The following is a 72089-nucleotide window of genomic DNA, read 5'->3' as shown; positions in this document are numbered from 1 at the left end:
ACCCACCACACTACATTATTTAGTGGATGTGGTCCAAGTGCAAGTCCTGCACAACAATTACAAAATCATATTTTATTATATATACCTGAATTTACCAAAGACATACAACAGAGTAAGCACCACCCCCCCCCCCCCAGGCTAGCAGTTCTTTCTTAACATAGATAGGTGCATAGTTTCCCCCGAAAACAAATCTATTGGCATTACTAGCTTGAGCAGGAATGGTCCGAACACATACAGTGTCCCACAAGACTTTTACCTCCGGCCTATTAATTTTTACCTTACACATATACAAGACGTGATTTTCCCCTTTAGAAGGTACAGCTTTTATGCTCTTAAATTAAACAACTCCTCTAAAAACGTTTACTCTTATAAATGACTATATCTAATGCGTCTGGATAGTGTTAGCAAAATGGTATGATCATTTGAATTTCCAAACGTGTGCTTTGCAATAGGTGAATATCGACACAGTCTATGGGGATATTCTTCCCGTCAAATCTGTGCTGTCATTGCAGTTTGGATTCTAATAGGCACATCGTACAAATAATTCAGTCGATTACCTAGGTTTGTAATTCTGTCTTATTATTTAAAAGCCCATTTCTTTAATTGCTTAGTTTTAGCAAAAAGTGCGTACTGTTGTGAAATTTGGCGGCTTCGTTTAAAACGAGAGTTCTTGAACCTGTATAGTTTCAACTTACTCGGCATGTGACACGTACATGTAATATTGGTAAAAAAAAATTACATAATTATTGCATGGCAATGCAGATACGCATAATCGTAATGTATGCTCCGAAAGTCCGACAGTAAATACAGCGGTTTGAGTGGTCATCGAGAAGAGAGATGGTCACGCGTAGACGAACTTTTTGGCACTGCGTGGTGTTCTAGCTCCTGAGTATTCTGGTAGGGTCGTCGCCTTATTCCACAATATTTTGGTAAACCGGGGAACGTCTTTTATCTCTACATTTCATAGACTTAAATTTTAAATAAACATCTTAATACGATATGTTTCAGCATTTCTTGTTCCTTGTCACTCGACCTCGACAGGTGGCATGCTAGGTTGCCAACCTTGTCCTGTTGCCATTCTGCTATCGTTTTCCACCTCGTACTTGACATTCCTGCACCAGCAGTTAGCAAGCAGCCCTGAAGTATAACTACCACAGTTAGCTGCCTCTAGACTATATATATATGGCTTATTTCCGACCCATTCTCTTCTTCGACCTATGAACTTTTGGGTAGAGGGCGCCAATTAGAACTTTGTTAGTCGAATCCACACTTGGGTTATTGGCTTTTACCGCGTTAGTTATATATATATATGTATATATATATATATATACCTATCGCTTACTGCACCGCAAAGAAATCCCTCCGCTAAAATACGTTTCGATCCATGTGCAAACAAACAAGCGAGCACTATGCATTTCCTTGCTCCATTACTCTGTTACAACTGTGTGGTTGCGCAGTAGGCTTTAGTAAATTTTACTTTGCAACCGGAAGGGATATTGCGCATAACAGAACTAACGACAAAGAACTAAGGTTCCGTAAGCGAAAGAGGGAAGAAGACGTTTGTCAGTCTTGGAGAGCTATATTCGTCATCTGTAATACTGCCCATTGTACTTACAGTCGTTTATCGTAAATATGATTGGATTCGTTGAAGCGGAGATGCCGGATCGGCTAGCAATTCGGACAAGACGACTCTTCTATCATAGTCGTAGAAAAAGCGCGTAAGTCACGCGCGTGACTTCTTAGCGTGCATCGGGTGACGCGTCCCGTCACCGTACCTTTACTAAAGATGCGCTCGAAGTCAACAGAGTGACCGACCGGCCACTTGATAGAACATGCTTGATCTAAATACGGCACTGAAGGGAACTCGAACATGAAATCATAGCCATCGTCGCTAAGGTAGGACAGTTGGAAAATCTACAAGTAGCTGGGAATTATCTTCGACCAAAGATATAGCTCCTAGTGGTCGTACAATGGACTTCATGGCAGCTTAGTCTTGTAAACAGCGTTGTCTGTCGCTTCAGTCACCTAACATGCTCGAAGCATCCGCTAATGATCCACTTGTTGCGTTGGCTTCGATTTCGAGTTGCCGTCAACGGCTAGGCATGATGAGCTCGATGCAAATATTTTATAAAATCTTTAGAAGTCAATAGATGACGCTGTACTCATGTCGTTCCTTAGCTGGCCTCATCTATTTGTGCTCAATGAGAAAGCCTCGTGAGTGTTTTGCTGCTGAGAAGCAGCTGCTTATGGTCTTGAGAAAGTGATCACAGCAAGCAGCTTTGTTCATGACTGCAATAAAGTAACTGCACCGTCATGGACGTTGGATTTTCCGTTGGTTTAAAGCTCTCTATGGAGACAGGCGGCCTTCGGACTACTTTTTCCGCCAACTCTTATCGGTCAGCAGCAATGGCAAAGTACGTGCTTTAGCGGAGCGTTTAGGCACGTTCTGCCGGATGCCGCTGCCGTTCGAACAATACCAGCCGGCGGTCAGGTCCAGCCATAACTTAAAATTCGCGACTTTGATGAGCCTGCCGTAGGGGTCTTGGTGACTGAACTGAGGTGGTAGATGTTGTAGTGGCTGATACCAAACAGTAGAAATCTTTCTTGGCTCTTTTGTGTTAAAAAAAAGGTTAACGAGTATAGCGTTAGCTCAAAAGAAACTGCCGCTGTAGGGACTAGCATCTTAAACGTCTTTTGCGGCCGTGAATTGAGTAAACCCGAGCACATATCACAAAAGATATGAAATCGTGGAACTGTGTTTTTGTTGTCTGCTCAAACTCGGTCCGCTAAACAAACTGTCCGGCCCGGTCCGAAAAGTTCGACTGTGTCAAATAGAGGCAGATGCATTCAGTCAGCACATCCTAGGGCTTTTAAAGGCCTGGAACATAATCGTGTAGCAAACGTACACAATCTTCCCTAGATTTGTTCATGCGAAAGGCAATGTGTCTCACTTGCAGACTACAACCTATTTCCTAACTGGATGTGAAAGACTATCGCAAATCCTTCATTATGCACGACGATAAGACGTTAGGATACTCTGTGCCGAATCATTCTTAAGATTCTCGCTAGTTACCTACAAACTATACTCCACTTTCGCCATTAAAAAGTAAATTCTCTTATCTATCGTTTTAGACCTAGGGATAAAATGCCAACTAGAAAAGCTCGGACACTATGAAAGTATATTCTTCTATATATATTAAACAAATATTTATTGGGATTTCCAATACAAAATATACTTTGCCTAATTTAAATTTAAGTGTTTAGCTTGCACTCTACAAGGCTTTAGTCACCACATGAATGAACCAATTGTAGACAAGGTGAGAGGGTCTAGTGAGGCTATTCTGACAATCGTTAAGATGTATAATAGAGTTAGTTACACATATTTTGATTCCTGCGCGAGCTTCTTTCGATATGAAGACGTGGTCAAGCCAAACCTCATCGAGCTTTTTCGAAATTATGCCGACTAGACGCCCTACGATTTGTAATGGATTCGAAAATGAGATTAAAAAGCAGTATATGACTCTAAGTGTTAGTTGTTCGAAATAGGTATATATTACAACGTATCTACTTGGACAATTGCCCGGAATTTTGTGGAAACAGTGAATTTAAAGATACAAGCGTCTCTACACCGCGGCCGTAGCAGTCTACGTCAGTTACCAATACGGTCTAAAAAGTACAAGAGAACTTGATGCTCCAAATCTGATGGACAATCGAAATGAAATTATTTCGGGTTTGATTAAGTAAAATACATGGTATATCAGTTTGATCCAGCGTTAGTTACTAGCTGCAAGTAATACGTACTGAGTTACCATTATCAGTTCTGACTTTGCTACCCCGTTAGCCGCCAGTGAACACATACGACGGTGTCCACCTTAAGCTTAAATTAACAGTGCAAGCTCACAGAAGAGCTCTACGTGTTTTCAAGCTATTCAAATGTACTAGACTCGACTGAACTAGACTCGATCAAATAGACTACATTGTACAGCATTATTCATAGAAGATCCATTTGGAATGGAGTACAAGGGTACCGCTTCTAGTCTTCTCCAGAAAATGGTTAAAATATACAAGCTACTTGGAACACGAAATAAAATGGAAGAGCGGTGTTTCAGGTTAGGAACTTTTGTTGCTAAATCTGGGATTAAAATCCACGGTTTTCGTAACTCTTAGATTCCGTAGTAGTACAAAATATTCTCGTTGTTTTTAGGAAAATGCCCATTCTGATTTGTGTGACACATTAAAGCTCAAGTTTTCGGTCAATGCTCTTAATTTCAATTGGGATGCACATTGTCACTTTTTAAATTACAGCTTCTCATTCGGAAGATGAGGCCAGCTACCATGAGAAAATGCATAATGAAAGTTTTCCGAAATTTATTCCAAATATACGATAAGTTTTTAATTTAAGGAAATAGTAGCAAATTCTAAGCTCACTAGCAAATAATCTATTGACTTCACTTACTTTCCTTTTTTTTCGACAGTTTTTTTGCGTAAACTTTTAAAATGGCCTTTGGCTATAATTCGTTGAAAAACTCCAATATATATATATATATATATACATATAAAAATAGAAATATAGAAATTGTACTAAAACAGCACATGTTTTAGTTTTGTCCAGCCGTGCAATAATGCAAATGCAACGGCGAAGCTCAAAGCCATTGGGCCGTCCATTGCCAGTCACATAATTCACAGGAAAAATCGGGAAGATTTTGTGCAGAAGTCGTCTTTGTTGCAACGTGTTTAGTAAAATACATTATTATTTTTACTATCAAACTGAGCTTTACGGCAAAATATGCTATGCGCAAGAAGACCTTGTTCGAGCTCATATCATTGATCAATCTAATTCAATTCAGATTATTTCCCTGGTAAAGTGTTTACCTTTAGTATTTGCAATCAAGACACCTAGTAGAACTCTTTGTATACGTGGCATCTCTATTAGTGTCATGTCGGACGGAGTAACCATCGCCCCAACATATTAGCCAATTGTTGTGCAGATGTTTCAGTGCGAGTGTGATATCCTTCGACAGAAAGCAAGGCGTGGATGCAGAGGCAGACATTAGAACCATGACTACAAAACAACCGTATTGACCGGCAACGGTTTGATTTGAGGGTTCCATTGAGCCACAAGGGAGCTACGATGAAGCTAGGCCTAACTAACTAGCAACAGCAATAACTCGTAACTGTGCATCAAGGAGAGAGATTGTCTAGGTCCAACCTCAACAACTTTGTCAGAATCACTCGGTCATAAACTCGTTCTGTTATTGATCGCAAGGTGCCGGCAGTTGGTGATAGTCCGAAACTACAAGTCTACCATGTGTCTCACCCATTCCTATGTGCATATATATGTGGTCAGTGGGTGGCCGTTGCCATCGTTCTTCTACTACGCGTGAGAGCGCTTCTCGTTAACCGTGCCTGCACCACTGGCTGGTCTTTGTGTCGATCTGTGTGTGTATGTACCTCTTGCCACCCCATAGAGTGCGTGTTTGAGAAGAGGGAAGTAGGGTTGATGTGGCGGACCGGAGTGCCTGGCGGCGATTTCTCGAACATAGGAACAATAGCGTAAGTGTTCCTCGTCGACGTTAGCCGGTGATCGGTCGTTACCGAATGAATAGAACGTCATGTGCTCTGGATAGTCCGCTTAAGACAATGCCATCGTTTCATGCCGGGGTCACCTCAGCCTAAGGCGTTGCACACCTGTATTATTAGGAGTGTTCGCAGGACCGCAGCGCCATTAGCTGCTTTAACACGGCCCACACAAGCGACACGCGCGGTCCAAAACCGGAACTGAGTCAAATCTGCGTATGCACAGATGCCCCCAGAACAGTTTTAAACATTCATCTGTCATAACATTTACTGATTCGCGTCTTTCCCAGGTACTTCTAGATACTGCAAGGGTCTAACTGTAAAATTAAAGAAATGTAGCTTATCCAAAATCAATCTTTCACTGGTATGATGTTATCAACGAAAATGAATGTTTTGAATTTTGAAAGATTGCATTACTTCAAACAGCTGGCTCTACGCACGTACCCAAGTGTATATGCGTTTGATTATAAAACTGGGCTAGTTAACATATTTCTATGTTTAATAGGCAAATATATGATGTTGTCAATCTGTGAATTTTGAGACTTTTCCTTAAAATTGCTTTCTAAAATTAAAAAACATTTAAATGGCAAAAATACAGGTGCACATTGTCAACCAACTTATACTGTATAAAATACAGTAAGTAGAAGTAAACTAAATGTTAGTAGTAACGGCTAACGCACAGAAAGATTTGACGTATCCTTCAGTGCGTATTTACGACAATGAAGGGTTGTCAGGTCATAATTAGTTTATAGTAAATGTGTATTAGGTGGTGCTCTATTAATATGACCACAGCTCCTGATAACCTTTAATTTGCAAAGTTATGTGAAGATCATCAACGAATTTTATGGAAACGTTTCCTCAAAAAAAATTGGCATACTTTCTTTTCTACTGTGGCAAACTTCGAGCGTTCAAACTTGTACACAAAAACATATCAGACAGATGCGTAGATCTGTATCAGGTCACAAATGCGATGTCTGCGTTGCCCACTGTAACAGTGGTTCAAGAGAGCCTTAAGGTTAACATCTATTTAGACGAAAGTGGACTTTCCCCAAACAAAAACCGACACGAGCGTAACTCTGCTGAGTATTATTGTTTTTCGAAAGTAAGTCAACTCATATAAAATAGTACTAACCAGTGAATGGCATTGAATCATATGCAAAATGATCAAAAACAAGTATCATTCGTCAGCATGTACCAGATAGGTTATTGTGGGCAACCGTATTAAGGCTGATCCAATGACAAAAATTCTAAAATCCATGAAGCATCACGCACTTCATAAATTTACGCTATAGCGAAAACTTTAAGTATAATCAACGTAGTACTGGTAAAACTGGGATTGTTTACTCTCAAAATTACTCAGAAACCTCACACAGCCTCAAACTTTAAAAGAATCGAAAGAAATAAGTTTGGCTTATCATCCTATTCGTCAAATCTAGCAGTTTTCGGTTTCTAACCGAGCGTTACATTGGACTACCTCACAACCTTCAGATGTTACCATCATTACTTCGAATTGAAGGTATATCTATACATATATATGTAGCGACGATAATGAATGTATATCGTTTGTGAATCGTACTTTCACGTCCCATGGCACTATTCGTACAGATTTATTTAACTTCTTAAGGCTGCTGTTAAATATTTCCATAGCAATAGTTTTCTTAAGCATGCGCTTTCGGTACGTGCACTAATATTGAAATCGTTTCATACCTTCAAACCGCTGAAAAGGTATTAGTGCCAATGCCGTAACAAAGCCCAAATAATGTAATCCTGAACTTTGCACTTAATACAGTGCAGTTGCATTTTACTTGCGTAAATTTCATTTTTACCTTAGGCGAAAATTAAAATAACTTTATTTTAACTGATTTAATTTAATTAACTTTATTGATTAGCTAGTTGAAATGACATTAACGACTAACGGCAAAGTTGCACTTACAATGAAACGATCGATTGTACTTACTATACGATGGCATTTATTATTTCCTGTAAATCCGTGCCGGGTCCTGGTTCTGTAGGTTATAGCGAATGCGCTACTACTATAACTAATTTCGAAATCCGTAGGTGGCATCTCTAAGCGCCTTTACCTTGCAATACCCCAGAATGAAGTGTCCACGGCTTTTATCTCCCGCAAGAATGAGTTTTTAATTGTCCAAGTCTTTTAAAGCGGTCAATCGCGCTTGCCAGAAATACGTAAGCTGTTTTCTCGTCTCACTGCTGTGTCTCTTGACGCTGGCGATGAGGGCTACATTCTAAAAAAACGTTGCTTTATATCGCTGGCTTCTAGCAATTATAGAAGAATGCCTGCACCTGATTTCGAACCTACACCACCTCGCTATCTTCACCTACGTTATATACAGATTAATTCGCTACTTGGAGAAACATACTATTATTGTGCGACACGAACTATATAGATGGCCATTGTTCGATGCGGAGTGGTTGTATTATATACTTTGTCAATATATTTTCTACTTGGTAAAATTCGATTTCTCAGATCAGTAACGAAAAAAGTTAGACTTTTTTGTTACGCAGATTGGTAGCCACGGCAACTCTGCCCTCTCATGATCTTCGTCGATGCATCGAGGTGAACAGGTATGCAAGTGCAGATTGCTTTTTTTACCGCTGCAATTCTTCCGGCTGCAGAACCTGCCAAGCCAGCTTTACCTGTTCCGTGCAGGCGCCAGCACCATCGAAGAAGATTCATGAGCAAACTATTTTTCTCTTCCGCTTGATGTCGAACGCGAATTGCCGAGGGAATGCCCGTTGTGTTGCTGCTGACGGTTGACATCCTCCCACACTTGCTAGTCATAATAGACGCATCAACCGAGCGAATATCTTCGTCTTCTCTATAGTAGTAGGGAAGAACCGATCAACGCCTGATAATCCAGCAGCAGCAGCAGCATGTTACCGGCTATGAAAAAACTCACCAGTGCTTGGGGTTTCCTTGTCGCTTGAATAAAGCCTATTATTACGAGATGGTAAATCATAGCCTACTAAGAATGCGATTGGTCTTTCTAGAGAGGATCGAGATTCACCACGCTTATCCATTAGAGGGCCCCACAAGCGACTGGTCAATGGCCCCACCGATGATTCCAATGGTCAAGTTAGTTGGGTGAGCGATGGTTGAGCTTCGTAAGCAATGGGCCAAATTGTGTTAGGAAAAACAGAATGAGTAAGATTCTGACCACTGGCTGAAGGACCAGCGGGACGATGTGATAGACAGCTCCGACAGGAAGAGAGTAAAGTCGCGTTGCGTAGATATGGATGGACCACCGCCATGACGGGACAACTGCGGCCTTTACCCCTTGTAACTACCACTGGGAGTAGTAATGGTTTTAGGACAGGGGAATCCACAGATCGCCGGGTAACAGGACAAATTTGATCGAGACTACATTAACAATATTGGCCAACTACTACACCAAATCGCAATTTTATTGTACAACAACTTTGCAACGAAATCAATTTCCTTATCTGTTCAGAAACGCAAGTCTTCCCGCAAATAATTTTAGTGTCATGCGTTAATTTAGACTTGGGACGCTATAGTTGTAAGGTGGAAACAATCAACTAGATGTACTTAAATTTTTAAGGATGTGTTTTAAGCAAGTATTGCATTTCACTTATTTCCTGTAAGCAAGATATAGCTTAACGTCATATCGGAATTCGCCATATTTTCTATAGTTGCAATTCGTATCATAACCATAGGCCTGAGGACGTAGGCAGAGGTCTCATTTGTGTCCCAGTTGGTTGCCTCAAATGCTATAAGATAGATTTAAGTTGACGGACATTACGTTAATGACGAAGATGCTTAATCGACGCCGCTCTATAGGGTATAACGTTCTACGAAATTGGTAACTGTTAGGTAAAGAATGGTGTCCTGCAGCACAGCGCAATAGTAGCTGATTGGAAAAATAAGCGTTTGTATGCCGAAAGAAATCTATAGCGAAAAACCAATTTATGCAATGAACTGACCATTTTCAGGCGCTTGAATAAACAGTACGACTACATAGATCCGTACACAACGTAAACTGAAACACAAGGCCGAGCGGAATTTAGATGTCCTGGACCATGGATTGAACTATTTTAAATAACACTCCGTTGTCCAAATAGTACAGACAACGCTAACCTTGAGGAGAGTAACCATAAAGTAAATTGGGCCCAATAAATGTTCCTTGACCAATTCTCGTTGTAAGTGTGCATTTGTGAGAGTTTCTACGGCCCAAAAAGTATCTAATGCATAGCTACAAGACCATTAACAGCAGTCATTAGTGGCTACCTGGTAAGAAAGAATACTAGCAGGTGTACCGAGTCAAGGTAGTCAAAGGTCTTAGCTTTGATATACTCAACTATAAACCGGAAGTTTATCAAGTAAGCAAACTGAACAGATTTCGACAAGATACGGCAGAAAGTGTCAAAACGGGATTGTGTATGATTTGCAAGAAAATGCAGCTCTAAAAAAGCTTACAAAGGCAAGACGTTGTTGAAATCGAACAGCAAGAGATCGAACGATTCTGTGGCCCTTCTGCATTTACAAATGGAAATTGCTTTGCCAACGGAAATGCTTAATTTGAATTCAATGAGCGGTAACGAATGCGAGGTTTAGTCATTTTGAACGGGACTGATAGAAAGAGCCTTGTAATTTGCCTTACAGTTTCGCGAATTTCAACTAACTGGTAACACTTAGAGAAGGACGGAAAGAGAAGGCAAAAGGCAAAGCGGAGAAAAGCGTCCTGGCATTAGGCAGATTATCAAGTAAGAACTGGTCAACTCTGGTAGTGATAGAAATAACATGTTCGGCAATCAACATGAGCAATAACAATGTACTCATTACCACCATCGCTAACACGAAAAGGGGGAGAGTTTTTTTTATCGCTATCGAAAACGGTATAATGCAATTTGCTCTCTCTATGAGAATCATTACAGTTAAGTTAGGTTTGAAATGAATTAGAACTTATTGTCACAACTGCAACACAAAAACTAAAAAAAAAAAACCAAACAGTTTAGAAATAAGAGTCGGCACTCATCGTAGAAAATCGTGTCTCTATTCCGGCGAGAATATATCAGAGGTACATTAGGTTTAGAGCTTCGCTTTCAACATCACCAACTTGTCCTTTTCGTAACTATCTACCGCGTGTAAGAGCATAGCCGCAATTGACTTAACAGAATCGCCCAAAACCTATGAGCTCATCAAGAAATTAAAGGACTAAGAAATCCGTTCGGACCCTATTATGATATAACTTACAACACAGAAATAACGGTGAGAAAATGTATGTTTTGCTTAAAAATTGAGTTGAAAGAAAATCAGCAATGTGAGGTAGAAGCTGACTTTTGTTGGATATGACTATTGCCATTGAGGATACCTCCGGAATCTTCTTTCATCCCCTGGCTGAAGCGTACAAATTGCATGTAGGGGCCATAAAGGGAGAGCAGACCCGTCCCTATTGAGAAGGGACGTTTGGGCTGTGAACCCATGGCCATTTCGCCAATCTGCCACCTGGGAGTCATCGTGGGCGACAAAAATTTGAATATCTAAAGTCGGGGAGCGTTGAATCGGACCAATAGCTAAAAATAGCGGACCTGGATTCCATGGAGGAATGGCCTGTGAACCGACAGGGGACACATATCCCTTGAATATTACATCTAGCACCTACAATAGGCTATGAATTTGGCACACGCCTGTCAACGTAAAACAAAGGGATGTCCTATTATTATAGAAATTATACATGCTATACCATCGTTTCCAGTCTACATCACTTCTAGAAGGTAAAACGAGAAAAAGAGTTACGATGCATAGCTGACGTAAGAAGTTCAGTGGTGTAGTAAATGCGGCAGAGGCTAGGATTTAAAAGTATATATTTCACGAAATACAGGTCTCCATAGGGTTTTATATTTACAAATTTGTTAAGAAGGTTCACTGTTGAGGGAAACGAGAATTGAATTTCAGATTAGCGTTACCGTTTCGGAAGCATGGACAAAGCAAGCATGTCGAAATGAATAGGAATGGATATGTATGACGATAAGCATCAGAAAACGATACGATCCAATACAACATAATCCGTGAAATTTGGTAGTTTATAACAACTGTGCTAACGACTAAGCTTTCCCGCTTAGTTGCGTTACGGTTACGATTAATGAGCTAACATGATAGTGCATCAGTTTATTGTCGAAATAATTAGAAGTAGGGCATCAGAAACAATGTCGGTGAGATAGCGTCCAGTAGGACGCTACCTCACAGACATTGTGTTCTACAAAATTAACCCTCAAGTTCCATCTGGCTCTGTTGAGAAAGTGGCCAGCGTTAATTTGTTTTGCGCGTGTAAGACACGCACCATACTAAGCACGAAATTCAGTTATTCTAGATCAGATATACATTGACAGTATAGCCATAAAAATTTCCGTTTCTGGCAATTTGTCTATCTGAAGCTTTTGTGCCTCAATGGAATACGTGGGCTCGGTAGATTCATAACTGATGAAAGGTAACGAAAGAATACGAAGAGTCCATTGGGGTCTCTTCGTTTGAGGGATTGTTGGATAAAGGTTTTCTCACCAACTCATCTACTCCGAATGTCTGCTGTGGTGTTTGAGCTGAACGCTGAATGAAGCGGGTTACGGGAACGGTAATAAAGCCATTAGAAACAAAAAAAAAAAAGAATTATTATTCGAAGTCATTATTTTATATAGCACATGAAGACAACCGTAATACGCGGGTTTAACCAGCAATTTAGATAAGCTTTGAATCTGTGACAGAATAACGAGACAAGATTCTATCGTAAACTTTCATTGAACGCAGCAGCTGATTTTAAAAGACGCAACAGGCAGTACAAGTGAACGCATCACTGCATGTAGTACATTGGCAAAGCACAAAAAAGATTGAAGAATTAATCAAAGTACGGAGCGTTGATGGCCTCAGCTGGTTGAACCCACCTCACTCTTTCCGCCATCATCTTTTACTGCGGCAGCGCAGACAATCTCTTAACGCCGCATTCACCGAGCTTTTCTTCTTTAGCAGCGGCGGATGGCGGAGGATGGCAAACGAGCGGGACTGCCTTCCCGAACTTTTCCCCTCTCGTTTTGCTCGGTAGAGGCATGTCATGCCTTCGTCCCTGTCCCTATCTTGTTATCCTTGTGCCAAGGTGGAGGCCACACATCATTCAATGGACAATGGTCGGTATGTATGGTTGTCTTTGCTAAAGTGTCTGCAATCAGAAAGCCCTCATCTTCCCAAAAGCTCCTCATCTTTTTCCTCCTCATGCCTCCTTCTCCTGTATACAATTGCCAGCAGCCCATTTCCTTACCTCCGCCTCCGTCAGCGGCACCCCTCAATATGTGAGCCCTGTTTTCCTACCCCTTTCCTCCCGGAAAAGAACAGAAACATATGCCCCCTGTTCCCATACTTTACCTTCCACGAGGCTCCGTTCAACAGCCTCCCCCTTTGGGTGAGCTGCCTGCCTGCCTGCCTGCCTGCCTCCTCAGCATCCTCTTGCTGTTGCAGTGGGGCAACGGCGCCTTCTCCTGCTCCTAATTCTATCCTACTTGGCAAATGAGCAACTCTTTATTTGTTTTCGCTGCGCGCCTCCTCGATCTTTTCCCCTAGTCTATTGCTGTAACTCGTTCCCCAGCAACATCCCATTCGGCTGCTAGAGGATGCCCACCGCCGATCGTCATCTTCCTTATCCCCATTCTCCACTTACCCTCTAACTGAAACTCACATCTCTCCCAGCAACCTCCCCCGTTTTACTCTCGCTCAGCCCCAACGACCCGGTCCCTTTACTGAATGGTGACGGTGGTTTTGCTAGTGATGATGCACAAGTGCTTCGCCTGGATGAGCACCGTTGGCAGGCAGTTTTGTTCAAGCTCCTTGCGTGCGTGCCGCCGCCAGTTCTTTGTCACAGTTCAATGTCTGCGACTGGTTGCCCCTATGACGCTTGCGGGCTGCTTTCAAATACGGCTATGTGTAGTGCTGATGTGGCCACTTGGCTGAGGCGAGGAAAGCGCATATACACATATATAGCGTGTGTGTGAAAGTATCGATAAGGGTGTACACCAGCTCTTATTGTCCATCGAAAGCGTGCAAGATGACGTCAAGAGGGAATTTACTACAGCCTCCATTATACAGTTATGAGGGGGAGAAGTGTTCGCCCTGGGACGCCTTGGACTTCCTCTACGTTTCTGGCAGACGTTGAAGCTCTTGACAAAAAAGCGACCTGTCTCATGTGCCGATCCATTGCGCAATTTTTTGTTCGACCCCTTCAAAGTTCAGCAAGCGATGCCATCCATGGCGTACGGCATTGATTGCGACAAATCTATGATCGGTTAGAGCGAGGCCCGCACGGTACGCTAGTAGCAAAATGAAATCCTAGTCTAACCCATATTTTTCAAGTTCACGTCAAAAAACTAGAAAAATACTACAATCAATGATAATTTTTTATTAAAATCATCTAAACGTCATTATGTTTGTAAGCTGAAACATTTACAAAATTTACTTTGAGCGCCGGAAGCGCTGGAAGTGATCAGAACATAGAACATCAAAGTACTTAAATCCATCTTATGAGCGTCGAGTTCTTACAAACTTTTCTTGATTTTAAAGTTCCCTAGAATGGAACATTTCACACACGTAGCCGGATAAAGTTGAGAAGTATTTGTATTTCACAGTCGGATAGGAAACGTATGACAATAACCAAACCGCGACAGCTGTGTACGTTATATAAGCTACAAAAACTGCAGCATGCTCCTACTATATTCTCTTTTCTTCACTAAAGGCCTGCTTGCTTCTCAAAACTAACGCATCGATCAATATAGCCGTCTGAACTTCAAACCCCATGAACGTTACTGCCCTATTTTTCTCGTCCTTCTGCATTCAATTCACAACTATTACTATTGCAGTTTCTGTTTATCCCTCTTACACTTTCCCGCCGCTGTATACAAAGACACTAAAATTCTTCGGAACAACTTCTGTTTTATGCAACGGCTGTATTTCAACCACCGAGACGACCCAACCTAAATGTCATCAACGCGGATAAAATAATTAGCAGTCACGCTTACTTTATACAACATCGAAATAACGTAGGAATGGAAAGGTAAGAAAAATAAATTTAATGTCACGTGCATCGTATTTAGCACACGTATTCATTGTCGTAGGCATAGATGTGTTAGTTTTAATCAGGCTAAAATTATATTCCAGTGTAAGAAGATTGAACAATTGGGTTTTTGAAATGCCACATTAGTCCTTAGGGAAATAGGCATTTGTAGGGATCCCAGATTAGTGGCTTGAAAAAATGCGTCACGTCTAAATTTGTAATTGTCCGCGTTTAACACGAAGTCACCCTGAACAGAAGGGATTACGGAGCCTAACTACCTGCGAAGTGGATAGCTGTTAATGGCGAGGCCTGCGCCCACTCATCGATGGGCTGACTATTATTGGAAGACCATAGCTGTTATCATTTAGAAGTCTCGTTCGAGGATGAGCTACAGTCGACATGCAACAAAACGGTATACGTACATCACGCGAAAAGTAGAGCAACTGAAAGAAAAACTATAAAGCGTAGCGTATCCAGCACATGTCGGGGTGCATTTGTCAAGTGCATATAATTTATGTCAAGTGTCAAATACATATAATTTATATATTATGTTACTGCCTGGAGCAAAGGTGCCTTTAAATTAAGCATGTAACGAGCTCATATTTTTGTATTCTATCGCTATATTTCATCCCAGCCCTTTATTTAGCGGTACTACAAGCTTGAGAAATGGCTACAGGCTTATCTGTGCCCCGACGTGTTTTTCGGATCGGCTAGGAGTGACCTAAGAAGATATTCCTTGTCCCTTAATACTGCTTGCGCAAGAGCCTTCCTTTAGCAACAGCTGTCGCGCTAGTGGATGGTGAAGGGTGCGAAACAATTCATTCTTCTGTGAAAAAATTACGTCACTTCCGGTGTAGCGTATCGCTTTCTAATATGGGCGAACGCGTCGCGCGTGTGGTGAGCTACATGTGTATATGGCCCCTTGCGCACAAAACACAGCCATCGATTTTAACAATTCTGTAAAGGCAGCTTAGGAATGCCTTATGCACAGTACTGGGTTATCTGAGATAGTAGGTAACTTGTCCATCAAGCCGCGTTATCCTGCTCTCAGTGTTAGGAATAGCGTCCTTCACAGCTCCGGCGTGAATGTGGGTATTGTGCCAGATTCCTAGTGCCATACACTCACCATTATGCCTTCCGCGTCATCTGTTGGTACAGCGTTCAAGACGCGTCTTTCCATAACTATTAGCTGGTAGGAATAGTCCAACATAGCATTATGGCCGCATTCTTGCTAACTGTGCGGTACGCTTGAATGATCCTGAATGCCGGCGCTTGCTGCGCTCTTCTCAGCAGTTCCCTAACCGAATCAGTGAGCTCCGGTATAGTCTAGACAGGAAAACTTCACCATAGCTGGAATTAACTAGTTCTAGGAAAAAATCTATCCATCGTCTGTTTTTAACTGATAATATTTTTTCTTTAAGAGTAAGATCTCGCCAGTCTGTATAGTACTGTACTGATGCTATACCGAAAACATATTTTCGAAGACCTATTTAGGCAACAAAATTTATTTGATTTTCGCAGTTGCTGACATATTCAAAAAACATACGCGGCAAGTTTGAAAAATTTTTTTCGAAAATGCTTAGTTGCAAAGACATTGATTTTTTAAATTAGGTCACATTTCTTTATTGTACTTTTAAAAATAGTAAGTCAATTAATTGCGAGTGAATAAACTCCTTGCGAGGACTATCCACCTCTATCAAAACTGATATTTGCTTCGAATTAAAAAAAAAATAGGTTTTTCATTACGTTCTTGTATTATAACTGAGCGTTGACGTACGCGTATGTTTGAAAAGGATACCGATTCATTATACAATAATCAGCCGAAGATTAGACCCTACCCCACGCTGAAGCAGCAACAGTTGAAGGCGGCTCAGTCTTGATTTATCAAGCAATGGGTTAACGCTTGAACGACAAAATACTTGACCTGCAAAAAGTAATTTCCAGCTATGCACGGTAGACCCTTCTGCATAGACATAAATGTGGTGCCTATGAACGCCAGCGGAGTGGGTCAGTTAGTCTGCTAACACAGCTCTGCCATGCAGCATGTCTCCAGCCGTGGGTTATGGCGACAAAAGGAAATGGGGAAATTTCAAACGGAGGTCTGGGCTTCGTTAATAAGCAAACATGACAAAAATGACAACATGAAGGCGATATGTGCTTCAATGATGACGCAATTGAATTAAATGCGTATCCGCCTTGTCAAGCCTAGGACGACAGATAGGTAAAGAGACACCCGTACTGCGTCACACCCTCATCATTGTTACGCTAGATTTTCGAGCAACGCTGCGCTGACATTGTCTGTCGCTTGCAATTATATTGATACGTCTCGATCATGAAATTCTAAGGAATACACTCAGGTCTAAATAAATTTCATTAAATTTGACATCTGAAACTCTGCTTTTGTAGTTCGAAGAAATAGTGCAATTCTTTAATGTTGTTGAAAGGAATACCAGTTGCTCTGCTAACTAATTCGCCTTTGTATGTTTGCTTGCCAGCGGATAGGAGCGGCGGTACCTTTCCTCTGTGCCTGATTTTTAAAAGTGGGTCTAAAAGTAAAGTGAAGGCAAGGATATTGTAGATATATGAAATAAAACACTAAAAAAAAAGTGAAGAATGATTAAAACCAGCTAAAATATATCTATATGATACTAGTACAGACGCTTATATCACTCAATGCTATCCTTAGTCTGTGTGTTTGAAGCATAGCCATAGAAATAACATAGCTTATTACGTTTCTGGCAACTTGTGAGAGAATTCAGCTATGTATTGCATGAACTAGTCAAGGGGGAAGTCTGCACATACAACGGAATAGGCCTGCCGGCTGAACGAAGTACCACTTGTATCTTTCCAAAGGACTGCTTTTGATTTTCAACAAAGCCGTTGTAATAGAATATTTTAGCGACAATCAGCAGCGAAAAACTGTCAATGGAACACTGGAACTGCAACTTTCCTCGCTAAACAATAACCATAGTAAATGAATTTCTAAGTTTGATTTTGTAGCCAAAAGAAGAATGCTAGATGCGTTTCGTATTTTGCGGCTCCTGTATAGCTTACGTTTTCATCTGTGGGCATCATTAAGCGCCCGACAGGTGTTTACACAAATGCTTCGTATAGATAAAGGCTTTTTACCGAGATATGTGACCGTAAAGGTAAAAGATTGAACAGAGGCGTGCTTTATTAACAAATTGAGGATCGTCTTTGCTAAATACCGGGTGTCGTGAATTACGAAATGGTGGGACACTACACCACGTGGTACAAAAAATAGTTTCGATGGATAACTTTTTCAGGTCGCGTAGGTTTTTCAAAGGTCTCTAAGTACGAGAGATTTTACGATGATCGAGGTTACCGCAGGAGATTGGAACTTGTACCAGCTCTGACACTGACGAAAACCACACAGAACTGCTCGTAAACTGACTCTGGTTCGTCCTAGCCATATTTTCTAACATAAAATAATTCGATATTCGGTGCAAGAGTTTTCAATTACTAACTTGTCACAGATACAGAAAATCAAAAACGGCAGAGGCATTTGAGCTACCTAGGTCAAATCAACTAACAGAAGATATCCTTGAAAAGCTGTTGCGTGCAAGCTTTAGTCACCTGCCGAAACGAAGTTGGTAGTCGTAAAACAAACGTTTTGCGTTTATTTTATTCGCCTCAATAGCTAATATGTGGCACAAATAACGAGAAAATATCCCAGCTTTAGCCGGACCTTCGCTAAACGTGATACGTGTTCTTCAGACGTGTGGCCATATACGATCAAATAGTTTTCGCTTCTTTCATTAAACTCTTGTCGCAATATATATATGAGCAAATTTTCAAATCAAATTAAAGTACGATTGTATATAGGAGTCCTCAAGGCTGGGAACTGAACTCAAATAGGTTCTGCAGTGAAATGTTATGAGACATCTTGAATTTCGAAGAAGAATGTGATGAACATAATAAAATTCCAACACTGTTTTGCAGCGACGACCTTTGCCAAGTAGATAAACAATGATGACAAATTAAATGCCGCAAGTTTAAACGATTATAAACATGGTTTGTTAAGTTGAACATAAAAAACACATTGAAGTGACATAAAGACACATTGAAGTGGATTATTTCATTGTGATCCAAATAAATCGGTCTCTGCGATGTTGAAATGATCAGCAACAACGTTCTAAATTAGATAAAACAACAGAAAAAATCGGTAGTTGATTTAGTGCCGCTCATTTAGTACCATGTGTTCACTTACGACACAAAAGTTGACTTGCGGGTAAGCTTAACTCAGCTTGCCACTAACTTGGACAACTCAAAGAGCAATGGAAATAGATAGTTTATCTTATCGCTTACAAAAACCTTTGCACTCTAGCTGTTTTTCTGCCCATTATCATTGAGGGCTCTGCCCGGTAGATTCCTTTTCTGTCGAGCGGAATTAATATTTTTTATTGTTGCTACCCCTGTTAGTGAAGTACGCGGCAGTCGAAGCTTTTGGGAGCGCCGCCCGGATTAATTTATTCGCCTCCAGAGTGCGATACAACATTTGACATCATCCGTGCCTGCTGATTTTACTGCAACTAGCGCCCCGTGTCTACCAGCAGGCCAAATCGGTAGCTACCAGCGAGGAGGGACTCAATGGGGTCTGGTTGAAAGTAAGTAGTACTGCGAAAAAACGACAAAAAAAGTGGGAAAAATTCATGGCGCGGAAAATTTTAAACTGCTGAAAGATAGATATGCAAACAGGGCACGCCAAACCCACTAGCCACTCAACTTAACAGTCTCTCTATGGAGAAGCCGTCAAACGACTTCTGCACTCGTTGCTGGCATCTGTAAAGCTACACCCAGGGGAACAAGATACCTCCCATATTGCTTCCCGAACTCTCACCTCCGGCACTACGTGCACAGTTCCACTAAATCATGATAATGGTAATAATAACAATTTTATTTTTCCGTTAAAAAGCGTATACAATACGAGAGGGTAACAATCGCAACGATTGCACGTGTTCTTAAACAGGTTTTATTTTCATTTCATCCAAAAGCCCCAGCAATCGAAAGTTTAATTGAACGGGAGCAACAATATATTATTGTTGTGCTCAGTGTCGTTTTGAGCTGAGTCGGAACGGGCAGGGTTCGTTTCTATTCTGATTTTATTTACTTATACTGATTTTTGCAACAGCTCAATTACCTACCAACCTAAGTACACTGTTGGTATACCGGTGATAGTGCGTTCAGAGATCTCAGAACGCGTTTTTATAGAGGATATGTTGTTTAGAAACCTAGAGCAGATATGTATATATCTATATACCAGCCACGAATGCAATCAATCAATAGTATTAGTTGCTAGTCGCCTCAGATTAGCACCACCGTGTGTATATCGGCCAATACAAGGCTTATTTCCTTGTGAAACCACCAAAAAGTATGTTATAAGTTAGTCTCATATACTAAACAACTTTAGCTACATGGCTATCAAAATTAAGTTTTAGAATCACAAGAATTTCAAAGTTCACAAATACGCTTTTGCACTTGCGACCAATGTATTCTGTTTGAATGAAGGAAGATATTAGGAATCCAAAACAATATGACCGCTGCCGACCTTCGCAGGGATTAGCAGGTTTCAATAAATCACTTCGCTTTGTGATAGAGTCACCTAACTTCCACGTTCAACTCTATGAAAATCTAGCAGATCCTAAATCTGCTTGTATACCGATTTGCTTGATCATATGTAGGATACACATAACGATGTGGCTAATTTTTTAGATAAGACCCAATAAGCTCCGGAGCACTCAGACTGTCTACAGATTAGATAGGATTCTCGCGGATCGATTTCAACGTATGTACTAATAGTACGTATGCCGTCGGCCAAGAAAATATGTACAGCTGTGTATGGTATCCAGATTGTAAAATGTCTTCTCTTTCTTTAAATCCTCTGTTCAGTTTGATGGCAGAACAGACATGCGTGCAGCTGATGGGAACTGATACAGAAAATCGATAGCGTACAAACTGCCATATCTAAACTATCTGGAAAATATTCTAGAATAAATATCTGGTAATAATTTGACTCAAAATGGCTGCCCGTTAGTTAGTACATATAGTACAAATTACATTAGATAAGATGACGCAGAACCATTGACGTAAAGGTGGCTAGTGTTACCTAAATAGTTAGTGGTCTTTTGTTGTATAAGTGCACCTGTTTATCACCGTCGTGTACCTGAGCGACCTTTTCGACTCGACTAATGCTCTTTCCTTTGCATTTTCGAGAATAACGCAAGTCTGATATAGGTAAATCTTTAAAATCTTAATTACTCTGGCGCCTAAATGAGCGAGTCCGAGTGAGGTATCTCGGGCATATGTAGGAGCAAATGTTTTTGATGCTTATTTTACAGAAAATTCAAAAGAAACCATTGTCCTGAGAATACAATTCAGAATGCATATATGTGTATCTATGCTTAAAGGTTCCACGCCCATTGTTTTTTCAACAGCGTATCACATGTAGTTGACTTAAAAAAAGCGTGCTAACTTTTTTGGCATAGCGCATCGTTCGAGCAGGACAATATGATCGATATATACACTGCATTGTAGATAATCGTAATAATTACTTTTGCGTAAGTACCTTAGTTCGACTCGGTTAGTTCTGGGGAACAGTGCACACATCGTTACTGTTCGTGCCCATTTTTAGAGCAAAGGGTGTGCTAATACGTGAGCCATTCAACCCTAGCTCGACACTGCAGCAGAATTCCATGTTGACCTATGACAGCCTAATCATAATTTTCTAAGCAAGTTTTAGCTTATATAGCCTCACTTTGCCGTATATGTCTGGTTGGAGCATTAAAAACGACCGTTTGTTATTTAGCAAGCAAAAACACTCTGTTTTAGCCAAGTAAAGAAAATTAATTTATTATGTACTCGTTGTCATTTTCTTCAAGTTCCTTTCATCTCACAACTAATTAATTCCTTGTCGCCACAGGCTGTCAGGTCTAGTGTTGAAGAACTTGTCAGATTTTGAGACCTTTTTCGCTGTCAAATGTCAAAAATACGGTTACTAATTTCATTTTCCAATAATCGAAGAAGGTCGTAGTCTGTAAACTCGAGGCTAGGCGCGAGTCTGATGATTACAAAAGAACCTCTCACCCAAATTCATTCAAGTCATCTTTCACAATTCCTGCCATCTGCGGCCTGGCAGGATGACCGTGCCTCGTTTATCGGGTCTTTCCTGTTGGGTAGCGTCTTTCACTTGATGTAAACGGGCCATATACAGAGCTTTATAGAGTGTCTTGTTCCTCTCAAGCATTTCACAATGTTTCAGATCCTTCCAATTTAACAAAACATAAAGTCGTAGCCTTTCTTGAACGGAGAACTGGCCTAACTCTGGACTTACGCGTATCTTTCAGCGCTACTCGTGTTGTCCTTTGCTTCGTATCGATAACCGTCGTTCATCACAATTTTGCCGAGAAACCTATTACTGTGACTGTACGTTGGCCAGAATTTTGGCAAGAATTGAGGATTAATGAGAAGCTACGTTTCTTCAATCAGGCCCCCAATGTTTGACAAAATTCTCTAAATTTCAGATAATAGTCAAACGTCCGTAGCTTATTTTATCGGCCTGTTATTTGCCATCCAAGGTTTCTATCGACCCCGAATGGCCTACTAAAATGTGGTATGTAATCCACTCCCAAGGCGCCATTACCGAATTTCACAAACCATTTCCAAGCAACTGTGCATGGCTCAATTATTCCGGGCTACTTTAGCAGCTTTTTGAACTCAGCAAATAGCATATATGTCGAAAATGCATTTTTTTATCACCAAGACGAGCATTCCTATGTATATATATATATATATAGTAATGGCTTATACTTATATAGTTCATCACTGTAAATTCCAGGTCACACAGTATCATTACTACTTTAAACAGAACCCTAGAGCTTCACTTCACGCCGTGTTGACAACGAGCAGAAGTGAATCGTACATATTACTTGGTCTTTATTGGGTTTTAAATCATGGATATGTGTTAGAGACTTCCGTATATCAAAAAAAAAAACAAGAGGAAGTGTACTTAGGTAACTTGACCGTACTATGAGACAGTCAGTAAAAAATATGACACTATTAGTCAAGCCATCATATAAAAGCTTCTAGAAACGGTGCATCTACTGGCTTCTATGTAAAATAGATCCTCCTTTATATACTGATATGCCCAATTCAGATTAATTTTAGCCTATTTAGCAAAAGTTAAAAACGAATGAATAGAGAAAAGTTGTTACCAATGGCGCTGAAGAATTACATGAAGGCTGCGCGACTACGAAGTTGAGCGTACGTTCTTCATGGCATCCTGTAGTAATCTTCAAAAAGACTCCAGCCCCGGAAAGCTATGAGGTAAGCTTCGGACCAACTCTCGGCTTGGGGAAAAATTGAATTAGTCAAGGTAAATTACTGTATTTTTATCCTAATAAGTTACTATATTATTCTAGCCTTTCTTTACACACAGATACGAGGCAAAGTAGCTATCGCCACTTATTTTTTTATGGTATCGTAGCATTAAACTAACTTTTCCCGGACATGCCATTTGCACTATACTGTTTTTGTTAAATCAATACTACATACAAAAATCGTCCCAACCATTTTTTTTGTTGACCTGTCCTACAGCTTAAGTAGTTTCAATCTTTATATAGGGGGCGTCAGCTAAATCAGCCTAGTTCTTAGAACGAAATTTTCGCTATAAAGTGGGTCAAAGTTTAACTTGTGGGTTACTTAATAATGGCTAATGGCAACTTCTTGCTTTGTTGTAGTATTCCCGATATATTCCCGAGCTAGAGTCCATAGACTATTGTAATTCTCGATTAATTGAAATTAAAACCTTCAACGGGTACTATCAATTGGTACGTGTCACAAAAAGCCTCTTCTTTCTGGTCACCATAATTGGGCCTGAAACGCCATATTTCGTGTGTGATCCAAGGGCTGGTATTCCCACTTATGCCGAAGACGCTGCCCGTCAAACTACGAAGTCTCATCGTTGCCGTACATCGGCAGTCTGTGAGGTTATTAGTTAACTTGAAACAATATAGGGAAAAACTCGTATATGATCAATAAAAGCAACGGCTTAAACAACTTGAAGACACTGACTCGAAAAGACTCACCGGGAAAACATTACAGTGATAACCTCAAATTGTTTAGGAAACTTTCAATGGATATTAACTACATTGATTTAATATCGTGATTCCTGGAGCATCCGGCATTATTTGAGATATCGTACTACGGTAGAGACAGGGGACGCATTGGCACGCGAGCTCGGCGCATTTAAATAAGGATATAACACTTCCAGTTGTTCCGTCTGCTTTTTTGCATTACCCAGTCATCTTTGGAAATCCAATGAGTTCCTTAGATGTTTATATATACTCATGAATTTACGTCCGTCTCTCCGGGTCTGTTTGAATACACACGTTTGTGTGAGTGAGTGTGTGTGTGTGTGTGTATGTGATTGTGTCTCCACTGCTAGTAGTGCTTCAGCGCAGATCCACCTGGTTGCAGCCTCCCAGTATTGCCGACCATTTACCAGCCACTGATTTCCCCATAGCTCAATTTTTCAAGCTCACCTTCTTCCCTCCGTAGCTCGTTATCTGCTGTGCGACGGGTTCTCTTAACGCTGGTACGAAGAGCCCCCATTCGTGCTTCTCAGCACTGAGTAAGGAGCAAAGCTGCTGGCGAAGTGCCTGGGGTGGCGTTTTCTCTCGCTCGCCGTTTGTCCTCTCCCATAGTATGTGTCTCTTTTGGTTCTGCACTCTTTAGCTTTCTCTCTTTCACAGAGTATACACAACAACTTAGTCTTCGATAGTCGATGTCGGCCTCTTGTGGCTTCGCTCTGGATCTAACTCTTCGTCGCTTGGCGGCAGCGTCGCTTCCTCCAGCTCCGGGCCGCTCCGCAACTACTGCTATTGCTCTGTTCAGTCGGCTGCACGTAGTCGTCGTCCTGCACTCGACAGCGCTGGTCCCTGGACAGCATCTCACATTCGGACTTCCTGGTCCGTTAGCTCACGCCTGCCGTACCCTGATGTAGACGAAGCACGCTTCGCCTCATATGCGATGCTTTGCAATGGCCTTTGGTATTGATTGTTGCACAACTTAATATTTAACGTCGCAGGACGCCGCCATTCGTAACATCCTTAAGTATCTGTTCTGGCCTAAGGCTTTTGTTTCTTTCTATGCTGCCCATCTCAAAATTGCAAAAAAGAACGTCTTTTTTAGACTGTGGTTAAAAAAAGAACTGAACTTTCACTTTTGCGAAATACTTTTGACACCAGCACGATGTATTATACAAACCTTGTTATCTCTCCATCCTTCTTTCCACGAAAGATCTCTTCTAGATGCTTTCGTTTCATCAAATTTTCATATATGCCCATTAGCGCATAACAAATTGATGATGCTTCATAAGTTAACTGATTTTCACAGACGTTTCTGAACAAAAGGCAATGCTACGGTATAGACGTTAAACTAAAGAAGTGTCAAACTTATCTAACGTATAGATAAGCAATCATCATTAACACTAAGGTCAACTTTCTCGGATTTGTAAGGTGCAGGAGGATTATTTGTGTCAAAGTTTGCAACATCTAACATTAGGCACCTCAGCTTACATAAGGCGGATATGCTCGCGAATGGGCTAAAAATTTGAATTGTGCCTTATGTAAAGTTTCCTTTTTTAATAGAATCACTTACCTAAGGGGCAACGGTTTAAGTAAAAAAATATGTTATAAAGGACTCTGAGGCTTGACGCCTGTGCCTGTAGACGATGGCATCGACAACAATTATGTAAAATTTCGAATATTTAATGCCGGAATAGGTGCTGCGTGAACAAACAGCAATGTATTTTTATTTTTTTAATTTTAATTTACCTATTTGTATGCAGTTTTATTGAACAAACTTTGCCCCGCGCCTTTGATTTATTCGTTGATTATTATAGTTGATTGACGTTACACGTAACATAACGTTAGCTACAGCTTGGCTAAGCCTGAGCTCTGCTGCAACTAACTCATCATTCTTTACCGTTATACATGGGCTCACTTTAAAATGAATGAAGTCGATCTGTCCTAACATGAACTGCAGGCCGACCTTTACATTTCTCTGCTGCGAATTCTGTCAAAAGCCTTTAGCAGCCATGCAGATACCTCTAAGCCCCTTACCTGTTATTCTCTCTTTCTCACTCAACCTATTCAGTAACAACACTAACCAGTTTTTTCCCACTGGAATCTTCCACCAATCGCGCCACTGTACGGCAGTTGTCGCATCAGTATATTTGATTTGTCTCATAAAACTATCAATACGGTTACTCCACTACAACCATACGGCCAGAGTAACCGTATTTCTTTGATTTAGTCGATTTCATACTCTGCGTCACCTTGACTCTTTAACCCTATTCCAGTAGGTAATCGCCCTGCTCACCAATAGCCTCGTTACTTCGTTGAAGCTAAATTGCCAACGCACTAAATGTACCCTTAACTTGACATCAAAAAGAAAATTTATTTTACTTGCACATAGAGGGCTAATTTCGGACCGTGTATGCGGCCCCAGTCCATAAGTCTTCACTAACGCGAAGAACATGTGAAGCCGAGATGATTCATATTTCATAAACCATTTCGCAGTTTGAGCCAAATTAGCACCTTTCCAATTAGAAGAGTATTTACACAGTCAAAGTATCTTGTTATTAATCATGGGAAATTTTTGGTAAATATATTTTATGGTAAAACAATGAAATGTCGAAAGTTAACTTTCAGATGTCACCCCACTTGAACAAGAAATAATCTTAATAATTATCAACGGCTGTCAAGCAAGGTCGCCAAGAAGGTCACCAACTCATTCCGCTCTAAAAAAAGAAAATTTCTTTAGAAAAGTATTCATCCAGCCGAGTAATGTGTGCCATATGCCTATTGTATGGTTCATATTTTGCCAATTTATGTATTAATATTGGTTCCCGCATAGAAGAAGAACTTAGCTTCCGGAAAAATATTCGTTCGGTCGAAGAATGTAATTCAGATGTCGAGACTATGAACTAACAGTTCCAGTGAAGACAACTACTTCACACAGGAAATTGAAGTGGGGACCTACTTTACATAACCTTTTACATATTATCAACGATTTCTGAACGGATCAACAACTTACTCGAATTAGCTCTACGTTTTTTGCGGGGACGAATATACCCTTAGAAAAAGGCAAAAGAATATGAACCATGTGCTGTGTATAGTTAATATCCCATCAACCGCTCTGCAAACGTACCAAATTAACAATACGCCCCCATGCAATGAAAAAACGCTACCCGTGAAAAAAGTCTTCTTATACTGAGAGAATATAAACTATATCAAATAATTGTGTTTTTTTTTTCTTTGGAGCGTGAAAGAGCGAAGAATTTTATAATGTGGACCTTTCGCAAATCTTCAACGGTTGTTGGTCAAATCGTATAACATAACCAACTCACCCAAGTTATAATTACGCTTTATGGGAAAATGACTTCTCCTCAAAAAAGAAGGACCCATTTAGTTGGCTCCGTATTACGCGCAGTCCACCCAAAATAGAATTCTAGCATCTCTGAAAAATTAATGCGACAAGTTTACGGGGTCGATTAGAGTTGGATAGACACGCATTCGGACGGCCACTAATTTGGTTAATATGCAAAATAATTGCTGAAATATGGACTTTTTCTGCAGACGATGCTTGTTCCTCGGCTGAATGAATCCTTGTTTCCGAAGGGAAGTTTCCTTTACTTATGGAGTACTTGGTCTTTATAGAGAAATATTAATGTGGACAAATTGGCACTCTTTCGACTATTTGCTCAACGACTGTTTCAAATTTTAAAGGTTTATATTGTAAAATTTTTTTCAAGTCTTACAAAATAAGCGAAACATTGAGTTTGAAGCGTAATTGTTCAATGTATATTTTTCAATATTTAGCGGCAAAAAGGCACCTCTTTGCCGATATATTTCCAAATTGATAATATATAAAACATCTTACTCTATATTTTTAACCTTGTAAATACATTTACACAGCATAATGTTTATTCAGTAAACTTGCAAAATGGCTCATGATGTATAAACCATCTTTGCTTTTATGATTCACAGACTTCCATAAAATAACCTTTCCTTTCGGAGGGTAGGATTAATAGAAATGGCAAAAGAGACCGCGCAACAGGTATCGAGATTACAACATTTCAATGGCAGAAAGCGAATAATTCTAGAGGGGTATAGAGTCTGGCTAAGGTAAAATCTTTTTAGAGGTTGACGGCTTAAATGCATTGTCAAGAACAGATAAAAATAGCATTGCATCTATTGAAATCGTTTCCTGTTTTAGGTTTTAAGCCTGGATTTTCATGAAAGCAGCACCACAGGCCTATAAGAGACATGAAAGGTATCTACTGGCCGGAATCACCCCTCGAATTCCGCATCACAACAAGGCTGATCTGTCCCATCTTTACGTCATTTGCATCCGCAGTTCCAAATATAGCCTTTTTTATTTCTCCAGGGTGCTTTCTTTCCCTTTCAGAGTTCTGCTCTCACGGCTGAGTCGACCTTCCAGCTACGCATGGTACCACAAACAAAATCCATAAATTTTGTCATGGTATGCTTTAGTATTTATGGAGAAACTCCTTTCGGATCACGGTCGCAAGTACTGTCCCCTTAGTCTTGCTGCTTTTTAGGCGTCTTCAAAAGCCGAGCAAACCAATAAGGTGCACGTTCCATCATCTTTTACCCGTAGATCGTAGTGAACACATATTTTCGATGAGGCTTTGCTAATTTTAAAAAAGTAGGACTAGAACACAATATTTCTTATTATAACCTGGATGAAAAGCTGACCATTTCCGTCCCGGGGCGCTCCAACCATTTGTGGATATACAAAGTAATATGAAATATTATTAGACGTGTGAGCCCGGAACGCCTCTTAGAATGGCCACCCATTGGTTTTGCCATTCTGCGATCGTGAGTTTCTTTTCCGTCTGTTTTATCTCCAGCGTTCTGCCGCTATCGCCCCTATCTCATAATCTTCCCCTCTTTTTAACCACGAAGTTCCAGAACCAGGTTTCGGCTGAGATCGGAGTTGCAGAAGTACCGAGCAGGCCATATGGTTGTGTACCTTGCAGTGCAACAATTCGCTGTGTATTATTGAAGGAGTGTCGTGTCCAACCCCGTGCTCCAAAGAGGGCTATAGACTCTGAGACGGATATCAATAGCTTACGGCGGTAGTTCTACAGTGACAAGGTTGTGGTATTACCAAAAAAATGCACACAGGTAATTAATGAAAATGGTGCTCAATGGTGGTCAAAATTTAGTTTAATCATATTATTTTAAAATATAAACAAATATTTGTTTGAATCTTAGACTGAGAACTCTCAAAACCTTTTCAATAACAAAATGACCTTTCTCGTTGCCTTTGGGGTGCTATATTCAAAAGGCTTAAGCAGAATCTTCTCAAGAGGGGCTCTAAAAGCGCCCTTGTCAATGAAGGAAGCTAAATTGTACATGGGCGCCCACCCACCTAGACTGCTAAGGTCTTGAAGATGGCCACGGCAACAGGAAACGTGTTGGCTCTCTGTTTTAGAAACGTAGAGAGGTACTCTAAGCCTCTGTCTGCCTCCCATAAAGTGTCGTCTTCATGGGTTTGTTGGCAAGGGGTTTGTTAAGAACCTGTGCCATCTTCTTGATCTAATTACAATTTGTTTCGGAGAAGTGAAACTCTCACTTATGCCTTCTAAATAATTCTTGCGAAGATCTGAACATCCTATTAAGTTTACTTAAAATTATTCGGTGGCAAAAGCTAGCGAAATTAAAAGCTCCTTCTTTGTAAGTTCCTGCTAAGTATCCAAAAGCTCATTGTTCACTGCTGTATAGAACTGTTTTTTGATCTGCTAACTAATTCTACATGTAAATTTTTTTCAACACTGACGCTCCGCCAGTGGCATACCCGGAATTTACTTATTACGGAATATACTTGTAAGAGTGTGATTCCGACCGCTACGATTCTTTCGGCCGTTCGCTTACTACGGATTCGTATTAAACCGAAATGGACCGACAAAAGGGAGCTTACGTGAACGGTGCAAAGTCAAGCCCATCTATCGCCATTTCTGAAGAATGCACTCGTCTGTAGTACAACTAAAGATAACGCCCTTGTTCTTTAAAGAACGCAGTTCTGATATCGGTTTTCCCATCCGTATTGACGCACTGCCGTTTCAACAATGTCCTCACGTTTAGAGCGGACGTCCATATTTGCTTTTTTGCCAAGGTCAATCGACTATGAGGAGGAAAACCCTTTCGACAGCTCAAGTTAAGAACAGTCACAACGTTTGTGACAATCTCATCAGAATTCAATAGCTTCTACTTAGTCGATGACTTCTTCATATTAATAATTTCATGTTAAAGCAATTCTCTCTCAGTGTAGTTCTTCGTTCTAATAGTAATTTGTCTGGTAACGCACCTAAATACCAAATACAGTTTCCTTACTGGAAACACTTAATACAAGGGCAGCGCTTGACGAATCCAGAGGTTGGAAAAAACGCAATATATCAGTCACAGTAAAAGTGAGGCACGATAGTTGAATCTCAGTTGACAAACCACAAATGCTAACTATTGTCAATATTCATTTACCAACTGTAGAAATGACCAACTACAACTCATTGACGCTGGCCCTTGGTCACTTCGGTGCTCGGCTGTTTCGAAAGCGACAGAATTTTCGTATTGCGTGTTTGCTCCATTGTCACTGTTCTCATGGCTTCCCCTTGATGTTCTTAAACTACTCAGATCACACACGATACTGCCCTGGGGCTACTGTCGCCTTCGTCAATAGATATTATGAGCTTATTTGAACTTAAAATCGATCGATAACGACACAGGGACTGATCTATATATAATCTTTTTCTAGTTATTGCAGAACATTTGTCTATGATTTACTTGTTTTATAAATACAGCGTAAGAAAGTAAGTGTTTCGAGTTTTACACCCGATATCGCCGTTAGATATCCTTCCACACGGCTGGCTCATTGCACAAAGCGAAGTGTGCCCACCTTCATATTGAACCACATGTCCCTCAAGTTTAGCAGGCAAGCATACCACGTTCTACGCCATTACCGGAAGATCACGCTTGTGCCAATGAAAGCTAGCATGGCTCAAGCGCGCGAAATTCGAAATATTTTATTGATCAGGTATCGGCTGATGGTTTACCACAACTAGACCAGTAGCGCCTGAGCGTCAGTCGTTATTTCTACGGTAGTGACCGCCCATGTCTAGCTCGGAGCCAGCCCTTTAAAGTGTTGCGTAACAACAATAATGGACATAACACTCTAGATATTTATTTACAGTCAAGATTTGACTGGCACGTATTAGTATAAAGATACAGACGGATGGTTTCGTAGACAGGAAACCTCTTCGCATTTTATGAAGTTTTATTTCAAGGATTTCTCTCTTTCCACATATTCAGATAATTAGATTATTTACTACTAAACTTTTGTAGCAGACCTTGATCGCTATATATGTAATACTTCAGAAACAAGAAATTAAAGCGCTTTAAAGTAGCCTCCGACCTGACCTTTTTGTGAATCACATGACTATGTTTTCAGGAGGTTTAAAGCCAAACGAAACATGGAATGATGTGCATATATGATAATTATATTCCGGCTACATCATATACTGCAGACGATAATAGGTCAAACTAAATGTTATTAAAAATATAGTAATATAAGGACAAGAGCTTTTATAAGGCCACTGTTGTCACGTCGATATCATCATTCTCCATTCGTAGAAAGCGGTAGTACAATCAGGATAGTACATATATAGTGAACGTAGAAGAGCACACGCGCAATACATCCGTGAAATTCAAAGATTGACCCTGCTCCCTCATACCCATTGAGAAAACCTATGAAGTTTAAGCCAACTGTGATTTGTGGCCATGGCAATCCCAGTAATGAAGTGACAGCCTAATTACGCCGTTGCTTGTCCTGCATGTGAGAGGGACTCCAGGCTTCTTTTTTTTTTGTGATTGACTAGCTTACCCCAACTCATAGTGCTCTCATGGCCGTAATACCATGACCGAATTAGAGCGATGAAAGTACAACTGATTATGCCCGGCTGTCTTGTCGCTGGTGTCGTCCTCGCCCCTAGCATTGAGTTCTCCGTTGTGCCCTTCGAACACGGTACCGCTCTAGTGCTAGTGATGGTTAAGGGCTATTGTTATTATGAGGTTTGATGCTGTTGCTAATAGCTCGTGCGGGATCGACTGAAGTAATTGAGAGAAAAAAAAAAAATAGAGAAAGCAGAAGCAGACTGAGCTGGTGCCTTGTGTCTATTCTTCGCTGTGCTCACATTGGGCCTGGTGGTTCATACTGGTAGCATATATCACGCCGCGCCCTATATCGTTCGCTTTTAGGTAGATCCTTTCAAAGTTGTTGCTATGTTCGAACGCCGCTGTTACACTCACTATCGCCGATGCCCCCTTCGCTGCTTTTTGATAGTTCTCAAGAGATTCTTGCTATCTTAAGCATGGCCCTTGGGATTATTTTTCTGTTGACCGCCTAACATTCTCGGTATCGTATTTTTCTCCTGTTTCTGTTGTGAGCATAATAGGCAGACGGTGGCCAAACAGTGCAAGGGACATTGTTGCTGACACTGCTGATATGTTAACAATCTATAATATGATAACTAACGATAGAGGTGACCCAATAACATAGTGTTCAAACTGAAACGTAACTTGACATGTGTGTGATTCGATTTAATAAAGAAGTTTATTAATCTGCAGCATGACTCCATATCGCCGTCTCTGTTTCAATGTAAGTGTATCATAAGTACCTGTAATTGTTAACTTTCGGTCTATCAGCCTTTAGTAAATGCCGTAACGCACTTGTCGCTCGTTTTCAACGTAAACAATGCTGACTCATTTCAGATAACACGACTGCAGAAGGGATGAACTCTAAAATATCGTCCTAATACAGAACACCTGGTATGTTATTAACACCGTGCACTTGTACGATGTATCCATCATATCTTCCTTCGGCTCGGGGATTTTCTTCGCGCTTTCAATTGATTGCACTCATCCAACAAGCAAAGAGCCTCCAGATACTCCAATTGGCACGGACTTTTGCCGTGTCAGTGTCACGAATTAGCGTCTTGGTGACTTATTTGTATACGCTTAATATGAACAAAAGGATCTATTGTGAGTTGATGATACGTCGAAGTATGGTCGCTATGAATCACGCGTAAACAATATAATCAATGTCTAATTAAACAAATTACCTTCGGCCAATTTTGTCATCTATTGTGTCGATTGTCGCTTTTTGTACATACTATTTTTCTGGTCTGCGATAAAATTCTGGTGGCCAAATTATTGTCTGTCCTAGCCGCGCCAGTCAACCCTCTGTGATTCATAGGTGCATGGACGACTGAGGTTTTGTATACAACAGCCCGTTGATTTGGTAGCTCAGTCGTGCGAGTTTGGCTCGTTCTGGCGAGGGCGCGGTCGGCAATGGATATCTCATTGAGATTCCAAGGAGTCCCCGAAGTGCCGGTCGTGATAGCGACGCAATCTTAGCGACGCGCGAGCACGAACGAAGTCTGCGACTTCGCATCTGGGTGTCACAATATACACTAAAGCCGTTAACCTATCGACGACAGCGGCGGTGCATGCATTGTATAGTCACCCGGTGTGGTACATGAGCGTATAATCGGAACGGGGATGACAGAGTCAGGCTTGTTTTCGAGTAGCTTCAGATTTAAATAACAGAATGGGTATCTTTGTGTATATCTATGAGAACGTTTATGCCAGTTCGTGTTGGACTTTAGCTTAGTTCGACTTTAGTGGCCGCTGCGATTCTCGTTGTCGCTTTGTCGTAGCAGCCTTCGGTGATGCTGTTCGCAGCGTGTGCCCAGGAGCATGTGGCTGCTGTCAGCTTGCGATAGCTGTCGCGTAATCACCGTATCATGGCAGAATGGAAATGCTTGTAGGCTGGTCGTCGTGGTGGATGGCGCCCATAGCCGATGTGTTGGATTACGATGAGACATCATGAGACACGCATGCGTGTACTCGCAGGCGGCGTCTATGAGCAGCCGGATTTTGGAGAGGGAGAGTGAAACAGACGATAGCAAAAAAAGAAAATAGGAGGAAAGTATAGCGAAAAAGACGACGGAAAAAACGCAGTGGACAAGTGGACGTCATTGCGCGAAGCGAAGTCGCTATCGACCAACTACGATGAACGGGGCGACGGCTGAACAGCGACAGCAATGGGAAGATTGACTCCAGCATGAAGTGGTCAGAGTCCAGGGAGCGGCCATGTGATATATCGAATCCCACTAATACTACTCGCACGGGCACGATGACTACAGAAGCGGCGACTCCGTTCCGCCTGCGACCGGCCGAGGACCGAGGGACCAACAGCCGGCGACGAATTAAGTGAACGAACCGAAACTCTTTACGCTGAAGAACGTCCCTGTTGTCGGTGTTGTTTCTCATGTCGCCCGAGCGGGCTTGCCGCTACTTTGTAGTCGTGTATTCCAATGAGAATCTGTCCGAGACATTGTCCAGGGCAGATCGCAGGACTAATGTGCAGTCTAAATGATTCGGTGGCCCACGCTGTCTGTCCGTCCGTCCGTCCGTCCGTCCGTCCGTCCGTCCACCCGTCCGTCCGTCCGTCCGTCCACCCGTCCGTCCGTCCGTCCGTCCATCCGTCCGTCCACCCGTCCACACGTCCGTCCGTCCGTCCGTCCGTCCACCCGTCCTTGCTGATTGGCAAAGAATTTGTAAACGGTAGGACTTTTACCGATCTCATCACTTCAGTCATGAACAGAAACGAAAGGGGATCGCATGTGACCCAGACTTTCTGAAAATATTGTTTTCTGGTACCGCTGGTATTAAGTATATATTGAATTTTATGCCGTTCCTGGTTGTAGGTCTTGTATACGCGGACTGTATTTTAAAACTTCAACAAGTTTGCCCCTATATTATGGAGTGCGTCAGATGAGATTCAGACAATGTACACAAAATGGCCATAAAGAAGCTATCGTATTATTTTTTGCACACGTCATCATACACACGATTATTATGAACCCGTGTAATTCCTAGTTGGCTGCGTAATTAGCACACTTAGGCTTTACATTTGTGGGCAAAATCATACAGATGGTTCATTTAGTATCCCCTACAGATTTCCGTTGCCTCATCCCGTTGTTGAAAGCCTGCATTTAGTTACCTGCAAAAATACGATCCCGGACGAAATGAGGATTATACTCAACAAAAGCGAAAAATAATTTACCAAATATGACGCTTCAACAGATTGTGGTTGAGTGGTAATTACAACGCGGCCTTTTTGTTTCACTTTCAATATTCAAACGAAAGTTATGGCAAATGACAGGACGCGTTAATAGCCTCGCAACAAAGCACATAAAGCTTGCGTCGAGAACGACTGAAAATTTAAAAAAATATCGAGAACGAACACCGACAAATTTCCATTGTGACAGCTCTCACAGTAAGAATGAGTACCGCCCCTTAGTGCTTGAACACAAAGCGTATAGAAAATGTGTTAATGAGTTATTGTGTTTTCATTAAACGTTGTTTGCAAGTTTATTGCTACTATATTGGATTTATTGTTGCACGTGCTAACTTGCTTCTTCCTAGGGTCTAGGGAAAAAACCATTAGAGCTAACGCTATCGGGCAAACTTGTGTTAGTACAAACCATGTGACCCTGTTTTTTTTTCGTCATAGAGAGCTTTCATAGCATGGCTGTTAGTGTCCAAGTAAGAAACGTAACTGGTCGTCGATATCGAATCAATTGTAGCGTCTTTAACTTAGAAGTAAGGGAACAATAGCGGAACGATTGTTCCTTCTCATAGATAAACACGAACACTTTCGTTTGACAAATATGTCACGTAAGTAAATTTTGGCCGCCGATTTTAAACGAGGCATATATTTACCCTAGGTTTGTCTTCATTCAAATAGTGCTCATGTACCTTGGAATCAACTTTTTCAACGCGTGTCATCAAACAAAGTTTTTAGGTTAGTAGTGATATAACTAAAATGTACTACATAAAAGGACGCTCTCTTTAATATCAATAAAGGGTTCTTAATCGGACGACAACTAACCTACGAAAAGCTTTTCCCTTGGTACACCGAAAGAGCAATTCTGTTTCGTTCTTCGATCAAACAGGTTTTTAGGTACAGTTTATATAGCCGATGAGCAAGCTGACCCAAACAGTAGTTTAAAACAAGTCTTTTATTTGCCAGCTTATCTACAACGGTTTAAAATATTCTTACTAGTAAGTTAGGCTTTAGAAGAGACCGAACAGCGATCGGATGCTGTTAATGGGGTTAGGCTGTATCAATAGCGCGTCAAAAAGTGTCTCCTACTTTGGCTGTCCCTACGTTTTGCTAGGCGGAGGCCAGAAACGAACCAAAAGAATTATTCATTCGTCCGCTCACGTTATTCTGGCTATTTGTTTGACTGTAGTCAGTCTAGATGCCGGTCAGCCGGATATTGTGTAGGTATTATTGAGGCGTGGTTATATAATCTATTCGCCTGTTCGCCTGCACATATTGTACTTTGCTGTGCTCGGCTCTTGCCACCACCGTTGGTTGCCGTCTTCGTCGTCCTCATCGGCTTCGGTCGCTAGCCGTCCTGCTGCTGTCATAACGCCGGCTGGTTGGCTGACTGTCTGTCATTATGTCGATGGTTGTCCACTCACTCGAGCGCCTAGGTTCACTGCTGCTGACTACTGCCGTAATTCATAAGATATATCGTAGATCGAAACATTTTGAAGGTGTTTTATCAGCAGTCTAATCATCTTTTGCGGCATCTACGGAAGAAGGCCTACGTAAGCCGGCCACAAGCTGTCCGATTTGTTCGAGCATCGATCGTTTTGCTTCTCCTACCGTCGCTATCAGGAATACCACAGGCGGCGCGTCTTAGGTGAATGTACTGCTCTCGTCCGCGATAAGACGCGTTGTTCCCTTTGACAATTTGCAGCAGAATTACTGTTGGGGTAATTCGTCGTAGTAAATCTATAGTAGCACCGTAATAAGGAGAATGAACCGATTAATTACTACCACTGCTTAGTTCATTTAATCTCTCCTGTTATGAATGAACTTAGCTGAATGGAATCGTCTTGTCTTTCAGGCTCTACGGGCCGCAACGTCTGTTTGTTACTTGTGCAGGCTGCTAAATCGTAAATACCGTTAGAGCTGAGTTGGATCCCGCTAAAAAGGAGACAATATGGGTATGTAGATCTGGCCAGCTATTCCTAAATGATCAAGCCTCTCTTTAGGACTTCGACGATAAATTTTTTACCTGCCTGTCTATTACATACCGACTTATCGTACTTTTTTTCTGTCAATAAACACAAGGCGTAGTTGTGTTAGTCAACTGTTTTACGAAACAGATTAAAGAACCCTATACGTTTGTAGGAATAAACAGCGCGACTTTTTTTCTATCGAAACTTTTTGAGTAAGGGGTGTAGAAGAAGGATAGTGCATGTATAGTATTTTTATAACGAGATAAGAGACAAAATCTCCATTTATTAGACACGGACAGATTCGAACTGACAATCTTCGTCTGCAAAACTATAAATGTTAAAGGGTAAACGACAACAGCAGCTTTACTAAACTGGGAAGCAGTTTTAAATTCATCAGGGGGATATGCGTACTGTATGATAATGCAGCACATTAAACACCGCCGCGAAGGCCGCAATTTTTGTGCCTTTTTACTTAAATAACAGGTTAAAGGATTCCTTGACGTACAAAAGAAAGGTCGGATGAAGGCGAAGTTTACTGAACACGTTTTTGGTTTGATTCCTCTTTTCTTTGAATTGCTTGCCTCCAAGCCACGCGCATCGCTGACTGATTTTTACACAGCAAAGCATGAGTTACTGGCAGGGCGTAGACGACCTTCTGCTGAGGGTCGGCAAGAAGTTTTCGAATCGTTAAGGCTATGTAGAGTTGAATTGCTACATACAACCCTTAGTACGTTCTTAATAGTTTGGCTCATCCGAGCATCGGCTTTATCTTATGTGTGTGATATACATATGTGTATAGTAGAGATCCTTTTGGACTTCCTATGAGTGGTCTATGTTTGGGCTTACTATCTAAGGCTCAACAATTCCTGTTAAAGTTGTTGTAGAAGATTTTGATACTGTTCTCTAACTTAATAATTTCTATATTAACTCGATCTTTTGCTTAAATGATACGACATAGCAAGTTGTGGTTCTCACGCATAAATGTATGTAAGTACCGCAACATGCACGTCAAAGCACGCTGCGTGGTGCCGGACTATTATCAGAATTGTCATGTAATACTCCCAGTTAATACATACATGAAGTTTTGGTTAGAATAGATGCAAGTATAAAGTGTATAATAAAGCAGCCATGATACATTTGACAGTATTGTAATAAGAAAGATAGGAACCCCCTAGGCGAGAACTTATCTTTGTTTTTTTCGAAACAATTTGTTAGCTTACATAAAGATGTCGTGCAAAGTTCGCAGGAACTTTAGAAGATTGTTGAAAATGCGTTGTGACATGGTAACGGCTTTCGCTGTAGAGTGTTAATAGATAGAACTTAAAAATCAAACTTATGTGTAGACTACATATTGGTTCTGCAGCCAGTGCAATGAAAATTAGAACACTTATATATCAATAGGTCACTGTGTATCAAAGGTAATCACATTATACATCGGAATAGGCTGCTTTATCTCTTACGAATGTTTATGATGCTATGTTTTAGGTGTCGTGTGTGCCTTCAGACTGCAACTACCTAATTGAGCATAAAAAAATAGTGGTGATGTATCCAAGTAGAAAATGCTGAGTCAACCGCAGTGCACCTCGTGTTGCATCTGTACGTAACTGTGGACTTCGTACCTAATCAATGTTCGTCACAAACAGCCTCATGATGGCCTGTGTTCCCTGTTGCCTTCGTCTGTAAGCACTAGAATAAGTTGCTTATTTTCCTTAATCAGCAAAGTAACCGTTTCCTCAGTAAGCTATTCAGCATTGGCCGACGTATCTGCATATTCAGATAGGCTGCTGTACCACCGAGGGCTATCAGATCATTCCAGGCCCCAATAATGGCTTTAACCAATGGCCTCTTAGGCCTTTCCTGGCCTAAACAGTGCTCTAGATGAGGAAAGGGAGTTAAAGTGAGAGACAGAGTTCGCTGCGAGGCTGTTCATCTGGTCACTGTTGATGCAGTTCAATTTCGGTCAGGCGAATATTCTTGCTCTTTTCTCTTTTACGGCGAGTTTGGGGATGTCTTGAATAAAATGCCCTTATTAGTATATCAAATGGTTGCCCATCCATGGGGCAGTCGTTTCTATGAATGTACATAAAATAGAATCAATCTGCTGATGGCACACGAAAAGTCGATTTTTGCGAACAATTATTCAAATCAATTTAACTCAATTGTTAACCCAATGTGCAAGCTAAATTATTATAACCTTCAGAAATGCATCTAAAGATCTAGTCACTAAATAGAATCTTTAACAAATTTAGAGCATCTTGAGAATTTAGGTGTTTTTTCACAGGACTTAACATAAGTCTGAAATCTAATTGGGGAAATTTTTTTTTTTTGCTAATTTGTTACGTGAAGAGAACAGCTATTCTAATCTTACACGTTCGCTTTGCTGCATCAGCGAAAACGGGTAGCGTGCTTAATCCTCTACCTATCCCATTAATAAAATAATAAGAAAAAAATGAATGTGAAGAATTGCTACAGTTCTAAGTTAACTGATGCTGGGATCTACTGGGTACTCGGTTGGAGAAATGCTTTTGTCTTGCAATTGTACCACATTGGAAGGTGGCTCCGTCAGTTCAAAGAAGAACATCAACGCTAGCCTTCCGCAAGCCGCTGGTTCGACCATGCCGTGTGGGCATATGTACATATACAATATGAATCAAAAACGGTTGAAACAGAATAAGTAACGTAAGTCTGGATTCTAGGCCTAATTAAATCCGTATCATTACTTACTTTTTTTTTTTAGCCATGCCCTTACCATATCGATAAACATCTTTATTCTACACACAATTAGTTTAGTGAACAAAGTGACTGTCTTAATAAGAGCTTGTCTCTGCCTAAACTTGTTCCCTCTTCCCAGGATCACTAAACGAACCAATGAGAATCGCATTGGAAGTTGTGCCTTGTTGATCGAAGCTCGTATTTGTTATCTAGTCAAATCCGGGGAGTTAGTTAGATTAAGATGGACCGAACAGCTCGAACTGGCAAACGTGCATACTTACGACGCACGCTCTATGATCGTTGAAAAGTATTACAGATGTACCCTAGTCAGACACTGGACAGGATAAAAGGGATTTGACATTATGAAGATATTAAAAGTAAGGAATTGAGGGAAACTGTATCATTTTTCTGGATTTGTAAAAATCAGTTCCTGTGTGAGCAATTTCTACAGGTGGCTGTAACCGCAGCTCACTAATTCGCACTTAGAACTGTAAAGAAATTTTGCTTCTGCCACTATCTGCTCTATTCATCGCTATGATAAACGTAGCACAGTCTGGCGGCGCACATCTTCACAAGAATATAGTGACACCAAAAGCGACCAAGACGATAATTCTAGCGTCGGCCGCATCGAAGTGGCCACCTTTTGACCCTTTGCGGTCGCGGCCGTAGGGCTCGCACAAGTGCTGGCTAGCAGCAGCTGGAGACAGTCAGTCCGTCGGAACGAATAACCCGACCGTACTGAACGGCGATCGTATAGACGGGACTACATCGAGTCGGGAAAAGTTGCGCCTTTTGGTGGTATTTTGTTTCTTTGTCTTGCGTCGTTTCGGGACTCGTAGTTACTGCGACGAGATTTTAAGAGGAAAGGTGGCGAAATTTCTTTTTTCTTCGTCGCGACGCCAATGAGGAGGAGGAGGAGGAGGAGGAGAAGAAGACGTACGCCGGCGGTCGGAGCGGTGGTCCATGGAACGGTTATTGGTCGTCGGGCTCGTTTACGGCAGCGCGAGCGAGTAATTGGCTCTATTTCCAAGCAGCTACATACAAGCGACAACAGCGATAATATTATATTTTTGACTCGTATCGCTGTGACTGTGTGGCTTGACCGTTTGTTCCTCTGCCATTTGTAGCGGATCGTATCAGATCTTCCTTCAGCCGCCCTTCAAGCCCAGTTGCGGTCACGACTCTTCACCAAATGTCGGTTGCACCGAATCCTTCGCGGCGGCCGATGCTGTTGTTGTTGCGCGATCAGAATGGCCAACATCGGGCGGCTGCTGCGGAAGAACAAGCGGCAAAGCGTCCAAAGATGCGCGTGTCTGTCCGCGCCTTTTACCGCTTTCTGTAGATCGTTGATTCGTGCAAAGCGGTACATTATGGTCTACTTACTATTTGCGCTCACCTTCGGCTGCTTGTCGCTTGTATCTACTTGTTACGATACATAATACAATCGTCTTTATGAGTGGTTTCATTCAGGTTACGACTTTTAGTAATCTGGTTTCCGACTAAACCATTTTGTCCGCAAGACACTTTTTTGTCAAATAGAATTAATTGAATTCTGGACGTGGGGGGCTTGGTTGGCTATTTTAGTCTTGCAAATATTTCAATTTTGTATAAATATTATATTTTTACCTTTAATTTTTTCGTGTACAGTTAACACTATTACTGTTCATCCTTTATAATATCCTTTGACCAGACCAACATGTTAGGTCTTCGAATTTCTTCACCTACACGTCTAAAATGGCTACCGTCGACTAGGACGCATAAGCAGGACAGTGGTAGTAAAATAACATTCAGTAAGGTCCCCCTTTGATTTCGCTTGAACGTATGTGGTAGGCCCTTGTATGTCGAGTGCTAACTACGCTATGTCAGTTCCTAACCCTGGCCCTTAAATAGACAAAAGAAACTTTCCCACTGGCGGCTCGCCATTTCTTTTTAAGTTACTACCTTTCTCTAATTTTGTCTGCTTTAGGAGTTTGCAGAGTAGGTTTGTCAGTAGATCAACATGGTCCGCGGGAGCTTCGTGCATGAAAACGGAGTAACCTGCCAATCAATATGACAGTCTCGAATAAGCTAACGCTATGCTATTCGAATCTTCCGTCGATCGAAGAAAGTATTTCTCCTCAGTGCTCTGATTTTGGAAACTTCAACGCTCGGTATTTACTACTATATACAATGCACGGATGAATTGGAACCTACTTATATTTTATTCCCCGTGGATTTGCTGGATAATGTTCAAGAGTTCAAAATCATTTATATTTTCGGCGTTACCATGAAATGACATTTGAGCGCTTTCAGATTTAACCTTCGTTAGCTTTCGAGATGCCTAAGTAAAGCAAGGTAAAAAAAAAAAGGCGTTATAACCTCAACCTAAATTAAGTCTCTGAAGCAGTCACTTGAATCATAACGACCGCTATGTCTTCAGCTGAATAGATGCGATAAGCGGAAAAATCGACGGGCAATCCGCTGTCATATAGAACAACGTCACTATAAGAAAGTAACATGGCAACTGCCTTTGATTGGCTAGCTCATGGTCGTTCTCTTCCCGAGCTCGTAGACGCATGTTTCGCGTGGAACGCGCACTCTCGGGGATGTCCGACTGTACTGCATAATTCACCTGTGCCTGGCTACTAAGAGATGATAATAATAATGTATATAATGTGTTGCTCCTGCAGCGACCAGTATTACTGTAGCCATAGCTACTAGGAGTATACTTTCAACACTGCGGCTGCCGTGGTGTATACAACTATACACGAGAGCGCGGCAAAAGCGCATGAAAGCCAATAGGGAACAGCAGCACCACTCGCAATAGCGAGATGATGGCGGTAGGATCATCGCGGATGTGTTGTTGAGCAAAAGAAGAAGCTGCTTGCCGTCTGCCTGCCTGCCTGCCCGCCTGGCCGCTGGCTGCTATGGCCGCTCGGTGTTGGCAAGCAAAGAAGGAGAAGGTAGGTAAGGCAAGTGAGCGACTGAGCTCGTTTCGGATTCAGAGCGATATTGCCTCTGCATTGCTGAGTTCGTGCTTCTAGGAGAGAGGTAGGCAGCAACCGTTACAGGTACTCCTTTCATACCATAGCCACTCTCCACAATATAGAAAGAAAAAGGGAAAGCGTCCGAGAAAAGAGCGAGTACTAAGTAGAGAATACATAAATGAGCGCAGAACTAAAGGCAGGTAGAACGGTGAAAGGCCGACATTTTCTTTGCCTCATTGCGCAGTCGGGTGCCTTCCCAAAGATTTAGCTTCGCAGTTTACTTGAGAGTTGAAGAAAACGGCATACGAGAGTTTGCGTAGATAAGGTGACTGAGATGTCTACAATACCCTGTCGGTGAGAGATGACAGCCTCGAAATTGAGGAGTTCTACCAATTTGGTAATAAACTCACACGAATAATAGTTCAAGGCTAGACCGTAGAAACTGGCGAATGGGGGATAGGAAAACACAAATGCTGCGGCATACAAACGGAAGTAACAGCGTTAATAAAGTAGATACGGTTACCGCTGACTTGTGCCAATAGACAGCTTATAGCTTAGGTCTTGGACGCATAATTTATATATAATCTAGCTCATATTTTAGCGTAAAATAAAAAGGCAACATTTAAGTTAGGTGCGCGCGTAAAAAGTCTCTTGATTTACCCTGATTACTGTGCGACTGTGGTTTCGGTGCCTCGAACTGGTTACCGCGAAGTGGAGTCTGCCCACTTTGAGTCGTCGGTTCTGCAAGAAATAGAAGATGGCCGTGTTTTTGTGGCCAGGTGCCTTTTCTCTTTCTTTATCGTAATCCCTAAAGTTTCCCGGTAGAGTTCTGATCACGATCCAAGTACAAAGGAGCGAAAGCCGAGATGGAGTAGCTAGCTCAGCTTATAGGCCGCAGATTGTCTTCTTGTTATGGAGAGCAACCATTTGCTAGGCTCCTCGTGGTCATCGGAGTCCATTGTAATGGCATCGGTGCGCGAGGGCCATAAGAAGTAGCCGATGGCCAAGTTTGTTCATGAAAGATCTCTACGATGGGAAGTCGAAAGACTTGCAGACCCATCTATACTAACCAGTCTAGGCATGGCCCCTCTACGGTTATTTTGCCAAACAGCATCGGCACGCAATCCCAACTACGGTTTTGCAACGGACTATTCTTGAACGGACATTTGAAGCCTTGGGGTTTTTCTATGTTCTTACTCTATCACTAAACCCGGAACTAAATGATGCATTGTCTGCACACGTATACAGGGAAACTTGAAAACAAAATCAGTCTAATTAGAAGCATTTAAATAAATCAAACATAATGAACATGCATTAATAAAAGAGTATACCCGTGTTTATGTTTATTGCATCGTAGAGACCTATCGAATGCATTTGGATTCTGTTTTAGACGATGGGCTAGTGTTAAAAAATGCGTCTCCTTAAAGGACGCGAAGTTATACGCGACTCAGACAACTATGACGATCGAAGCTCAAAATATAATTATACAGGAAATTGACCGAAAACTACTTGCAGTTATAAATGGGTATTACTGCGGTGTCCAAAATATAAAACGTGACTTCGGTACATCACTTTTTAAGGCAAGAGCTAAAAGTAATCATTTTGTGAAGTCAAATGGTATTTGCATATGTCTCAAACGAAGATTGAATCAATGAATAAACAATCAGATAATAACAATGATTGAAAACGAGAGTCTTTCGCTCTTTTCGCAACAAATTCCTCAGACAGCCTAACTGTAGCTTCTTTAATTTTGCAAAAGCTGGCGGCTGTGGTTTACCTCTTGGGCCTTGCTCGACATATTGGGTATATACCGCAATGGTTACTAAAACGAGAAGAAGTAAGTTGTGATATATCTTTGAATTAAATCAACCCTTTTCTATGAATAATGAGCACGTTCGTAATTAATATGTATTCTTTCGAAAAAAAAAAAGTATCTATTTCATTGACTGCGAATCAATTGGACTTCTAAAATTTTCACGAAACTCAGTTTTACGCCCGCTTAATTCTCTCGCTAGCTAGTTATCTAGATTATTACATCAAGATTATCTGATGTCTTTAGTGAAATCGTTCTACTTAACATTATACATGAGCGATTTTACTACAACGGGGCCTTAGGCTTAACTATGAAGGCCAAGAATGCTGCGACGCAATCGACACAATCGAGGTTTGACTGCTCTTCATTGTAGCTAATGATAACATTGTATGGATCTGGAAATGCAGTATTTGTGTAATGTAAACCTGCAGCGAAGTGACACCTTAAAATCCGCAGATCAGTTAAACGTCAGTGAACTTACTCGGTATCCGCGCCTTTTTTTTTCTGGGGTATTTTCCACGACATTTCGATCGTACCGTGAGAGAAGCTGAGGCCTCTTTCAGTGCTGATAGGTAAGTTTCCTTATATGAACATAATTAAGGATTATAATCAGCTTTGTCGAGCGAGCAGACGTTGAGGGCCACGGTAATTGTCTTGCAGTGATGGTCGACGCCTTTTCAATTTTTTAGATTGCCTATCACAAAAACGGTGTTATTTCGAAATACAGCATAAGAACTTTCTTCTGTTCAAACACTGGCTTTGTATTTCAAAAATCATAGTCGCCTTTTACCGAGCCAACTCACGAAACACGTATCTCAAAAATACTGAACGTAAAGAAAAAAAAAAAAAAAAAGTTCATTTTGCAGATGTACTTGATTTTTGAATGGTAAGTAAACTAAAATTTGGTCATTTAATCACATAATTTTCGAAGTGGATAGTATTGATTTTTATTGGACGTCTGATGTGGCCAGGACCGATTGAATGAATAACACTTCTGCCCGAAGATTGAAAGTCAGTGTTCAAGTTTCGAATCGTAACCTTAACATCTAGTTTACGTAAGTAGAACTATGTTTCGAACGGGGGTATGATGATATGCATATATAGAGCTTGGAGACGAAAAATCCAGCTGGCAGCTATTATTTTTTCAATTAAAGTAGCACATCAGCGTAGAGATAAAGCTATGGCAGTCGGCTAATTTCTTCGATAACGTGCTAAATTTGTCTATAATTAGTTCCATCTCGTTGGCAAAATGAAGATGACTAGTCATGATTTGAACCCGCGCGGTTATGTATCAACACTATCGATGGAACCATTATCGCTAATTTCTGCCTTGAGTAGAGTGAGAGGATAGTGATAATTTTGTCGCAGCGTTGTCGTCCAATGTCAAGAGTTGTTGTTATTATGACGACTGAGATTGTGACGATAGGCGCAGTTTAGAGATAGAAATGCTTGGCCTCATTACGGTTGTTATTGCTACTGTTACCGCTGCCGATATAGGGGCGACGATCACAGCCAGCGCCGCAACACTCACAATATATCAGAACGTAGGAACGAATGCTAGCAGATAAAGTCGTCTCAAAATGCCAGTTCTTTCTATGCACACATACAGAACAATGGTGTATATGCGGCGGAATACATTATTTGTGTATTTAATGCTTCAGTCCGATATGTCCCTTTCAGAAGATCAAGTCGACATAATTAACGAATGCTGATCTAGTATCCCGCCGAACTTTTAGCCAACGATTGGTGCACCAGTTAATTAGAAGATGCTCAAAGATATCTACGCATCGGCCACTGAATTGGTTGCAGTTGGCGACCATTGTTACGTATGCAAAACAATTGAAGATACATCTTCAGTAATATGTTCCTCCCATCGTAGCGAATTCGCCCATAATTGTAACATGTCACTGAAATTAGCCAAACAGATCTGGAGTCACGTGCGAAAACATATATAGTAAAACGATTTTTTACCTCATAAGTAGCGGAGTAGAGCAGCACTGAAACATCCACCTCTCAGAAGCGCTAGTGGCAATGGTTTGTCTGATCCGCTGAGGCGTTTTCTCCTTAGGAGTTTAATATGTATAAGCTTAATATGCTTATGTTCAAACTTTTGGGAAAAGGCCAGTGGGAAACAATTAATAGAACCGATGGCACCTTTGCCACTGAGTGTTCAGTTATTCAATAATATTTGTCCGGATAGTGTGAGCTGACGATGGCTATCCGCTGTGAAAAGCACACTTACTAAGTTCGCCCAACAAGCTACTTGGACAATTATATATATTTCTGGAGAGGCGTCAACCGAAAACGCGCACACTAAGCATTTTTGATTGTAAGTAAACTGTCGCGGCTAAAACGATACTTCACTATAGTTACGATCAATACCTGAAAATTTTTTCGAAAAAAGGGCTTCAGGAATGAAAAGAGGATGAGGAACACCTGTACCGCCGTAACTGATGACGGAGCTCTCGCTGTGCACACGACCAACTGAATAGAATACGCAAAGGGAAAATTAACTAACATCAAACATATACGATATATTTCCAGCTAGTCAGAATATAAAATAGTGCAAAAAACCATCTCAATAAAGACGTATATTGTATTGCATTAGGCACAAATGAATGCAAGGAAGCCTATTAACTAAAACGATAAAAGGGTATTTAAAACAGACCCAGTAGTTTGGGTCGTGTTTGCTTGAAAACTACTGGAGAAAACAGTGAAAAACATTGGGATGTTCAATATTATACAATCTAACACGTTGACGTTTTGTGGAATAACTTACTTCGCAGTTTGACGCTCTAGTTTGACTCTGTTTGCCCTAAAACGAAGTTAAAAAAAAAAAGCATTGATATGCTTGCATTTATGCTTGATAAACACATTTACAATGGACTTGTCGGTTGCAAAACGGTCCGAAACAGGTTTATTTCCATAAAAAGTTAAACCAATTATTGCATTGCTCTGAAAACGGGGCAAAACGTGAAGGCCCTAAGTGTGGCTTCGGGATGGTTTTTAGAATTCTCTGTCATATGTCTTCGGTTCCACGAACACGTGGATGCGCGCTGTTAGTAAGCGGCAATAATGTTTGCCCGACAATCTTTTTCAACTGCATTGATATCTGGCTAGTTCCTCTCTTCAGGCCTATCTTGCTCTCTCTCGGAAGTGTGTACATGTCGCTGATTAGGGTATGTATATGCGTGTGTTCCGAAGGCGTTCTTTGCCTTCGTCACTTTTGGATGGACCGCTAGTTCGTGATGTGTTGAGAAATGGAGAGAAAGCACGGGCAGAGAGAAACGGAAGATATATTAGTGAATTGTTGATTGTACGTCGTTAGATACTTACAGACATATACATATGTATACACGTCTGTACCTAGGTACCTATGCGGTGTCGCCGACCGTCTCTGTCCGGCATCGATCGTCGTGGTGGCGCGACCGGGACCGACGCGTACCCGTGTCGGCAGCAGCGGCAGCAATAGCAAAGGCTACAATCGCTGTTGTCGTTGCTGTTACTTCTGCTGCTGCTGCTGCTGTCCGAGCGGTTCTGCCCCGCGGCTGTTTCGGCAGCTGCTGCTTCTGCCTTCGACGTATATGACATCAGAAGGTCGTAGGTCAACTCGCTAGCTCGCTTGTGCGTTTCTGGCGTAATTGGTTACTCTTCTCATAGGTAGGTATGCTTATCTATCTACGTACATGGTCTGCCATGGCTCATTGGGCCGCTGAAACCGACCGGTCGGTCGGTCGGTCGGTCGGTCGGTCGCCATTACTATTAATTCGGTCGTGAGTTGGTCGTGTCGTTCAATAAATTCGTATCACCTTGAGATGGCGAACAAAATGAAGAAAAACGTGGATAGAAAGGAGCCAACTCAAGCGCTGACCTGCGACGAGGAATAAATGCACAGAGGCGCTTATAGACCATGACAAAATTAGGTGAGACGTGCAGGACAGAAGGCACAAGTTAGTGCTTGCCTAGTTAAGTATACTATGACTAACCACTATTTAATGTCTTAACAGGCAAATTTATACAGCAGATATTCTCATGAGTCTAATAAGTGCAGCCGGCAAAAGTGTGCTCAGAGAAAGCAGGCAGCATGTTAAATGCTTGTCCGCTGACTGCTATTTAAAATAGTGTTATTTTTTATTGAAATAATGTGGAAGTTTAGCAGCAGGTAACATGCAGGTTGACCGAGGTCCGCTTAGTGGTGTTGGAATAGTGCAAACACATTAGTACCCACTTAGGGAAGAACAAAGTGAGACGTTGGTAGGTTCTACGGTTAGAATGAATATCTATATCTACAAAACATGATGTGCTTAAAAGCACTGGCCAATTCAGCTACAGTGAAATCGCTGCCAGCTTTAGCAAGTCTCCGAAACGGATTAGCGCAACGATTTCGAAAATTTGGCCGGTTGAGGGTGGCAAAGAAGGGAAAACATGTCGATCGACAACACATCACGTATCAAGCATAACTTTTAGGGCGTATATAGTTCCAGTACTTATCTCTTTCTCGCATATGAACCGTACTCGCTCTCCAACCTCACTAGAAACCGAGCTCAAGGCCGGCAGCCACTTTTTAGCCTTTTTGCATGGCCGTAGGTGATCGCTTGCGTTAACTTCTGCTGTCCTGTTGCAGTTATCCCGTCACAGTTACCCTGTGTCAGGTAACCCACTGCGTTGGTTTGACTACCAATCCATATGCTGTTCTAATGATTTATCTTAAATTGTCGGCCTTTATTTGGTTATTGAATTTTATTGCTAACTAAAACGGCAGTTATGTCAGCAATGCAAAAAAAGCACCCTTTAGCCGTGCTTTAGTTACTGTATTCCTTTGTAGTGGTTATTCCAATCCCCTTTAACAATTCAACAGCCCGTCACCCTACTTCTTTCAATCCGTCGTTAGTCAGCTGTTGCTATTTCAAGCTAAAACTGACCCTAAGTTTTAAAAAATATCAAAAACAGATCACTGAACAATACGAAAACGCACATGCCTTCGGGTATGATTCATGCCCGCAAAGGCCCTGTTTATCTTGGCATTATCTACGAAAGACTAAGATAAAATCGAGCTTTGGATTTGAGTAAAATCTATTGCATTTTAATTAAACGCGTCAACATCTATCGATCAGCGTTAAGAACGTGGTACTTTGCGTTGAAAAAATACTTCCGATGTCTCGTACTTCGATCGGAGTTGTATAAAAAAATGTGTTCACGACCAGAATGTTCGCCATGCCAGCTGCTGCAACTTATGTTCTAGAAGTTCACTAAGAAAAAACTTTAAAATTCTTCCCGACCAGATATTAACACCATTATCACCCATTCATTTCATATTTAATTTTTGTAAGTCTATTAACTGGGCCTTTACGCAAATATTTGAATGCCGTTTTGTCCACCTCTTTTTTAATCATATAGCATGCAGTCTGCACTAGCTCCTACACGAACGTAGATGAATAATTAAAAACAAAAAAAATGTCACAGGCAATCGTAAAACACAGGACTCTGAGCGGCACCAGAAGAAAACATTCGGTTCACGTTACATCTGGCTCGACATACGCTATAAATGGCTTGAGGATGTGCAGTGCTATGGCTATCAAATGCGTTACCTTGTGCCAGCTGTCCCGTTATAGGAATTTTATTTCGGTCAGTATATAAGTGACGCTTCTACCGTTTTCCCATTTGAATGTTTCAATGGTTATGTCGCCACGCTGCTGCGATTTGATCAGTCTACCCTAACATTTAGCCCCTAACAAAAACTATCGTTTTGTTCCATACCTATACTTTTACAAACTTCCGATCTCAAATCATATTGTACTAATTCTGTTATTAAGTATCGGTTTATTTCTTCTATCTGCTCACTTTTTTGTTTGGGGGTCAGTGACCCCTGCAGCTTGGCGCACGGTGATAGAATTAGCGTGTTCCAACAGTGATCAGTTTCTTTTTTGGAATCATTTCGCTTTATAATGTCCTAGTAACATTTCTACCGTATTACAATTGATCCGTCAGTATATTGCGTGTACTTTGTTACTTAGAGAAATAACTGACCTCGATTTCAACTGGCAATGTAATACCACAAATTTTAGTTGTAGATTAATCTCCAGTCTACGATCTTCTCCAGTTCAGATACTGTAGCCCCCCACAATTGATTCCGTTTTCCAATTAAAATTGGGTCGTAATCTCATCCTTTTGTCCTGCTTTCACCCTTCCACTTGATCTATAATCCGGAAAAATTTTCACCAAATATGAATGTATTCGAAAATACCAACGTTTTAGGATTAAATTGTAAAAGTGAGAAAATGGCCATTTTGTAAAAACAAACAACTTTTAAACAATGTACGTATTTGCGAAATTTTCAATGGTTGTTGAGCGAATCACCGGAAATTCAGCCCGTTCGCCTAAGTTAGCGTTACGCTCAATGGCAAAAAGAAAACTCTACCGTCTAGAGAAAAATTATTCATCCGCTCGATTGCATGCTATACGCAGTTCCAAAGTTGAAACTCTAGCCACTTAGCAAAAACCAAGCTTTGAAGCCCAATTCGATGGGTCGCTTTGGTCAGACAAATCTGCTAGCCTACAAACAGTTGTAACCGAATAGTTTTTTTTTCGTAATTCAAGAACAGTTTTCGTATAGTATACGCAGAGCACACTTGTTCACCCTTAATTTTTGCGTATACAGTTGATGACCCGCCGCCTTGGTGGTTCCAAACCGTGGTGTGGCATCGTTTTTCAACATGCAAACTGAGAAATTGCTGCTGTCTGTTTCCGATCAACCAAATTAACATTACGTTCTATGAGAAAGGCAAACTTTTTTTTTTATCTATAAGTAAAATAGTTCGACCATCAGCAGAGCCGCCACAGTAACCTAGGTCAGAATGCAAATGTCCCGCAAAATATTGGAAAAAACCAAATATGTTAGTCAGAGCGACAGTTTACTGATGTACTGATATAGTTGTGTAAGTGATTCAGGACTGCCGGAGTTGTACTCGTAGCTATAATGGGTCATCATCTGTGTGTTGTCAAAAGTGTTGCAAGGACGGCTGTCTAATGATGTTGTGTAAAGCCCTTCAGTGCAAATGACAATATTTATTGTGATGACATTGCTCTTCAAGGACCCTGATGCTTCCAGACCCACAAACGCGCCTTATAGCAATGCGTGTCTGGTTGTGGCCGAAGACAAGTTCTTCAAGAGAAATAAGAGCATTATCCATGGTCTAAGCTTGCGCTCTATGGATTGTCATTGCGAAGCAAGGTTATATCGAAGTATGTCAGCGCCCCCCGGGGAAAAGAGAGAGTGCCTCATGGGAGCTCCTGTTCGACATCGTTTTGGCGGCCAATACATGCAGGTGCGAATCGCACGACATGTTCCGGAGGTTCAGGTGGCTTAAAATGACTACTGCGCTGTGAAGTCGAAGACTGTCGTACGACAAAAGCAGTTTACCTTGCTACAGTACACTACGGTCGTAATCGACAAATCAATACCTAAAAACCTGCAATAGATACATTTGCACAAAATCCTCAACCGGGCACAAAAAGTTGTTGCAGCTAAACAGTTGTTTTAGGGTAATGAAGATTTATTTATCATTACAGTTATTATTTCGATGCAAAAGTGGCTCACTGTTGTAGCGTAAAAGCTGAGTGTAGCTTTTGATCCCCGCGGTGCTTAAATTAGACCGCGATGAATAAATGTAGTAATTTTACATAAACCAAATCCATATCCATACAAATTGACATGGATATGCTGCCGCCACTGCTGAAGACGGCTGTGAAAACGATATTCGTCTTCCATAAAGTTCATTTTCGAGTTCAGACCATCCTTTCTGCAATTTTACGAATTTAAACAAGATTTCTTAGTGAATATAAAATTTGTATGACGAGCTGTTTTTACCGCTATAGTTTAGAATGGAACTCATTGGTAAAGGACTCAAATTTTCCGGTATCTATAGGTTCCTCGTTTGTTAGAGGTCTGAGCGACGGTATTCGAGTGAACGTTCTCAGATTCAAAAACATACAAACGCATCTCGAAACCAACAAGAAACATTTTGAATACCGTTTCTCGAATTTTATACTAGGCGACATAATATACGAATTATCTATGTGGGAAATCGGGTATAAACTGCAAGAAAGTTCATCACAAATTCAAATAGAAAATTATACAACACTGAAATACTACAGTAAACGTGCATAATAACAAAGATTATATACAATATAGTTGACTGTATATTCGAATGCAAAAAAACATCTTTTTTTTTGTTCAGTTGAAATAATAAAGGTATAGCGCAGCATTATATTTCCGGTCATTTTTTTGGTTTTTCTCTTTTTACCTTTCTTCGCGTGGCAATTGCTGTACACCTTAGTTGCACTCGCTCTTCTGGGTTTGTTATTTTTATACTTTTACCAAAAAACTGTGTATCTAATACACATATATATATATATATATATATATATATAAGATCGTGCAGTATGGGGAGTGACACCGCTTATATTAACATGAAGTTGTTTTATAAGAGGTGCGGCATTTCACGACACTTTTTTATATTTAAGGGGCATTTGTAGTCAACATGCAAGCCTGCTCGTTCGAATATTGTCGTTTAGACGTTTAGCCCAGGACTTTTAGAGGGTCTTGTAAGTCAGAAAATTCTACTGATTTACAAATACGCATTCCATCTTGGAACTACAATGGCAAACATAGCTCGCTGTGTAAATCTCGTTTTAGGTAAAGAATCTGTTACCGGAAACACTTTGAGTTGTTGCCCCCAAAAATTTCGGAAGGGAAAGTTTCATCCTGGAAATGCGTCCCATGGAGCACCCCATCCGAAGTCAAATAACGCAGAGTTAAGAGATGTGGCGGAAGCTAACCCGTCACAAAGTGCACAGATGTTAGCACACAGGTCCAATGTATGTAGGAATACCACGACTACTCATTTTGTTCGAATAAATAAAGTAAAAGAAATCGAACTAATAGGTGCCACGTGATTTAATGCTGAAAACTTAAAACAGACGTAAGGACACTTCTTTATACTCTGGCGTTATAACAGTGACCTATGATTGCATTAAGTTGTGATTAAAAATGGGTACGCTACCATGATGCAAACAGCCACACCGCCGACTGAATCGGAGATTACCGTAAAGTAAATCTATAGCTGCAAGAGTTTTGGTGTCTGCCTGAGATAATCTAGTAGAGCTGTTACTTACTACGGTTTGGTGAGTGCTACTCCGCCAATTACGGTTAGAAGAAAAGAAGAAAACTATGAAAATCTCGACATTAAGCAGTAAAGGTTAGTGGTCGGACACTACGACTGTTGCACGACAACGCTTGACCTCATACTGAGAGAATAAGGTAGCAAAAATACAGAAAATTATCGGTTGGTTAAGAACTGCAACTTTTTAATAGGAAAGTCATTAAAATTTCAATATGATGTTTGAACTGCTTTACGAGACCTTATAAACCCCAGACTTCTGGAGCACTCGGATGAATATATTACCATCCAAATAACAGAGATTCATAGATTATAAAGGTATATATTTCGAATAGAAATAAACGAAGCGTTTATTATGTTACGTTTCATACAAAATAGTATCTCACAGCAAAAATTCGAATTTGGTAGCACTTAATAAAATGGCAGCGAGACAGGTTGGACTAGTTTTGATTTCATTCATTTGATGGCGTGTCATGAGAAAAATATTTAAAGCCCATATTAAGCCACCACAGCAAATAGCTAGTACGCGAAACCCAGCACGTCAAACTGCCATTTAGGAAAAATGGAGAAGGCTTTTTATTAGCACTTTTGGATCGTAAATGAACAGTTTTGTATGCTAGTGTAGAACTTTAAACAAAAAGTATTCAGAAATGCGTCTTGGGCATTCCCCCTGAATAAAGCATTCACTTAAATCTAAAAAGTTGAGTGAAATATGTAGTTATTTAAAGAATTACTGGTATTTACTTCTTTAAGTTGTGATATGTGGCACTATTTAACTTTTTATTTAAGTATTAATTTTATTTGTTTATCCGAGGGCAACTGATGGGTGCGGCATGTGCGTAGGACAAATAAAAAAAAAACAGGGGTTTGTGGACGATTTTCCGGATAGACCTTTTGGGCAGGCTATTTGGAAATTTTAAGTTAGCTCGTTAAAAATTAAAAAAGAATCAATACTAACGAAGTAAGTAAGAAGGCCGACGTCAGGCAAGGGTCATGTAAATTTTGAATGATATTTCAGTTGTTCTGGTTGATTCACTTGTAGACTTGCACTTCAAGGACAAGTCGTTTGCCGAAGAGACCAAGCCAATACTTCTTTCCAATGCTACGTAAGGCCAAAAAATTTAAATGGAGATATAGAGTTAAATCGCACTTGCGACGGATAGGGCAACTGAAAGATTTACGGATATTACCACTGTCTTTAATTCAGCCCGACTTTAATTTCATTTTTGAGCCGCCTAACACAAAATTCGAATTGTCTCCGTTGCGACGCGGCTTTCATAGACGCATAAAATGGAATTTGCACAAGGACATTGTTGTTTGAAATATCTATGAATCGAACCTACCTGGCAGATATTAAGATTCCTCGAACCGGGATTCCACCTCAGTTTGGGGTGGAATATATGTCCAAATCGTACATTGTGCCGAGGCAATGTTTGGCAGAAGAAAAGAGGACTCCGTACGGGCATACTCAGCTCAATATTCTGTAGATTAAGCAGCTTCGCAACTCTAAACAAGCTCTACAACCCTGTTCGTCGTTTAAATAATAAACAGCCAAATACGTAGGAACGTCAACCTTCCATTCACTCACTGAAGCCCGCTATGGACAAACGCAGCGGGTGAGAAACACCTGAAAGCGGACTCTTAAAAAAGCGAATTAGACCATTGATAGTTTCAACACGGCCTGTCAAAGGTGACCCGCGAGGTTGATTTCGTGATTCAAAATAACGAGTGCTTAGATTTTTGTCAACTGATTCTAGTGAGGATAGTTAACAATTACTATTATAAGAATACCGATGCTAAAAATCAGCTCGTTATATGTAGAAGAAAGAAAATGCTATATTTTAAATAACAGTGTCATACCTCATATGCATGTCTCATTAGTATGAACGAGATTGAACTTGGATGCAGTTTTTTAAAAATACTGCTTGACTCAACTTTATTCTATAATTATTATTATGCTGGTATCTAGGGGCGTGAGTGTCGAGGTTGAGCCGAAATAAACTTTCTGCAAGGTAAATATTAACCGTGATGAGATTGTCGCCTTATAAGTTTTTCCATTACTGTAATCCACAAATATCACTATATTTTATAAGCTTAGTATTTTTTACCAGATCATCGTTGGCATGTGCTGAGAATAACAGGTATTTCTGATTTCTCGTAAAGAAATTCCGCTATATTCGGTATTTTTACAACTATAAGATATTCTACACGACGCCGGGATGCGTTGTTGAAACTCTCACTTAGCTCGCAGTAGGACATCCGATCAAATGTCATCGTGTCCTCCACCGAGGCTGTCGCTGACACCATGATGGGTCTTCGACAGAGCCTATTCAATCAATAAGCAACGTGAGAAGCCCCGCAGGGTCTCGTACTAGCGGCAGTACTTAATGGCAAATAGACGATTTACCCTAATACAATCTTCGATCTTATAGAACAAGCGTTAAATTTCAACGCATCCGTTATTTGGAGGCATGAGTCTATGATGGTATATAAGCCACGACATGTTGCCCGTGTCGTGCCCCCTTAGGAGGTTTTTCTTCTCAATGGTTGTGAGTACGCGGAGCCACATGAACGCCATTGACAGCGGGGGTGGAACCCTCAAGATATCTCCGCTGGGTGTCTAGATAGCGCCAGTCTAGTGAGACACGAGCGACGTCATTGCCGTTATTGCGTGAGGAACTGCGCTCTTCCGGTGAGTCGAGTAGGAACGAACCTCGCGAGTTCGACCACTGTATTGGATAACGTGCAGCTTTTGTAAAGCAAAAATCAACTTTAAAAATGGCACACAACGACAGAGTTAATGGGAACGCTTAGTAACATGAAATAGGTTTATTTAAAAGAAAAAAAAACCAACACTTTCATAAATTACAAATATTAGAACCTCTGGCTAGTAAAACGTTACGAGTTGGATTGCTGAGACACGATAACGAATCAGACTTCAGTAATATAAGTGTACGTACAACTTAGACAATGACGAATTAGCTTGAAGTTCTACAAGGAAACGGAATAAGTTTACCGTTTTTGACATCCGAACATGTTGCAAACTTTGAAATCCAACTTCTCTCTTTTTTTTTTTTACCGTAACGGTGTGGGTCAACATACTGACCGATTTCACTGACCTGTAAGTCTCGACATTGAATGTATAAACGCAATGCTACTACAAGATCGCATTGGTTTCCATGTTCTCAACCCAATTAGAATTGAGAATCTTCTGGCTTCAAGTTCCCGACGCTACCGTCTACACTAATCCGCAGAGTGACTTGTGAATTTTTAGGCAAATTGCTAAAAAAGAATAAGAGTGTCCACTTGAACACATTGGAATTGTACTATATTTATGTTTATAGGAACACCCTTTGAGTTTATCTGTTCCCTGAGAAGCAACTGTGCGACCAATCCATCTATCTAAATAAGCAATTTCATGATAAAAATTACTCAACGCTGAAAAACTACGTATAATAAATTATCGGCCGAGAAGAACGGATGAGATCAGTTTGCTTATCCATGATCAGACAACTTTTCTCTTTCCCTAGTATTTTCAATTGTACTCGTTTGCTCTTTTCACGTTGCAATGAATAGAACAATATTTATTCTCAGTTTTTACTAATGAAATAGAAAGGTTTATATATAATGATAAATGGTGATTACGATGTTGATAAAGAAGGCATTGAATTGGTTGCTTTTCAATTGTCAGCTGTTGCATTTCTATTTTCGCTGATAATGAATCATGTCGCGCTGCCGTGGTCGTAGCCAGTCGTCTGATGGCGCAGGCCGTTATGCCTTCTCTACGCAGCAGTCACCACCACTACCTCCACTAACAAAGGTAAAGAATGACATCGATAGAAAGCGTCACAAACGCGGCGGTAACTACACCAACGATCTTGAATTGAGACTGTAAACGTCGAAGACGAAAGAGACAGCTCACCTCAAGTTGCCACTAAATAACATTATTTTGATTTTTTTTATTGTCTTGTTTTCATCTGCTTCTTCTGTTGTGTCTTGGCGCTTCGCACTTCGTTCCTTCTGTCCATTTGTCCTACAACCACGGCCAGAGACAGCAGCTGTCTAATGGCATTTTGACACATCTTGGACACGTTCATAAAATTCATCAGTTGCGAATGACGGCAACAACGGTGTTACCTTTACGACACGGAGATACAGGCGGAATCACATACGAAGCCCAACAATCAGTCAGTTTCGCATACAATTACATAACGAATCCAACAACTATTCCGCATTCGTACGTGAGGTGGCTTGCGCGAGTCTCTGAGAACACCTCGTGCATTACAGGAAAAAACAGAATGCACTTAAGAACATCAAGATCCATACAGGATCTTTAGCTCGCTCTATATGACGCACAATTGCACAGCTGACATTTCGTTTTTGACCATAGGGTATCACTACCTCGAACGCTCAACAATATATGGTATTAATCATGTAAAAAATACATACAGTCAGATAGCGTGTATGTCGCAATAAGACACTATTAAATGCCACCAAAATGTCTATCGGTCCGTGCAGAACGGAGGCTATTGTGCAGGCGTTGTACAAAGTCAAATATCATTAAAACAAAATCCCCGAGTCCTAACAATGATCTATAAATAAGCTAACCTTACAGATATCACGACAAACAGCCGGGTGGACGATCGTCATTGAGTATCAGGACATTCTCACTAACAGGAAGAGACCCAGCCTAAAATAAAATAAGAATTCGAAAGCAATACAGAAGGGAAGGTGTCAATTTTTCATGACGCGCCTTTTCGTAGCAAGAAGCTCTGTTTGCTGGATGCGCGCTCGCTGTTCGATGCTTCCTAATGGCAAAAGTGACATTCAAAGTATAATGTTATGAAAAATGATAGAAAAATTGTTGAAATAGAAATATCGGCCCGTGTGACATCGGGCAAAGGTGTTGGTATATTCCCCTGTAGTTTCAAACTTCTACTGTCATTGACGAGCTGATGTCCTTTGATAATAATAATGGCTTCGGGGTCCCCCAGCTACGAGCGGTAGCAAAATTGATTAGCGCGATATCAGCAAAGTGGAAAGAACATACCCTAAAAATCGAATATGATTTATTTATTCATTACATTAACCGTATTGCGGCGAAATGGTGAGTGGTTGTCAGCAACTGTAAAGCCTCTGCTGCAATGTCCGACCAATTTTGGCAACAAAATGCTATTGCTCACAAATACAGTCAATTTTAGTAAAATAAAAAATGTCAGCTTTTTCTCGATGTTGGCTCCGTATGGCCATGTTTACATATTTTTCTGAGAAACTACAGTAGAATATTTTAAATTATAACCAAATTTAATAACAACAATTCCTCGATTTCGAGATATTTCAAAGACCTACAGAATATCGTGAAAACATTTCCCGTACAATTCTTTTTTGAGGTGTCTGAGAAAGCGGGTATTCAATTAAGCTAAGACTCTTGGTTCATCGACTAAACATGAATTTTAAAAAAATCTGATACTTAGACTGCAACTAATGTAGAACTAAACTTTAACTCTATGACAACGCTGAGGACCGTCCTTTTTCCGTCCAAAGGACAAAAATTTTTGAGTTAAACAGGGTCATAGTTACTCATCAGACGAAACAAGTGGGCTTACAGTAATATGGAGATTGATTATAAGTGGATGTACAAAAATATGTCGTGATGAATATTGAGACGGATGATGTGATTGCGTAAAGAACTAAATAGAGTGTCTTTTTACTATGACTATTACGGTAACGGCCTTGGCCTTCGCACCGAGAGACGTACCTCTGTCTGCTATTTTTCTAGCTAACTTTTAAAGCCATTAAGTTTCGAATTTCTTTGTAATGTTTTGTCCGATTGTGCAGAGCATTGAGAGGATTTTTAAAAATTATACAGCCTTTAGGGGCTCTAAAAACGGATTTAATAATGATGAATACTGATTACCTAAAAGTTGGTGTAAATGTACATCGTTCTTCGTCACTAGCCTTTTTTTTGCGACTTATTAACATGGTTTGTCAGAAACATGCTAAAAATGAAGGCTATGCGTTAATGAAAGTATAAATTATATTCGTTGCCTAGTAACCTCTTGGCTTGAGTGCGAAGAAAAATCAATGCTAACAAAAAGCAAAGAATGGTAGCCACTTCTAAAAAATGGGTCGTTCATTGCTCAGGAGTTGCTTATTGAACTGCCTTAGGGAAACGTTAGGGTATTTCAGTCTTCACTGTGATATTTTGTATAGCCACAATAGGAAAACGCGTAAGTTTAAACAGCAAACGCGATAGCAACAGTTCAAAGAAATAGAACTCTGCACCAGTGACGATCAATACTATAGTGCTGTTGCGCCGTTTCTGCAAAATCGAGCAAAAAACATATTTTTCTATCTAGCAGTATTTTGCACACCTGTTAATCATACACCTGCCTCAATTATTTACGTTTCTCCCCAGCCGCCTTCCAATCAAGCGTTTTACAACAGATGAAAATTGTGTTGATAAATGTAACGCCGTTTTTGCACTGCAATAAGCCGCAGACGGAAAGCACCAAAGGATATCTTCTCTAAAGGATTGCAGGAGTACTAATTTTGCCCAAGCCTGCACGGTGAATGCCTAGATATCGTTGCAAAGCATTGTTACTCGATGCATACATTTCTAAATGATCCAAATATTTTTTTGCAGCAAACGACACCTCAACAGTAGCTGCCTGAAAATTATTTATCAGACAGGTACTTTATAATATTCGTAAATTTGTTATGATACTGTCACTGAAAACCTGTGAATTTTGAAATTTTTTTTGTATTGGGCGAGCTTTGAGGTTCTCGATTCGGTGTAGGAGATGTACATTGCTAATGAAAGCCGGCGTACATTTCACGTAAGTCGTCGTTTCTGTTTAATTAATTCGAATTGGTTGGAAAATTTTAGTTAGATTTTTAGCTTGTTACTTTTATTTAACAACGCTTTATTTGCGTGGTCGGCATAGCGGTTTAGCAGGCGGCTTCATAGAGCACGGAAGGTATAACAAACCTCTTGGTAAGTTCTTGCGCTTACTTGTTTTGCAGATCAATTTATGCGCACTCCAAGCTAACCATTTACCTCCCTGCGACTTACCTTATAGACCTAATAATTATCTCCATAAGTTATGTGAACGATTAAGCTTTGTAGATGCAAAGATTATAACTTCAGGTTACAAATGCACTGAGATAAAAAAAAAAAAAAGTTCGGGAACTTTGTCACCCTTAGTCGTCTCTGCGATAACTATTATATAGAGATACAGGGTTCTGTTCACTGGATGCGTTTCTCAGCGATAAGATGTTCCTGTGAGGCAAAACCAAGCGGTCTCTCGCTTCTCTCCGATGCGATATTTGTTTTCGTCCATTGACGCCTGACGTTCGAAGAAAGGCGTGCAGCGATGTTTACTCAATGCTTGCCTGCCAAAGGGAAGACTTTTGAAAAAAGTGACACTTGAGTATCGAAATATTGAAATGTCAAAAAAAGATTGTACGACAGAGATGACGTTGTCCTCCAGCACTGAAGACATCTCATTCAGAAGTTATCAAGGGCCTGCTTGCCATTCGACGCGGACACACTTCATGTGGCCGTATTGGCCGACGTGCCTCGGATAGCCCGATTGTTGTGCGTCCGTTATAGACAGTCCATTCTTTCTCAATCGAGAAATTTCGAATCACAACATAAAGATGCCCGCATTGAAAAAATAGCAAAAAACAACTATTGAAATGATGCGTAGGAGCACCCGGAGCCGTGTGTGGGGACAGACTGTACTACTTCGCCCCTATAACAGATGCTGTGATATGACTCCTCGTTGCGGTGCATCTGTCAAAACTTACCTCTATTGAAATGTATCATAAAACTCTGCTGATGGTCGTTTGCGCCATGGTCTCACTCACACTACAGAAGAAATGATCACACATAACACCTATATTGCCGAAAACCTTATTGTCAGCTAAACCTGTTTTTGATGAATTCTGCCATGATCGTTACATGAATTATTAAAGTTTTAACCATTTGGTTAATACTTCTAACACAGATAGACAGATCCAGTTTTTGGATATGTGTCGCTAATCTTCTAATTCGCGCCGACCCTTGCGCGTTTGGTGCTGCTCAGGATACCACTATGACGTCCAGGCGTCCTACAAAGCCACTGGGTCTATAAGCGTTCGCATATGGCACCGCTAGACGGATGATCCCCCTAAAAAATCTCTTAACAAATTATCCATTTTCAACCACGTCAATATTAATCTTGCCAATCATTACAACATACATACTATGAATGAATGAATAAAATTTTGACTATCTGCACGTTCATTCACTGCTTTAACTAAATTAAGAAGGAGCATGTGCAGCGGTCATGATGATCGGCGATAGTGCTTATCGTATTCCGACGCTATTTTTTATCAGTCTGTGACGTTAATATCTTGATAAAAATGTCCCTGGAAATAAAATAATAATGCTTGTAAGTGTCGCTAGTTAAAATCACTTCGGTTCTACGACGTTTTATACCTGTTGCCCCTACAGTTGACGTACGGACAACTATGAATCCTACTGTTTTCTTTTAAAGTCGAACAAAGCTTGGCTCCTTCAGACTTAGCCAAGGAAGCCGTGAAGCTAAGCGAGCTGATCAGAAGTGGCCGAAGATTGACATTTTCAAATCAAAACACACAGACGGACTTCGTTAAAACGACGTTGGGCTCGTTCTGTTCGTGTTTTCGTGTTCGCGGTATTCGTGCACCCCTCAGGAGGCTCCACTTGTTGGTCCCTGCTGGCCGAGCTCTACGACGATAGCCGCCAGCGTGTGCGTAAACGGCTGACCGACTGGCAGGTTTCGACAGGTGACTTTAGTCGCATCCCCGCAAACACATTGCTTGCTCCATGTTTCCTAGTCAGCGCAGCAGCAGAAGCGGCAGCAGCAGCAAAGATTGAAACCACGAATCAAGATGACCGAGACATACAAGCATTCGTTTCTGTAGCATAGCCTATGATTTGATGCCTTCCCTAAGGCGGCTGCGTCGAGGACACTTTGAGCGGTATATATCAGCAGCCCAATGACAGTGACAGCCTAAGTCACCGAGGGAATTCGTCGCTTCGACAATTTTACCGCCGTTGCTGGTCGTATCCGTTCTACATACGTGTATGACGTAACGGGATGACACGCCATCATTACAACGGCGGATGCCACCGCTCTGGCAGTACGATTTTGACAAGAATACAAACAAGGTAGACAATTTGGTGAACTCTCACTAGTAAGCTTTTGGGGACCACCGGATGATCAGATCTTATTTCTTACTTATTACAAGCCGTAAGAGTGGTTCTAGATACCAAAAGTAATCGATATATAGCTTTTAAGATATTATAGAAAATTTCCTTTGTCTATAGAAGTTTTAAGAAGCAATTTGACAACTTCCCATTTGTATGCATTGTTTTTACTATGAACACTAACGAGGAAACGCTGATCCTCTGCAGCGTAGCGCTTCAAGAACTATGTATGGGGTGAATGTTTCGAAAGCTCACCGATTCGTTTTACGTCGGCTGAAAGGTGGCAGAATATCGAAAAGGAAAAAGACTCATTAAAGATGTTGACATTTTTGCCAAAATTCTTATTTGTCTTAAATATTCAAAGCTACGAAAAGACTACGTCTAGCAGACTCCAGCAGTTCGCATAGTGTACGCGAGCAACTCCTCAAAACGGCTGAGTTTTTCTAGCGTGATTTACTAGGTATCTTTAAACTAAAAAATAATCTCATTGGATATTTCAACGATAATTTGACAGAAATTTTACCAAACTACATTAGGTGAACTGTAGATTGCAGGAGCTAAATATTTGGACGGGACAAGCTCCTTGTTTATTGACCTTAGGCTTAATTAAATTAAATACCCTAATTTCATTTATTGCTTTGGCTGGACACAGGTTATGTATACATGGAGCTGTACCTTTCAGTCCGATGGTGATGATGGGTGATCAATGTAAGTCTAATTGCCATTGTCACCAAAGTTGCCGATAACTGTTGAAAATGATGTGAAAGCTCTTTCAGATCATATACGAAGTTTTACGTACAGGGACCCAGGTGTTACCTTTCAACGAAAAATGAAGGTTCTCACGCATACGTCCCTTAGGTAATGCAATCATCCTGAGAATTCCGTTTGTTTTATGAGAAACGTGCGTATTTACGTGTCGTCTTTTTGTCGGAATGATTTTGCCCCCAATACGCACACAATATGTGTATATCACCAGAAATGCGGTTCAGTTTAGCAAAAGGCCTTTTCTTGCTGAGGGCATGTATGTGTAAGCTTCAAAGGTGCATTTTATAAAAATGCTCAAGGACGGACAGATGATATTTTATACACTTCCTGGAATGGTTACGATTTTTAGCGTCGTTTCTATTTCTAAACTTTCCAGTAAAGTAAGTGTAATAGCAGGCACCACCTATTTTATTCGCGTACGCAGTACAAACGAGTTGATTGTTTATATTATTATGGATAAACGCATGATTAATCTTTACTGAACTGTTTAAATATCCACTTTTCTTCAGTCGTTATGTGACAGTTTGCTGAGGTACTTTGTTGAAGAAAAGATACACGCTAAAATAACGTTATCACCTTCAATCTTGACGAAACCGAAATTTCAAAAGTTGATGTATATATCTCCTTGATCAGTCCCTAATAAATCTTCTGTTATGCGAGGATCGAAGGCAAACACTTTACATAACCCTTAGGGTGAATATTTATTGATGCTCCCTAGAGAAAATATGGTAAAACAACTCAGTTCCAGACTTTTATAAATATATCGAAAGTATTTCTATAATGTTCGTCATTTGTTATTATACTATTTGTACACGAATCCAGGAAGAATAGGTTTAATACATACAATAGATGCGTGTATGTTTTACCTAGATGGAAATAGCCTCTTGGCACACATAGGGCTTTGATTACGTTTAACAAATTAGAAAGATGCCAGCTTCCGTAAAAGTCGTTTCGTTTAGTTAACAATCATGTTTTATGTGAGTGTGTGTGTGTGTGTGTGTGTGTGTGTGTGTGTGTGTGTGTGTGTGTGTGTGAGTGTGTTTGTGTGCGTCGGTTGAATAAGGGTGTCGAAATACTGTCATCTCTTGGGTTTAAACGTGGATACTCGCTTGGCTTTCAAGTATGTGCCCTTCGAATGCTTACGTGCCTCATATGAGACTATATGTTACAAAAGAGCTCTCACTCCCTTTCGAAAGCTGTTGCCGCCAGCGTAGGATATTTTGCCTACAAAACAGGATTCTTCTCATATAATTGCCGTCACTGGAGTCTCATAGGCAGCAGCTTAAAAATGATTTCATCCTCCACATCTACGTTCTATGGTGCTTTTTAGGATGTCCACGCGTCAGACTCATCTCCTTTGTTGGAATAGTTGAAATATCTTTGCGCTACCGAGAACGCTGATGGGTGATCGCAAAGCAGAGTCATTTCTAACTGTTAAAAGCACTAGTTAAACGGCCGCCGTTTACCGCTTTTTTGCCGCTGGTAATAATGTCGCTTCTGATTCCTCAACACCGATATTATATCGTGGCTTGCTGGTTCCTAAATAACTAGCTCCTTTTTTCAACAGTTAAGCGGCCGGGCTGATTTACATAAATGTATATCAGCAAGGTATATTTCGAAATAAATCGTTTGAGGTTACTGTAAAACGTAAGTAAGTGCGGACATGCCTGTGCGGAAGGGTGGCTATTTGTCGCTTACTGAAAAACATTTACAGATGATGTATCAAATAGTAAAGACATACAACACGTTTGATTTTTCGGTTTTAAAGGGTAATTCTTTACTTTTTTTTTTCCATATTTTTTAATAGATTCGCGTTTCTAAAAGGTTTTTGGCAATTGTGTCAACAGCATAGGTCCAAGTTGTGAAAATTCGGTACATTTTGATATTACAAAACGGACCTGTTTACGTGTGAGGTCTGAGGATTTCTAATTAGCCTAGGTGGGCAAATATGATCACTACTAAATTTTGGTTTTTCCCTACCTGACAGGTTGTTTCGTAAGAACAAGAAAAGGCTTTTGTCCATGAGACATTTTTTTACAAACCCAAGGTCAGGTTTCTTTAGCCATTGGGAGCGAAAAAAGTACGCAAGAGATAATGCAACGTTACGTCTATCTATGGTACCAAAAAAAAAGCGTGTATATTTTCAAGTGAAACACGTCAGTTTTCACAGAAGTTATGAACAAAGGTGTCGTACGACGAGGCTCGTAGCTGTATAGCCCAACACTGGGCCATCGTCAAATTAATATTGTGTTACTACGTGGACGCTGTTTTAAGATAAAAAATGATGATTTATTCCTTCTGTTCGATATGCATGAGCCTTTCATTACGTTTATTAAATCGTCAATACTGTGTAAGAGGTTTGTGGAGGTCATGCTGTAAACATGCTGAACCAAGATAAATACTTAAGTTAACTAAAACTAATGCGTGTAAGATTTATGTTCATGACAAAACGACCGCTCATAGTGTATGTTACGCGAAAATGCAGCTACATTGAATGAGTGAATGACCTGGAGGTCTGCTCCGACCGATGAATGCATGTGCCTATATGTAAGTGTCTATGTGTGCGTATGTATGATATTGTAAGTAAGTTTGCCGTTCCTGTTATCGGTTGCCAGCTTCGCCCTGATGCTCCTGCACCCGTTAGTACCTCGCAGCTTTGAGCCCAGACACCTAGCAAGCAACCCCTCTTCCAAGCATCCCCTCCTGTACAGGCTGCCCTATTGCACTACCGTTGGATGATCTCGTTAAGCAGTTCAGTCGCAAGGAAAGGAAGCCAGTCGCTAAGGACTAAGGAGGGATCGGAGCCGCGCGGATCAAACCGAGAGGACGAAGCAAGTCTGTGGTCCCTGAGGGGCCACTTGCGGTGGCCAGCGCTTCAGCACAGCCACCGCTGCCGGCGTCACCATCAGCCTATGTGAGCGGGGATACAGGGGTTCTATGTAGGGGTCGAAAAAGGGGAAGAAACCACAACAGGGGGAACCCAAAGGGACCAGCCGGGCAGGCGGCAACCCGTCCTGTCCCCGATGTGGTTAACAAGCTGAATTTATTAGCCATGGCGTTCAGCCGGTCCAGCTGAGCACTCGGCCACCAACAACATCACTGCCGCTGCCGCCGCTGTTACCCTCCCACGCAGCGACAACAACACAACAACATCAATCGGTAACGGCGGCTACTGCCAGCGCTACTTGTTATGGATGTAAGCCACCATTCACACAAGCATTGACTACAACGACGACAACAACAACGCCAGTAACACCGCGAATACTGCCAATGAAGCATCAACCACCGTATCGCTATTATAATCATCAGCACCGTCACAGCTACAGTCCGGCCGCGGCTGGCATTCGAAGGCCGACAACAGCTCGAGTCGTTCTGCCTCATGTTCGCCTTTTTCGTTTTCTGGCAGACGACGTTTATTTCTGCTTAGAGAATAACACCCCGGTGGTAAGGTAGCCAAGCTTTCTATTGCTTGAGCGAAGGTGGAATAGTGTCCACATTGGTGTCCGTAAAGGCAAGTGCTCCAAGCCCAGGGGCAGTAGTTGTATGAATCAAACTCTTCCACCACAAAGATCGCCTATATGGGGCAGCGCAGCGCAGCCTGCCTCTTTCTCTCTTAAGATTTCCCCTCTCCACCCCATACCCTGCCTCTGCCCCCGCTGCACCTGTGCTTTCGGTCTATGGTGGATGAAGGACTGACTATTTTCTCGACACACATCAGCAAGCGGCATGGAGGGACAGCGAGAGGGGTTGTCCCCTGTCTCCCTCATGCAACACCCAATTGTTATGCGCGCCATTATTCCTTTGGTCCTGTCAGTTTACCTGGTATTCATGCGACCGCAATGGAAGCTCATGACATTGCATACTAACTAAATGTGATAAATATTCTTGTCTGTAGATCAACGTATCTGTAAATCGGTAAACTGAGTTGACTACATTGTTGGCCATCTGCTTCAGATCCTGTTCATGATGCAAACAGTTACGAGTTATGCAAGTGAGCCACAAAGCTAATGATACCTTGATATGAAACTGAAGTGCGTATTGGGGAGCGGCTGATCACTAGTAGATTGTCTAGCCTCGTACATATGTTCAGTGATAAAATTAGTCAGCCAAATTGGCTGAAAAATAGATTTAATGTCATTTGAACATAGTTCTCGAGTCTGTAATGTTTTTTTTTTGACTGAAGTAGGAAATCTGTAGGACAAAATTTACTTAATGAGATCGTTGGCAACAACCGTTGTCCTGGGGTGACAATGTTCTACAAGTATGTCTTTTAAAAACTCTCTCTTGTTGTTTAAAAGCAGCTTGTAGCAATGCATCCATATTTCAGAAAATGACAAATAGACGTTTAAATTTTCGCTCCATGGGACGTCCGCAGTCAGTCACTTAAGGGGGCTAGAGGAAACTGCCTGTTTTATGGATGCTCGAAATACACCGTTTCATATGGTCCGACTTGCTCCTATTCAGAACTGATCGTTGCAACAACAAAGTGAATATGCAACATGAAAAAATAAAAAAAGCTTCTATTACGTTTTGCCAAGCATCAGTATTCTACGCCTAGATCTTTAAGTAAAGATCATCCAATACGTTATGAGCAGCAAAGATAGCGAACATGGCTGTTACCAGCACGGGTTTTTCTGGTAGCATAGGTAAATGGCTTTATATCACACGTTTTGGTTTTGTCTGTGCAGCATAGAAAACAAAGCTTTTACCACGAATGTCCTATGCTAAAAAATAACTAGAGCTAGCATAAACTAATTACAACGTATGCTAAACGAAAAGGGTCTCAATAATTATCCATTAAAAACAATAAGATCTTTTTGACATTTTTAAGTTAATGGTTATGGTGTTAATGAAGACGGAACGTCGCCTGTAATATCGGCGGCTAATGCCGTTTCACAACAAACGTGAATGAGAACTTGAATTCGAAAGGTTTTGTACGTAATTGCCGATGGTCCACCTATTCAACAATGCTTCAACAGAACTCAACCGGGCTCCTGTCGGCATTTCTAACGTACACTGAAAACAACAACCACAGCCCCGATTGGCGGGTTTAAGGAGCATCAGGATAACATGTCATGTTACGAAAAAGACATTTTCAAATTACGTTTCCCTTTCTTACATTGGATAAAAGAAATTCATCGTCGATAAGCGTAATGATAGACACCACCCACGCAATATATGGTGCTTTCGATGTCCCTCTTGAATCTTCTTTTCTTCGACGATTAATTACGTTTCGGATACTAAACAAAGCGAACCTTTGAGTGCACCGGAAAGTGCACTGACCACGATCAGCATTAAACTGTTTTTATTGTCTATTATACTATATCACACTAAACGGCCGACGAGGCTACTGGATTGCGAGTACTCACGAGTCATCATTACAGGTACTGCAAGCCATTTTCTTCTACTGAGGAACAATCTAATATATTCGCTTCTACACAGGATCATCTATTCTTCCTTCTTAGTAGATGTCGATTTCTCCCATATTGTAGGATCCTGATGGCAGAAGTCATTGGCCATGCCGCGCAGTCCGCTATATGCGGTTTTTGTTGGCCCCAAGGCTGCCTTTAACTCGGCGCCCAAGGACAACGTTATGCTCATGCTGACTGAGGTGACTGTCTCTATCAATGTACTCAATCTTTTCGGTGCGATTCTGCAAGATGAACGAATAGTTATCGACCAGGAGGTCGCCAATGTCCCGCCCACCACGCAGACAGCTGTTTTGGCTCAGGGGGACAACCTAAGCCCACTCGTATTCTCCATCTTGCTGAAGGGCCCCCTAATCAAATAATAGGGCCGAGAAAGTCAGATAAAGTGTATGCTTAGGACTTACGGGTGCAGTAAGCTCTAGCTCGGCTCCACGCTACGGTTACAGATTTGAGACTGAGCGTTAAGCTGACTACGACGGAGGCGACAGAGTTTAGGACGGGAAGCAGGACAGCGGCCAGTGACACCTTGTATTTTTTAGACCGCCTCTTGTATATGTAAACTAATGTTTGAACTTGGGGCCGCTTTTTTCCGCGAAAACAAAAGTTTTAATGTATAAGCCAGGAAAAGATGCAGGAACGCGATGTTGGCCGCTGGGCGAACCAATGGCTCTCATCTTGTTTGATTTCAAGGTGACTCCAATCGCGCATGGAGTACGGGTCATACGAACATCTCATACTAGAGAACCCAGAACAGTTAAATTACGTCAAAACCTTTCTCCTCAAAAGGGCGTTGGGACTAATACGAGATCGCCTCTTGTATTTCGCAAACGACTCGCCACTGCTGTCCGAGAACCTACGTCATCGCGGCAACAAAAGCCTTCAAGACGAACCTTAAGACCTGGAATCAAAAATCGGCGCAGACTAATGGGAATTTCTTCGGAATCGAATCTAAATGCCCGACGATACATGTAGATACTCCACATGCGGGGGAAATTGTGATTGATACCGTGCCGCTCGTTGTCCCCTGATACCACCTGAAGACATCTGGCAAATCTCTCAAACTAGTTTTGTAAACTTAAAAAGACTCGTATAGCCTATATAACGCAAAGTAATTTAAATGGTTCTATATATTCACGTTAATATTAGGACACTTTGTTTTTGACCAGTATAAATAAAATTTTATTGAGCTTCTTCCACGTTAAAAACGCACATCACTTCGAAAACCATTTTCATTCATAGGCGCAGTAGTTTAGTGAATCCCAAACTAATTATAAATCAGCCAGTTAGACAACGTATTATCGTTATAAATGGCATTTTCTCATTGAAGCTAGGCTTCTTGCTGCAAACCTCGCGGCGTATGAAGATGATATTGTGATAGCCAGTATAAGCGAAACATGATAAACCAAGTAAATTTTTAGTGTATTTGCTAATAATTATGGTCCAGATGAAATAAAACTATGATTCGAAGTGAACCTAAATAGGCATATTATAGCATAAGAAAAATAGAGATAGATTTTACAATACACGGAACGCCCTATAGGTAAATGCAACAAAGATAAGATCGTATCGTCTCATTGCAATCGGTTGACTAATGGTAATATTGTCCACCAGTGAAATAGTCTTTTTTATAAGTGTACAAAAGATCAATAGGACAGATTAAACTGTGAGCCTATCGGCATTCAAATCTGTTCGTGTCATAAAGCGTGTTAGCCTTGAGTTTAACTGTTCTGTTCAACAAAGCGTCTCAATTAGTTCTTGTAATCGACACTGTGCTGCTGTTCAAGGGATTTCCAGGGTTTCTTTGCGAACAAATCTGCAGACGTACTGATTCGCGAGAGAAGCAGCCAATTGGTAAGTTGGTTGTCAATAGGTGGGCATTACAGCCTTCTTTGAGCGTGCTCCAAGTAGAAGGAAGGGGATTGACTGACTGACCGGTGTCAGGCTTCTCTAGGGGTTGTGTTCTATGGTGAACTGGTAAAGCTGCCATCGCTGCTGCTGGTGACCCCTTGTCGTTCCTCTTCCTTCCCCGTTCTCCTTACCACCACCCACCCATACTGCCCTTGCCCGCTTGCCTGCCCCGCACTTCCCCCGCTCACATCATTACCGTTTTATGCTTCCGATGGCGACCATCATCCGGTTGCTGCTGCGCTGGCTTGTTGTCTGCTAGCTAGCCAGTCAACCGAGTCGGCAGACGGACAGGTCCTTGCACATCGATAACGCAATGTAATAGTAAATCAAGGGGTTTATGGTCGCTACCGTTGGCGTAGCGGGGCTGTGGGGCTGGACTGCATCGTGCTTGTGTTCTGTTGGATGTAAGGGGCTGCTCGGCGAGGTTAGGAGTATCTGGCTTGTTAAAGGGAAAAGGGGCAAGGACCCCACGGGAATAGCTGCTGCTGATGCCGCTACTCCTGCGGCAGGCCAGGCGGGCGGTTGCCTGTTTCTTTGCCATAGCCCGTCGCTGCTGCCTTTCTACAGCTCGTTGAGAGAACAGCGGCGGAACAGGGGTCGTCGCAGCAGTTGCAAGAAGGGGAGGGGCGTTTGCAGTGCGGACAGAGCAGAAGCCGTGGGGTCATCACGGTTGCTGGGCCGTTCGAAGGAGGATGGGCTGCGAGGAGGGGGTGTTACACGAGTGGTGGTGGCCAGTAATAGTTCCTCAGGGTATTTGTTTCTGCTACTACTATCCCTGGTACTGCTGCGACGGGAACCCAAGAAAGCGCCGGCCGTGGCGACGACTACATCTAGGTCTTCTACTTTCTTGCTGAAGAAATACTAAAAGAGCGAAGAGGAAAGGCAAAAAGACAACATGACAGAAGGAACAGAAGAGGCAGTGGCCATATTAGTAGTATTAGCAGCCGCAACGGCAGCCAAAGTATAAAAGCAGCAGTGCCTGAGTAGGCTCTGCTGCTTGTGCTTTTGCTGTTACTAAGGAGAATCGCCGCAGCCGCGGCCGCACGAGCCGCATGTGCAGTCCGCCTCTGTTCTAGGCTTAGGACGAGGAGTACGAGGACGACGACGACGACGACGTTATATTCGTTCATTGGTTCATTCGCTCTATTTATTGGCTTTAGCGATAACATTCGCAATACTAGTATAACATCTACGTTACGTTTCAGGAAAATCAGCCGGATGACGCAAAA

At 41.3% G+C, this 72089-nt stretch overlaps 2 long non-coding RNA genes across 2 annotated transcripts; both read left to right on the top strand.

Annotated features, from left to right (window-relative positions):
- The first annotated feature begins 3410 nt into the window (after nt 1-3410).
- LOC147755091 (uncharacterized) lies at nt 3411-15236 on the top strand. The gene is made up of 4 exons (XR_015330250.1): nt 3411-4109; nt 12575-12736; nt 14556-14645; nt 14888-15236. It is a non-coding gene; the product is annotated as an uncharacterized LOC147755091 (long non-coding RNA).
- Nucleotides 15237-33162: 17926 nt separating this feature from the next.
- On the top strand, nt 33163-54087 carry LOC147755090 (uncharacterized). Its single transcript, XR_015330442.1, has 4 exons — nt 33163-34375; nt 36736-36835; nt 49805-49966; nt 51433-54087. It is a non-coding gene; the product is annotated as an uncharacterized LOC147755090 (long non-coding RNA).
- Nucleotides 54088-72089: the final 18002 nt, after the last annotated feature.

The sequence above is a fragment of the Varroa destructor genome, unplaced genomic scaffold (genome assembly GCF_002443255.2).
Source record: "Varroa destructor unplaced genomic scaffold, Vdes_3.0 BEIS01000006.1, whole genome shotgun sequence".
Taxonomy (NCBI): Eukaryota; Metazoa; Arthropoda; class Arachnida; order Mesostigmata; family Varroidae; genus Varroa; species Varroa destructor.
The sequence above is the reverse complement of the archived record's forward strand: the minus strand, read 5'-3'. Positions and strand labels throughout refer to the sequence as shown.